This window comes from Anomaloglossus baeobatrachus, chromosome 10 (genome assembly GCF_048569485.1).
Source record: "Anomaloglossus baeobatrachus isolate aAnoBae1 chromosome 10, aAnoBae1.hap1, whole genome shotgun sequence".
NCBI lineage: Eukaryota > Metazoa > Chordata > Amphibia > Anura > Aromobatidae > Anomaloglossus > Anomaloglossus baeobatrachus.
This window is the reverse complement of record NC_134362.1, coordinates 46,102,753-46,174,078: the sequence shown is the minus strand read 5'-3', so window position 1 is coordinate 46,174,078 and position 71,326 is coordinate 46,102,753. Positions and strand designations below refer to the sequence as shown.

Sequence of the window (71,326 nt, the reverse complement as noted above, 5' to 3'; positions counted from 1 at the left end):
ACATAGTTTGTTCTTTTCTACATAGTTTGTTCTTTTCTACATAGTTTGTTCTTTCTGTAAAACAGATGGGACTATTTTGCCATGATAATGGTCTTGTTATTAAAGGAATGATATTTTTTGAGAGTGAATTCAACATCATTCTTGTAATTTTCAATTATATCAGATCCAAAAAGTTGTTAGAACTCTGAGCACGTGAATCAGCACTCCAGAGAACGAGCCCCAAGAGAGCCCCTGAGGTATAGTTGTATCCCAGATAGCCACCCCTATTTTAGGATAGGCTGATATAATGGGGAGGAGAGGAAGGCCTTCCAGTGGAACTATTTGGTGGCAGCACTAGCTTATTTTTGATGGGATTGCACCACCAGGGTCTCCATACCATAAATTAGAGAAATCTTCTCAAACCATTCCTCTAATGAAGGAGGGTCAGGGGACCTCCAATGATGCAGGATTATTGTTTTAGCTGCTTGTAATAGATGGTTTAGCAGAGATTTTTTTATAGGTGGTCTTGGACATTGGAAACGTGAACTGAAGCACCGCCTCTGAAGAGACAGGCACCGAAAGATCTGTGATTTCTTTTACTATCCTGAGTTCCCCCTGCCAGAACACTCGACGTGTCGGACAAGACCTCCATACCTGAGTTCCTCCTGCCAGAACGCTCAAAGTGTCGGACAAGACCACCATATATGAGACATGGTACCCTCCTCCAACGCCAGCAAAGACTAGACATCCCCGGGAACCACCTCTGCAGAACCGCAGGAACCCGATACCATCCAGAGACAATCTTGAAACTCGTCTCCTGAGATTTTGTCACCATTATAGATTTGTGGAACAAGGAAAAACACATCCCATTGTTATTGCGTGAAAGTAAGGTGGGCTTCGAGTTCCCAGGATCCGCAGAAGGGGGGAGGCATTCTCCATCTATCTACAGTTAATAAACCATAGAGGACTGATATAGAATGGGCCGGCCTAGAGGAAGCAGTGCATAGTTCTTCAAACCCTGAAAGAAGGCTAGCAGCTATAATTTTGACTACTATGTAAAAACCCCGAAAAATGACATTGCCTTGTTAATCCCTGCATGACATTTGACATAAGTTTATGTCATGGTCGGTAAGGGGAACCTGGAAAAAGATTTCAAGCTGTTCCAAGCGGAGCTTATGGGCTCAGGAGTAGTGATGAGCAGACTTAGACTGTAAAGGCTAGATCTGTGTGGGTTTTTTCACCCATAGAAATCAAAGAGTAATTGCAAAAACACAGAAAAACCTGTTTTGGTGGCTAAAACGTTACTGTTCTAGGATCTGTTCGGATGGTACTGCTTGTGTCGGGCCCCGGGCACGCTGCGTCGGTGCATTACCTTCAGGGACTCCGCTGTCAGTCTGGATCTTGTCACCGGTAGGGAATCTTCTATTAGGATTGTCGTGACGCCACTCTCAGAATTGCGGTCAGTGGGGACCGCCACTGCAGGTTAAGGGATGCCTGGGGCTGATGGTGGGTGCAGTCAGTTGTAACAGCCTCCTGAGAGTGAGGCAAGCCCCAGGGCCCTGTGTAGGTGTGTGGAACCACAAGGCGCAGAATAACTCCACACAAGCAGAATGTCTTTCAGGGGTTTTACTCACAGTTGATGGCAGGGTGAGTAACCCGGGCGTAGCTGGGATGAACCAGGCGGGAACCAGGTATCCTTCAGGCTGACTTCTGATGGTGACTACCAACTCGCCTTCCTTAGCCCTTGGTGGTTTGGGGTAACCCCGACTTTTAGTCCCTATGGGGGTCACCCAGGGAAGTTGCTGAAGCCTCTCTCCCCTTCGTTTGCCGTTTGCTTGTTGCCTGGGCCAGATCACTCCAGCTGCTTGCCTCCTGTGAACTGTGGGCCCTAACTGTGGCTACGTGGCTGCGGCTTTTAGGTGTTGTGGTGTGGGCTTTGAGGGCCCCACACTGGCAGGTTTAGCAGGGAAAGGTGGATCTATCCCCGCTCCGGGATCTGCCGCCCGTTTGGGCCTGGTTCTCCCTAGCAGTCTCCTTACTTCCCACTCTGTGCTCTCTCTTTAGCTGGAGATGGGTTTCGGGTAGCACTCCTAGGTGACCGTTCTCCCCCGTCGGTAGCCACTGCGCGGACGCTGTCAGACTACAGCAGCCCAGGGGAAGGGGTCAGCTCTCCTCGGAGCTCCCTGGACTCTGCACTAAACCGGCTCACTGCTCCTCCTCTCCTGTTCTTGCCTACGCCACCTAGCAACCAGGCTCTCTTACCACACCCCTTGAGTGGAGATGGAGGCTTTTGGCCCCCTCCACTATTCCAGTGGAGGTGAAGGCTTTTCCCCCTCCTGGGATCCCCAGGGGTCCTCTCAAAGGTACATGTGTGAGACCTGATCACTATGCGCCTGTGTAGTCACACCTCGGTCAGCCTTCTGGATTACCTGTATTGTACTGTCCCCAGCATGGGTGCAGTACTCAGTGGTGCCTGACCAGGTCAGGGGCGCCACATTCCCCCTTAGTTATCACCAGCACGTCCTCGGGCTGCAAGACAACATTTTAAAATGCATAAAACAGTAAAACATGGTAAAACATTTTAAAACCACCAGGTACCATACATCACCACCCTCCACCCACAAGTCCGTTAACCCACCCAAACCCTTTCAGGAGGCAGGTCACCGGTCCTTTTGGTAACCAGATCTGGGCCATCTACTTCCCCAGACCTTTCCTCCAATCTGCCTCTCCCGTTGGCCGCGCCTTCAGCCACTTCTGGCAGGATGTAGAGGCGGCTTTCATGGGCTGGTGGTTTCAGGGTATACCTGGCCTGGTGGATCCGCGCCTTCAGCCTCTTCTGGCAGGATGTAGAGGCGGCCTCCACAGTTGGTGCTGACCAGGTACCCTCTTTGTGGTGGAGAGCCAGGCCCCATAAACAGGCATGCTCTCTGGTCGCAGGTGAGCCAAGGCCCTATATACGGACGTGCTCCCTGGTTGCAGACGAGCCAAGCCCCTAAACATGCTGACTCTGGTGGTGGTGGTGCCCTCTGGTGTAACTATTTACACTGCGAGAGTTTGTGGCTATAGCCAGTTCATAGCCTTAAGGTTCATTTCTCACATTAGTTTATGTGGGCACATTGCTTAAACTTGAAAACGTTGCAAACTTTTCAAACTGGTCAAACAGTAACTTGGTGTACTTTACTTTATGCAGATTCCTCTACTCTTCCATACCAGGGCTTGGGCCTGTAGGGCTGCGGCACCTGTTGGTTTCTCGATCTCTTTCTTCATCTGTGGGTTCGTTGTATTTTCTTTCTTCTTCTTCAGTGTCTGTTTCTCTTTCTTTAGGACATGGCGTGACATCTAGGGCATACCAGCCTCTTTCTCCTTGATGCATGGTAAACTGCACTGTGTCTCCCATTCTTAGGTTTCTTCCAGGATGTCCTCTGGGCAAATGAGCTCTAACGTCTCTTCTGTTGACAAAAATGCCTTCTTTCATACCAGGTGCTACGATGAAGCCGTATCCTGATTTTAGGCTAAAATCTTCCACTACTCCTCGACAAAGGGGTCCTCTGACCTGGGCTTTGGCTCTTCTCAGGAACCGTTTTTCTTCTAGGTCTCGGGCCGTGACTTCTCTCTGCTCTGGGGATGGCGGTGCAGGGAAAGACTGGGTTCTACTACGGCGCCGTGTCTTGCGGACTGGATTCTGCGAGGTACAGCTTACCAGCTCCCAGGTGAGGCTTTTGGGTAGATCTTCTTCCGCAGAGGGTATCGGGTCTTCCTCGTCCCAGCGGGAGTATGGCAACATCTCCGGCTCTGGGTATGGATCCAGTGCGGATGGCTCTGGAGTCAGCTCCTCAGCTTCCTGGCCTCCCCTCCCCCTTAGTTCTGCTGAGCACTCCGGTGGTGGCAGTGCTGGGGATGGGTGCTCCTCAGCCGGCCCAGGCGGGGATCTCTTTGGCATGGTTGCTGCAGGGGTTGCCGGAATCCTCTTGGGGGTATGCGGAGGAAGCATGTACCGGTCCACCATCTCCTGTGGGAACTTGGCCTCCAGGTCAGCCTTCAGCTGCCAGTATGCAGGGTCCTCACCTACCAGGGACTTCCTAGCAGGGACTTCCTTAGACTGGGGAGCGGTGGCTGCTCTGGCCTTGCGGGCCGGGGTAAAGAATGGTACGTCTGTCTTTTCTTGGCGGGCCGCGCCTGGCATGGCGGCGGCCTGGTCTTGGCGGGCCGCGCCTGGCATGGCGGCGGCCTGGTCTTGGCGGGCCGCGCCTGGCATGGCGGCGGCCTGGATGGGCGTTTCTGTCGCAGCCGGAGCCTGAGCGGGCATCGCTACCGTGGCCGGTGCTTGGCGGGACGGACTGGGCGTTGCTGCCGCGGTCTGGGCTTGGCGGGCCGGGCCTAGCATGGCAGCGGCCTGGGTCAGCGTCACACCTGCGGCGTGGATTAGGGTCGCGGCGGCAGCCGGATCTTTGCGGGCCGGGCTGGGCGTTGTTGCAGGGACCGGGTCTTGGTGGGCCGAGCAGGGCATCGCTGCGTCGGCCTGGGCTTGGCGGGCTGCACCTGGCGTGGCTGCGGCCTGCTTCAGCGTCGCCGCGCCAGACGCCTCTTCAGGGACCGCGGGCGTGGCAGCAGGGGTCGGGGCACTCGCGCTGGCAGGGGCATCACTGGACTCACCCATCGGTGGCAGCATCGGGGTCTGAGTCGTCGCCGTCCGGTCTGGCACTCGGCGCGCGGCTCTCCCTTCATAGGCCTGAACCGCCGCGGTCATCCCCAGGAACTCCGCACGTCCCTCTCTGATCTGCCTTCCGATCCTGGCTTCCAGTTGTTCGCAGAACTCGGCAAGCTCCCGACACCACCAGGCAGCGGAGCCTGGCTCTGGGTCTCTGCATTCAGACGCCATTTTCTCTAACAACAAGCTGCTGGCTTCTTTTCAGTTCCGCCGTCTCTGGACGCTTCCGCTCTCTTCACAAGCGAGGTCAGAACTCTGCAGGGGATCTCTGGGTAGCCACACCTCTTCGTGGGCGGTAACTTCTCCCAGCGCGGCCTGCTGTTGTTTTTCAGCGCGCTTTTCATGGTGGCAATATGGCGGCGCTTCCAATTTTTCAAGCGGACCGCCCAGGCACATGGTCACCTGTCTGAACAGGTCTAGTCCTTATCCTGTTCGTGACGCCAGAAGTCGGGCCCCGGGCACGCTGCGTCGGTGCATTACCTTCAGGGACTCCGCTGTCAGTCTGGATCTTGTCACCGGTAGGGAATCTTCTATTAGGATTGTCGTGACGCCACTCTCAGAATTGCGGTCAGTGGGGACCGCCACTGCAGGTTAAGGGATGCCTGGGGCTGATGGTGGGTGCAGTTAGTTGGAATAGCCTCCTGAGAGTGAGGCAAGCCCCAGGGCCCTGTGTAGGTGTGTGGAACCACAAGGCGCAGAATAACTCCACACAAGCAGAATGTCTTTCAGGGGTTTTACTCACAGTTGATGGCAGGGTGAGTAACCCGGGCGTAGCTGGGATGAACCAGGCGGGAACCAGGTATCCTTCAGGCTGACTTCTGATGGTGACTACCAACTCGCCTTCCTTAGCCCTTGGTGGTTTGGGGTAACCCCGACTTTTAGTCCCTATGGGGGTCACCCAGGGAAGTTGCTGAAGCCTCTCTCCCCTTCGTTTGCCGTTTGCTTGTTGCCTGGGCCAGATCACTCCAGCTGCTTGCCTCCTGTGAACTGTGGGCCCTAACTGTGGCTACGTGGCTGCGGCTTTTAGGTGTTGTGGTGTGGGCTTTGAGGGCCCCACACCGGCAGGTTTAGCAGGGAAAGGTGGATCTATCCCCGCTCCGGGATCTGCCGCCCGTTTGGGCCTGGTTCTCCCTAGCAGTCTCCTTACTTCCCACTCTGTGCTCTCTCTTTAGCTGGAGATGGGTTTCGGGTAGCACTCCTAGGTGACCGTTCTCCCCCGTCGGTAGCCACTGCGCGGACGCTGTCAGACTACAGCAGCCCAGGGGAAGGGGTCAGCTCTCCTCGGAGCTCCCTGGACTCTGCACTAAACCGGCTCACTGCTCCTCCTCTCCTGTTCTTGCCTACGCCACCTAGCAACCAGGCTCTCTTACCACACCCCTTGAGTGGAGATGGAGGCTTTTGGCCCCCTCCACTATTCCAGTGGAGGTGAAGGCTTTTCCCCCTCCTGGGATCCCCAGGGGTCCTCTCAAAGGTACATGTGTGAGACCTGATCACTATGCGCCTGTGTAGTCACACCTCGGTCAGCCTTCTGGATTACCTGTATTGTACTGTCCCCAGCATGGGTGCAGTACTCAGTGGTGCCTGACCAGGTCAGGGGCGCCACACTTGGTCTTTCAGATCCTGGCTGTAGGGGAAAAAGGAAGCTCAGTCGAAAGCATGGGCTATGGAAAAATGGCGGCTGAACACACCCACGGCTGTGAATTGGGCAGCCCACATAGGCGTTACCATTTCAGTTGTAATAAAACTAAAGGGGTCGGAATCCGACTACTATCACCTATGTCCATGAGGTGCTGTAAATTGAGCCTGCACTGTCGTGCTAAAACTTGGAATGTAAAATGGCAGCCTCCATTGCCAGCTTTCCAGCATTATAAAAACTGAAAGACATCTTTATTTAAAGCAAGATAACATTATAACTGCATGTTATCTTACAAGTAATTGTCGCGGGCGGGGAGGAGGGTGGCAACGCTGTGCGCTCTCCCACTGCTCGGGTCCGGCCGCCGCTGCTCTGCGGCTGCTGCTGCTCGGTGGCTCGAGCGATGGGCCGGATCCCGGGGACTCGAGCGGCGCTCCTCGCCCGTGAGTGAAAAGGGGTGGTTGGTGGTTGTTTGGCATATTGTCCGTGACGCTACCCACGGTTGTGGTGATTTGTAGTGACACCACCGCTGCTCTGAACGGGGATCCCGGGAGCGGTGACTGGAGCAGCTAAGTTGTTAGTCCTCCCCTCCGTGAGTAGGGGAGTTGATGGTCCCGGGGCCCGGTGATGGGGTAGGACAGGATGGCAGGCGGGTTATGGGGCCTGGTGAGGTGCAGGGATGCGGGGGCAGCGCTGTGCCGTACGGCACTGTGGTACTCACTCAGCCTGAGACGTTGACACAGTTCACAGTAAAACACACGGCTGGAAAGACGGTTCCCACGGACGGCTGCTGTTGCTTTTCCCCGGTAGTTAACGGTGACTGTCTCTTTCCCTGCACCTAGTACTTCTGTTGGTATCGATGGGTTCCCACCGGTAACCCGCTCCCCGGCTTGGATATGGGCCGGAGGAGCCCCTCTTTGCCCGCAGGCGCTGGCCCTGAGAAACTGGTGCCTTATCGGTGGCGGTGTCTCTCTCTCACAGTTGGACCTTTGCCTTCAATCGGGACTTAGTTGTTTGGAAACCCGGAGGTTCCCTTCACTGACGGATTTGGCAAATTACGGCGACTCCAAGCCTTGCCGGGATCCAAAAGGCCCCTGCCAATGGTGCTGGCCTCACTTTGTGTACCGGTCCGGTACCGCCGGGCCACCACCCATCCGCAGTCCTTTCGGCAACTCCGATCAGCCACTCCTGCAGACGGTCACCGCCGTCTGCTAACCTTGCTGTCTCTGTCCGGGGCACACACCCGGACGCTCTCAGTCAGTTTTTGCCTGCTCTCCTACCACTTCACTCCTCACACTTTCGCCTCTCAAACTAATCTGCTCTGCTTGGTTTTCCCGCCTCCAGGACTGTGAACTCCTCGGTGGGTGGAGACCAACCGCCTGGCTCCATCCCCTGGTGTGAACATCAGTCCCTGGAGGAAGGCAACAAGGATTTCTGGTCTAGCTTTGATGTGCCTATCCGGGGTGTAGGGTGTGGTGATGTAGTTACCTGTGACCCCTGGCTTGCCCAGGGCGTCACAATCCCCCTTAGCAAAATGCAGACTGTCCGCGGGCTGCCCGTCCAACACCGGTTTTATTTTATTTTTTTCCTTTAACTGTAAAATAAATAGAAAAAATGGTAACACACATACATTTATATTAACTTCATCCCACAACGGGTGGCACTTTTCTTAATAGTTGCAAACGGTTAACGGTTACGGCTTCCGCTCTCACCCACCCAAGTAACCTGGCCCTGATGCTGCCCCTAAGAAACAGGCAGCACCCCTTGACCCCAGTCCTGCACCAAGTCACCCGAGCGGGATCTGTCCTTTCCAGGGGACCCACGTCCATGGGGAGCCCCTGGAACCCCCAGGGGAATGCCACCGGTTCCTGTGGTGGCTGGGCCCCAGCCTGCTCCACTGCGGGCCCTTCCTTCAATCTGCCTCTCCGGAGGCGGCAACGGTCGGAAGCTGCAACAACAATAATTATTTACAAGACACTAAAGTTTGTGGTTGCCCTGCAAGTTCTCGGGTTTGTCCATAGGAGTTCCTATGCAAAACTTTTTCAAACGGTCCCCACGGGGACAACGGTGTCGGCAACGGCCGGTTTCAATCAGCAGTTGACAATCAGATGACTTTTTCAGCAATTATTCATTTTCATTTTCAACTTTTCAAACTTTTTCAAAACAAACAGGTGGTTCCAACGGGGACGGGGACAACGGTGCTCCGCTGCCCTTACTCTGGTTCCTCAGCATCCCCGGAGGGAGGGGGTGCGGCGCTCACACGGGCCTCCTGGCTGCCCCTCAATTTTGCATCCAGAGCGAACCACCCCCTCTCCCCACAGTGCCAGGTGTACTGTACCAGGTCGCCCGACATCAGGTTACGGCCTAGGTGCTCCTCTGGCAGGTGAGCATTAACATCCCGCCGGGCTATAAAAACTTCGGCCTCCAGGCCCGGTTCATAAATGAATCCATAGCCCCGGCGAACATCAAACCGCCTCACCTGCCCTTCATACAGCGGGCCCCGGACACGGAAAGTCACTTGCCTCAAACTCTCCTCCCGGATTGCACGGGCCACCAACTCTGCCTTCTTCCTTTCCCTCTCTTCAATCTCCGGGCCCAGCGGTACCGGCTCCCTATCCCAGTACGGGGCTGCTGCGAGCTCCGGCGCATGGGTCGGGCCCCGCGAGACCGTTTGGACACTGCCCACTGCTGGTGATCTGGGCAGAAGGTCCCGCGGTGACGCGGCCTTGGACGCCGCCCAGCAGCGGCAACCCGGCGCTACCTCGTCCGAGGCGTGGGGGATGGGCACAGGGGCTTTCCGCTGCTGGGCCTTCTTTACGGAGCGGTCCATCGGCTCCGGCTCAGGGGATTTCTCGGGGGATGCCTCCGGTTCGGGCTTCGGGGCTTTCCACGGCAGCACCTCCGGTCGGCTCCGGGCTCCGGCTGCAGGTCGGCCCGCCGGGGCGGGCATGCGGGGTATCGCTACCGGTTGTGGGGGCAGCAGGCCTAGTGGCGGGGTCACGGCTTCCGGGACGGGTGGTGAGGGAGGCAGCAGGGCGAGAGGGTTTAGACCGGGTCCCGCAGCCGCGATGACCGGCCCTTCAAGGCCATCGGGGCGTGAGTCACTCACCCTCCCTTCCGCAGCTTCCTCCTCGCGTCTATGCACGGTCGCTATGACCTCCGCCATGTCGGTCTCCCACTCCTCTAAGAGTAGCTGCATTTTGACCTGCAGCCTCTGGTAGAGCTGCGCGGTCCGGATCTCCACCCACGCCGCTGTTCTAGGCGCGGGGGCCACGGTGCTTTGGGACGGCATAAACATCCTGCTGGCGGTCTCTCCCAGGAACAAGATGGATGCAGGGTCCTGGCATCCCTGCTTTTATAGCCGCCTTCACATGCAGCCATCCGCCATTTCGTCCCCCTCAGCCTCTTTTCGGCTCCTCCTCCATCGGGGCGGTGTTTTGGTCTTTGCGCCTCCACTACTCGAGAAGACGCTCGAGCGGGAACTTTCCGCGCCAAAGATGGCGGCTTCTGAAATTTTTCGGCCGGACACCTCCGACGGTAACAAGGCGCACCTCTACCCAACAGCAGAGCGGTAAGATCCTGTTCGTGACGCCAAGTTGTCGCGGGCGGGGAGGAGGGTGGCAACGCTGTGCGCGCTCCCACTGCTCGGGTCCGGCCGCCGCTGCTCTGCGGCTGCTGCTGCTCGGTGGCTCGAGCGATGGGCCGGATCCCCGGTACCGCCGGGCCACCACCCATCCGCAGTCCTTTCGGCAACTCCGATCAGCCACTCCTGCAGATGGTCACCGCCGTCTGCTAACCTTGCTGTCTCTGTCCGGGGCACACACCCGGACGCTCTCAGTCAGTTTTTGCCTGCTCTCCTACCACTTCACTCCTCACACTTTCGCCTCTCAAACTAATCTGCTCTGCTTGGTTTTCCCGCCTCCAGGACTGTGAACTCCTCGGTGGGTGGAGACCAACCGCCTGGCTCCATCCCCTGGTGTGAACATCAGCCCCTGGAGGAAGGCAACAAGGATTTCTGGTCTAGCTTTGATGTGCCTATCCGGGGTGTAGGGTGTGGTGATGTAGTTACCTGTGACCCCTGGCTTGCCCAGGGCGTCACAATCCCCCTTAGCAAAATGCAGACTGTCCGCGGGCTGCCTGTCCAACACCGGTTTTATTTTTTTTTTTTTCCTTTAACTGTAAAATAAATAGAAAAAATGGTAACACACATACATTTATATTAACTTCATCCCACAACGGGTGGCACTTTTCTTAATAGTTGCAAACGGTTAACGGTTACGGCTTCCGCTCTCACCCACCCAAGTAACCTGGCCCTGATGCTGCCCCTAAGAAACAGGCAGCACCCCTTGACCCCAGTCCTGCACCAAGTCACCCGAGCGGGATCTGTCCTTTCCAGGGGACCCACGTCCATGGGGAGCCCCTGGAACCCCCAGGGGAATGCCACCGGTTCCTGTGGTGGCTGGGCCCCAGCCTGCTCCACTGCGGGCCCTTCCTCCAATCTGCCTCTCCGGAGGCGGCAACGGTCGGAAGCTGCAACAACAATAATTATTTACAAGACACTAAAGTTTGTGGTTGCCCTGCAAGTTCTCGGGTTTGTCCATAGGAGTTCCTATGCAAAACTTTTTCAAACGGTCCCCACGGGGACAACGGTGTCGGCAACGGCCGGTTTCAATCAGCAGTTGACAATCAGATGACTTTTTCAGCAATTATTCATTTTCATTTTCAACTTTTCAAACTTTTTCAAAACAAACAGGTGGTCCCAACGGGGACGGGGACAACGGTGCTCCGCTGCCCTTACTCTGGTTCCTCAGCATCCCCGGAGGGAGGGGGTGCGGCGCTCACACGGGCCTCCTGGCTGCCCCTCAATTTTGCATCCAGAGCGAACCACCCCCTCTCCCCACAGTGTCGGGTGTACTGTACCAGGTCGCCCGACATCAGGTTACGGCCTAGGTGCTCCTCTGGCAGGTGAGCATTAACATCCCGCCGGGCTATAAAAACTTCGGCCTCCAGGCCCGGTTCATAAATGAATCCATAGCCCCGGCGAACATCAAACCGCCTCACCTGCCCTTCATACAGCGGGCCCCGGACACGGAAAGTCACTTGCCTCAAACTCTCCTCCCGGATTGCACGGGCCACCAACTCTGCCTTCTTCCTTTCCCTCTCTTCAATCTCCGGGCCCAGCGGTACCGGCTCCCTATCCCAGTACGGGGCTGCTGCGAGCTCCGGCGCATGGGTCGGGCCCCGCGAGACCGTTTGGACACTGCCCACTGCTGGTGATCTGGGCAGAAGGTCCCGCGGTGACGCGGCCTTGGACGCCGCCCAGCAGCGGCAACCCGGCGCTACCTCGTCCGAGGCGTGGGGGATGGGCACAGGGGCTTTCCGCTGCTGGGCCTTCTTTACGGAGCGGTCCATCGGCTCCGGCTCGGGGGATTTCTCGGGGGATGCCTCCGGTTCGGGCTTCGGGGCTTTCCACGGCAGCACCTCCGGTCGGCTCCGGGCTCCGGCTGCAGGTCGGCCCGCCGGGGCGGGCATGCGGGGTATCGCTACCGGTTGTGGGGGCAGCAGGCCTAGTGGCGGGGTCACGGCTTCCGGGACGGGTGGTGAGGGAGGCAGCAGGGCGAGAGGGTTTAGACCGGGTCCCGCAGCCGCGATGACCGGCCCTTCAAGGCCATCGGGGTGTGAGTCACTCACCCTCCCTTCCGCAGCTTCCTCCTCGCATCTATGCACGGTCGCTATGACCTCCGCCATGTCGGTCTCCCACTCCTCTAAGAGTAGCTGCATTTTGACCTGCAGCCTCTGGTAGAGCTGCGCGGTCCGGATCTCCACCCACGCCGCTGTTCTAGGCGCGGGGGCCACGGTGCTTTGGGACGGCATAAACATCCTGCTGGCGGTCTCTCCCAGGAACAAGATGGATGCAGGGTCCTGGCATCCCTGCTTTTATAGCCGCCTTCACATGCAGCCATCCGCCATTTCGTCCCCCTCAGCCTCTTTTCGGCTCCTCCTCCATCGGGGCGGTGTTTTGGCCTTTGCGCCTCCACTACTCGAGAAGACGCTCGAGCGGGAACTTTCCGCGCCAAAGATGGCGGCTTCTGAAATTTTTCGGCCGGACACCTCCGGCGGTAACAAGGCGCACCTCTACCCAACAGCAGAGCGGTAAGATCCTGTTCGTGACGCCAAGTTGTCGCGGGCGGGGAGGAGGGTGGCAACGCTGTGCGCTCTCCCACTGCTCGGGTCCGGCCGCCGCTGCTCTGCGGCTGCTGCTGCTCGGTGGCTCGAGCGATGGGCCGGATCCCAGGGACTCGAGCGGCGCTCCTCGCCCGTGAGTGAAAAGGGGTGGTTGGTGGTTGTTTGGGATATTGTCCGTGACGCTACCCACGGTTGTGGTGATTTGTAGTGACACCACCGCTGCTCTGAACGGGGATCCCAGGAGCAGTGACTGGAGCAGCTAAGTTGTTAGTCCTCCCCTCCGTGGATAGGGGAGTTGATAGTCCCGGGGCCCGGTGATGGGGTGGGACAGGATGGCAGGCGGGTTATGGGGCCTGATGAGGTGCAGGGACGCGGGGGCAGCGCTGTGCCGTACGGCACTGTGGTACTCACTCAGCCTGAGACGTTGACACAGTTCACGGTAAAACACACGGCTGGAAAGACAGTTCCCACGGACGGCTGCTGCTTTTCCCCAGTAGTTAACGGTGACTGTCTCTTTCCCTGCACCTAGTACTTCTCTTGGTATCGATCAGTTCCCACCAGTAACCCGCTCCCCGGCTTGGATATAGGCCATAGGAGCTTCTCTTTGCCTGCAGGCGATGGCCCTGAGAAACTGGTGCCTTATCGGTGGCGGTGTCTCTCTCACAGTTGGACCTTTGCCTTCAATCGGGACTTAGTTGTTTGGAAACCCAGAGGTTCCCTTCACTGACGGATTTGGCAAATTACAGCGACTCCAAGCCTTGCCAGGATCCGAAATGCCCCTGCCAATGGTGCTGGCCTCACTTTGTGTACCGGTCCGGTACCGCCAGGCCTCCACCCGTCCACGGTCCTTTCGGCAACTCCGATCAGCCACTCCTGCAGACGGTCTCCGCCGTCTGCTAACCTTGCTGTCTCTGTCCGGGGCACACACCTGGACACGCTCAGTCAGTTTTTGCCTGCTCTCCTACCACTTCACTCCACACACTTTCGCCTCTCAAACTAATCTGCTCTGCTTGGTTTTCCCACCTCCAGGACTGTGAACTCCTCGGTAGGTGGAGACCAACTGCCTGGCTCCACCCCCTGCTGTGAACATCAGCCCCTGGAGGAAGGCAACAAGGATTTCTGGTCTAGCTTTGATGTGCCTATCCAGGGTCTAGGGTGTGGTGATGTAGTTACCTGTGAACCCTGGCTTGCCTGTGAACCCTGCCCAGGGCGTCACATAATCATTGTTTGGATTATATAAATCTGCGACACCTTCCCTTAATGGTTTCACTGGGGATCGAACCCCGGACCTTCTGCGTGTAAAGCAGACGTGATGACCACTACACTATGAAACCTGACGAAGGGCTGCAGAGTGTTGGCTGTTGGAGCTCATTTTTGACAACCCCGGATTGAATTCCACATATATATATATATATATATATATATATATATATAAAATTTATTTTTTTATATATACTTATACTGTATATATACACAGTGTGCAATAAAGTATATACATATACATATATATATATATATATATATATATATATATATATATATATACATATATATATATATATATATATATATATATATATATATACATACTAGCTGTACTACCAGGCTTCGCCCGGGTTAATAACTGGAGACAACAGCACCAGGGACAGGTAAGTATAGAAGTACATGCTGTACGTGTAATAAAATGATTTTCTATACTCACCTGTCTCCAGCGCTGCTCTTTTCGGCGCTGCTGTCACTTGCTTCTCAGTCCCGCTTATTTATGCTCATGCATATTCACTGTATCGCAGACCCAGAAGCAGCAGCAGCAGCAGCGGAGACAACAACATCAGGGACAGGTAAGTATAGAAGTACATGCTGTCCGTGTGCTATCACAGATAGCACATGGAGAGAACCCACACTGTGGACTGTGCAAAACGTGTGTGTTTTGCACAGATGTGTGAAAGAGGCCTTACGCAATGTTTTTCCTGCCAAGAGATGCAGAAATTTCTGAGGCAAATACTTGAAGTGTGCACATACACTAAAGGGTATGTTCCCACATTGCAAATTTTCTGCACCAAAAATTGCATCACTTGGCAGGATAAATGCTGCGGAAAAAAATGTGCATTTTTTATGAGTTTTTTTATGCATTGTGTTAGGAAAAATGCTGGAAAAAAGAAACAATAGACAACTCGATTGTTTGGTGCAGTTTTTTTTCTGCACCAAAAACTGCAAGGAAAAAAAATCTGCACCGTGTGCACAGGACTTCAGGATTCTCATAGACTTTGCTGGGATGCATTTTACCTTGCAGATTGATTCAAATGTACAAGAAAAATCACATAAAAATGCCCATATAGTGTTTTTGAAGTGCTTTTTTCCGCAGAATAGAAGCTGTGTTTGAAAGTACCATAGCAAACTATAAGATTTCAGAAATGTCATACACACACTTGCTTTTTTTCCATGACAATTTAAGAACAGCATTGTTTTGTTTTATTTATTTATTTTATTATTTATTATTTATTTATTTTTTATTTATTTATTTATTTATTTTTAAATCTGCAGCATTTTTTTCACCCATAGAATCTAAAGAGTAAATGCAAAAACACAGCAAAGCCTGTTTTGGTGACTAAAACCAACTTTATTAAATATTTTATAATTATTTACCTTTATTAGGCTAGTTTCACACTTGCGTTGAACGGTATCCGTTGCATTGTGTTGTGTAACGGATGCAACGGATGTGTTGCATATAGTGGCACAACGGATGCAACGGATGCTGCAAAACAACGCAATTCGTTTTAATTTTTTTTTTTTTTTACAGTTTTACCAGCGGCAGACTATTGTGAACGATCAGCTGATCGCTCCCTGCAGCCGGCCGCCGGGTGATCAGCTGATCGCTCCCAGTAGCCGGCCGCCGGGTGATCAGCTGATCGCTCCCTGCAGCCGGCCGCCGGGTGATCAGCTGATCGCTCCCAGTAGCCGGCCGCCGGGTGATCAGCTGATCGCTCCCAGTAGCCGGCCGCCGGGTGAGCAGCTGATCGCTCCCTGCAGCCGGCCGCCGGGTGATCAGCTGATCGCTCCCAGTAGCCGGCCGCCGGGTGATCAGCTGATCGCTCCCAGTAGCCGGCCACCAGGTGATCAGCTGATCGCTCCCTGCAGCCGACCGCCGGTGATCAGCTGAGCGCTGTCACTTGCCGGCCGCCGGGTGATCAGCTGATCGCTCCCTGCAGCCGACCGCCGGGTGATCAGCTGAGCACTGTCACTTGCCGGTGCCCGGGCATGCCAGCGGGCGGGCGCTCAGCTGAGCGCTGTCACTTGCCGGCGGCCGGGCATGCCAGCGGGCGGGCGCTTAGCTGAGCGCTGTGACTTGCCGGCGGCCGGGCATGCTGGCGGCTGGTCGTTCAGCTGAGCGCTGTCGCTTGTCGACGGCCGGGCGCTCAGCTGAACGTTCGGCCACCGCGAGCCAAAATAAAGTTTGATTTAAAAAAAAAAAAAAAAAAGAGCATGCGCAGTGGAATCCAGAGGATTCCGCTGCTCAAAACAACGTTACATGCTGTGTTCCTCCCGCTGGGCGGAAGCAAGGGAGCGTCGCCCAGCGGAAGCAACGCAGGTCCTTTTGGTACAATCCGTCACCCATACAAGTCTATGGGAAACAGCGGAATTCGTTAACAGATTCCGCTGTTTTCCAAAAGGGCGGATTGTAACGGAAGGAAATAAATGCAAGTGTGAAAGTACCCTAACAGGTTCATGAAAGCGTAAAACTAATTGGTTTCACTGGGGATCGAACCCAGGACCTTCTGCGTGTAAAGTAGACGTGATAACCACTACACTATGAAACCTGATGAAGGGCTGCAGAGTGTTGGCTGGCAGAGTAGAATATTGACTGCCAGGGATTTACTACTGGATGTAAAGTTTGGTTAATGACAAGTTCATTATTTGTTTTTATTACATATTTTACCATTATTTTTTTTTCCAACAATGTGATTTTCCTTAAAATGAAGTTGATATTGAATGTGTTACTTTGGTTTCTACATAATTTGTTCTTTTCTACATAGTTTGTTCTTTTCTACATAGTTTGTTCTTTCTGTAAAACAGATGGGACTATTTTGCTTTGATAATGGTCTTGTTATGAAAGGAATGATATTTTTTGGGAGTGAATTCAACATCATTCTTGTAATTTTCAATTATATTTTTGTACTAAAATTATTTGAAAAAATTCACCTTCATGGCTTCATCGGGCGTTGAAGCCGAGAGTCTATCCAGCAGCTATAATTTTTTTCAATTTTAAGATTTTATTGATTTTCAAGAAAACACAGAGCACTTAACAAATCAGCACATGAAGTGCCAACACTGACATATACACTTGCCTAAGTGCCTATAGCTCAGAAGAGAGAAACAGGAGGAGGGAGAAAAAAAGATGTAGCAACTGGAATGAGAGCGAGAGAGAATCACCCTCTGGAGCAGATCCAAAAAGTTGTTAGAACTCTGAACACGTGAATCAGCACTCCAGAGAACGAGCCCCAAGAGAGCCCCTGAGGTATAGTTGTATCCCAGATAGCCACCCCTATCTTAGGATAGGCTGATATAATGGGGAGGAGAGGAAGGCCTTCCAGTGGAACTATTTGGTGGCAGCACTAGCTTATTTTTGATGGGATTGCGCCACCAGGGTCTCCATACCATAAATTAGAGAAATCTTCTCAAACCATTCCTCTAATGAAGGAGGGTCAGGGGACCTCCAATGATGCAGGATTATTGTCTTAGCTGCTTGTAATAGATGGTTTAGCAGAGATTTTTTTATAGGTGGCCTTGGACATTGGAAACGTGAACTGAAGCACCGCCTCTGAAGAGACAGGCACCGAAAGATCTAAGATTTCTTTTACTATCCTGAGTTCCCCCTGCCAGAACACTCGACGTGTCGGACAAGACCTCCATACCTGAGTTTCTCCTGCCAGAACGCTCAAAGTGTCGGACAAGACCACCATATATGAGACATGGTACCCTCCTCCAACGCCAGCAAAGACTAGACATCCCCAGGAACCACCTCTGCAGAACCGCAGGAACCCGATACCATCCAGAGACAATCTTGAAACTCGTCTCCTGAGATTTTGTCACCATTATAGATTTGTGGAACAAGGAAAAACACATCCCATTGTTATTGCGTGAAAGTGAGGTGGACTTCGAGTTCCCAGGCTCCGCAGAAGGGGGGAGGCATTCTCCATCTATCTACAGTTAATAAACCATAGAGGACTGATATAGAATGGGCCGGCCTAGAGGAGGCAGTGCATAGTTCTTCAAACCCTGAAAGAAGGCTAGCAGCTATAATTTTGACTACTATGTAAAAACCCCAAAAAATGACATTGCCTTGTTAATCCCTGCATGACATTTGACATAAGTTTATGTCATGGTTGGTAAGGGGAACCTGGAAAAAGATTTCAAGCTGTTCCATGCGGAGCTTATGGGCTCAGGAGTAGTGATGGGCAGACTTAGACTGTAAAGGCTAGATTTGTGTGGGTTCAAAAGTACCCAAACACCAACCCTGGGCCTGGATTTCTCAGGGAACTCTGGGTAACGATCCAGGTCTGGAAACTGGGGTAATTAAAAAAAAACAAAACGTGAAAGCAGGCTCATTAAACATTTTTTTAAAATCTGCAGCATTTTTTCACCCATAGAAATCAAAGAGTAAGTGCAAAAACACAGAAAAACCTGTTTTGGTGGCTAAAACGTTACTGTTCTAGGATCTGATCGGATGGTACTGCTTGGTCTTTCAGATCCTGGCTGTAGGGGAAAAAGGAAGCTCAGTCGAAAGCATGGGCTATGGAAAAATGGCGGCTGAACACACCCACGGCTGTGAATTGGGCAGCCCACATAGGCGTTACCATTTCAGTTGTAATAAAACTAAAGGGGTCGGAATTCGACTACTATCGCCTATGTCCATGAGGTGCTGTAAATTGAGCCTGCACTGTCATGCTAAAACTTGGAATGTAAAATGGCAGCTCCATTGCCAGCTTTATAAAAACTGAAAGACATCTCTATTTAAAGCAAGATAACATTATAACTGGATGTTATCTTACAAGTTATCATTGTTTGGATTATATAAATCTGCGACACCTTCCCTTAATGGTTTCACTGGGGATTGAACCCAGAACCTTCTGCGTGTAAAGCAAAAGTGATGACCACTACACTATGAAACCTGATGAAAAGCTGCAGAGTGTTGGCTGTTGGAGCTCATTTTTGACAACCAGGGATTGAATTTCATATATATATATATATATATATATATATATATATATATATATATATAAAATTTATTTATTTATATATACTTATACTGTATATACACACAGTGTGCAATAAAGTATATACATGTATATATATATATATATATATACTAGCTGTACTACCAGGCTTCGCCCGGGTTAATAACTGCTGTTAACTAAATAGAATGTATTAACAAAAATGTATTCTGCACACAAAAACCACAAAACAAATACATATGAATGTAATTATTAAAAGGCAAAAACTAAGCTAATAGAAGCATTTCACAACATATATTTCAACACCACAGATATTCCACACAGATTTAACTAAATTGGCCAAATAATATGCTCCGTCTGTCTCTTTCCAGGTCTGTCTCTTTCCCCGTCTGTCTCTGTCTGTCTCTTTCCAGGTCTGTCTCTTTCCAGGTCTGTCTCTTTTCAGGTCTGTCTCTTGCCAGGTCTGCCTCTTTCCAGGTCTGTCTCTTTCCAGGTCTGCCTCTTCCCTCGTCTGCCTGTCTCTGTCTCTTTCTTTGTCTCTATCTCTCTGTTTTATTCACCATCTGTTTCTTTCCAGGTCTGTCTCTTTCCCAGGTCTGTGACTCGCCCACCCCAGGGCTATGGGACACCCGGTGCCGGGCCGGACTAGTCCGGAGGTAGTCAGTGGTGGCTGGGCCCGGCTCCGTGGCCCTGGTGGGTGTCAGTAAAATATGTGGCTGGAATTAAAGTTTGTGTTCGTGACGCCACCTGTGGTATGCGGCTAATAAGCCGCCGCTGCTGTATGAGGCCTCCGGGGGATGATATGGCAGCAATGGTGGTACTACTCCCCACAGGTGGAGAAGTGCCCCGGGGCACAGTTGGTGCTTATGAGTGTCTATGCAGATGAAATAACAGAGGCAACTCCAAGGGTGCAGTTTCAAGTTCTTTACTCACAATTCTTGTCAAGGCCGGCAGGAACCCTTGGACTGCTGGGACCACTGTCAGGGACCTCCGCCGTTTCTGGGTGATTCTTGGAGCAAAACCCGGTGCCCTTCTCTTAAGTGTCTCTGTCTTCAGCTGTCTCCTTAAACCTTGCCTTTGTAGGATAAACCTGGCTCGGCCTCCACAACAGCCTCCAGGCTGGGGGGTCACCTGTCGGCTGATTAGCCCTTTTCTGAAGTTCTGCTGTTGGCTGTGGCCCGGGGAGTTTACAACATTCCCTGGGCCTCGGTTTTTACTGCTTGGAGATGATTTTGCACTCCTCCGGTTTCTAGGGACCGTTCCCTGCTGCAGCTTGATCCCTCCACCGATGTTCCTGTGGAACATGCCACCGCAGCTCTAAACTGCCCCGACAGCTATACAGACTACCCGTGGCCCTGGGATTCCTTCTGTTCTCTGCTTGGTGTCACCTGGACCCTCTGAGTCCCAGGATCTTCACCAGGAAGCGTCTCTTTCTTTCCTTAGCTCCTGACTGACTTGGAGCTTTCTTCCTTTCTCTCCTCCTTGCCTGCCTCCTGCAGGCCTCCTCCTCCTTCCCCACTCTCTTTCTATCTTATAGGAGCAAGGATGGGTCTTACGGCCCCTCCCAGCATGCAGCATGGGAGGTTTTCTGCCACTATCCCTGGTCCCAGTGTGTTCCTAGCAATGGGTGTAGTGTGGATTTACCAGGGGACCGATGTTCACTCCCTTCCTCACCCAGAATGGGGCATCACACCGCTGATGGGGTGCAATGACCTGTGGCGACGGAAGCCTCAGGGGCGCCACTTTCCCCCACAGCGAATCCCAGCACGTCCTCGGGCTGAAAAGACAACAAAACATGTGGGAGAAACTGCAGAAACATTTTTGTTATGCATAACATAAAACAATAAAACATTTCTTCCCTTTATGGGAGGCACAAATTCTTGAACGTTGCAAACTTTCTTATAAAGAAACATCTAAATGTGCACTTTCAGTTCATTACACAGTTTGGGCACTTCCCCCATAATTCTGGTAGGGGGCACAACAGGTGCAACTATATACATTCTTGGCTACAACAAGTCCAGTAGCCTGGCAGTTTGTTTCTTTTTCAATCAACAAAAGTGCAAAAAAACTCAACCAGCAACTAAGTCCAGTGGCCTGGTTACACAGGACACATAAGACATCACATTCACCGGGGCCCACATTCCAGTTCTGTGGCCCGGTAACACATACACATGGGGGGTGACATCTTCAAAAAGTACACGGGGCAGTAAGGCAGGAAAGGGTGTCATCTTCAAAAAGAACATTAGGGCAGCACAAAAGGGACATCTTCACAAAGAATGAGGGGCTGACAGGGGCTATATACAGTTCAGCATCTTCTTACTTCTTTACATGTCGGGATTCTTCTCCGGCTCCCCACCTGGCAGCAGGTAGACAGCGGTTAGCACAGTCTGCGTCTGCTGGTCTTGGCGGGCCGCGCCTGGCATGGCGGCGGCCTGAATTGGAGTCGCTGCTGTGACCGATTCTTGACGGGCCGCACCTGGCGTGGCTGCGGCCTGGGCTTGGCGGGCCGCATCTGCTGCGTGGATTAACGTCACCGCTGCGGCGGGATCTTGCTTGTCCGAGCGGGGTATCGCTGCTGGGGCCTGAGCTGGACGGGCCGGGCTTGGCGTCGCTGCTGCGGTGTGGATGGGCGTCGCTCCGGCGGCGAAATCTAGGCGGGCCGCACCTGGCGCGGCTGCGGCCCAGATCGGCGTCGCCGTGCCGGGCGTCTCTCCGGGGACCGCGGGCATGGCAGCGGGGGTTGGGGCTCTCACGCCGACAGGGGCATTAAATGACTCACCCCTCAGTAGCATCGCTGGTGTTCTGGTGGTCGCTGGCCTGCTGCAGGGTGCTGGTATCGGAGCTGCGGTGGTGGCACGCGCGCCTGCAGGAGGACTGGGCAGGAACCCCACCTGGCAATCCGGGCTCCGCCGGTTGGGGGTGACACTCTCTTTACCCGGCTCTGCAGCGGCTGCTGGACCTTCTCCGCTCTCCAGGACGCAGGACACCACCCGGTTCTGAGGTGCGTGTCCCGGCTCGGCCACTCCTCCTCTGGCCGCTCGTTGCTCGGCGTCCATCATCTTAGCTTCTTCACGCGCCATCTTTTCTTCCTCCGCTCTCCATCACGGGCACTGCTTCGCGCTCTTTCTGGGCAAGACCAAGGGGACGGGGCTTCTCTTCGCGCCCTTTCTTCTGGCACGCCCCTCTTCTTCCCGCTTTCTGTAGTGCTAATGGCGGCAGTTTTCACAGTAAAACACAGGCTATTTCATGATTCTTCAGGCGCACAGTACCCGGTGTAACCGGGCACGAAATCCTGTTCGTGACGCCAAAGTTGACTCGCCCACCCCAGGGCTATGGGACACCCGGTGCCGGGCCGGACTAGTCCGGAGGTAGTCAGTGGTGGCTGGGCCCGGCTCCGTGGCCCTGGTGGGTGTCAGTAAAATATGTGGCTGGAATTAAAGTTTGTGTTCGTGACGCCACCTGTGGTATGCGGCTAATAAGCCGCCGCTGCTGTATGAGGCCTCCGGGGGATGATATGGCAGCAATGGTGGTACTACTCCCCACAGGTGGAGAAGTGCCCCGGGGCACAGTTGGTGCTTATGAGTGTCTATGCAGATGAAATAACAGAGGCAACTCCAAGGGTGCAGTTTCAAGTTCTTTACTCACAATTCTTGTCAAGGCCGGCAGGAACCCTTGGACTGCTGGGACCACTGTCAGGGACCTCCGCCGTTTCTGGGTGATTCTTGGAGCAAAACCCGGTGCCCTTCTCTTAAGTGTCTCTGTCTTCAGCTGTCTCCTTAAACCTTGCCTTTGTAGGATAAACCTGGCTCGGCCTCCACAACAGCCTCCAGGCTGGGGGGTCACCTGTCGGCTGATTAGCCCTTTTCTGAAGTTCTGCTGTTGGCTGTGGCCCGGGGAGTTTACAACATTCCCTGGGCCTCGGTTTTTACTGCTTGGAGATGATTTTGCACTCCTCCGGTTTCTAGGGACCGTTCCCTGCTGCAGCTTGATCCCTCCACCGATGTTCCTGTGGAACATGCCACCGCAGCTCTAAACTGCCCCGACAGCTATACAGACTACCCGTGGCCCTGGGATTCCTTCTGTTCTCTGCTTGGTGTCACCTGGACCCTCTGAGTCCCAGGATCTTCACCAGGAAGCGTCTCTTTCTTTCCTTAGCTCCTGACTGACTTGGAGCTTTCTTCCTTTCTCTCCTCCTTGCCTGCCTCCTGCAGGCCTCCTCCTCCTTCCCCACTCTCTTTCTATCTTATAGGAGCAAGGATGGGTCTTACGGCCCCTCCCAGCATGCAGCATGGGAGGTTTTCTGCCACTATCCCTGGTCCCAGTGTGTTCCTAGCAATGGGTGTAGTGTGGATTTACCAGGGGACCGATGTTCACTCCCTTCCTCACCCAGAATGGGGCATCACACCGCTGATGGGGTGCAATGACCTGTGGCGACGGAAGCCTCAGGGGCGCCACTTTCCCCCACAGCGAATCCCAGCACGTCCTCGGGCTGAAAAGACAACAAAACATGTGGGAGAAACTGCAGAAACATTTTTGTTATGCATAACATAAAACAATAAAACATTTCTTCCCTTTATGGGAGGCACAAATTCTTGAACGTTGCAAACTTTCTTATAAAGAAACATCTAAATGTGCACTTTCAGTTCATTACACAGTTTGGGCACTTCCCCCATAATTCTGGTAGGGGGCACAACAGGTGCAACTATATACATTCTTGGCTACAACAAGTCCAGTAGCCTGGCAGTTTGTTTCTTTTTCAATCAACAAAAGTGCAAAAAAACTCAACCAGCAACTAAGTCCAGTGGCCTGGTTACACAGGACACATAAGACATCACATTCACCGGGGCCCACATTCCAGTTCTGTGGCCCGGTAACACATACACATGGGGGGTGACATCTTCAAAAAGTACACGGGGCAGTAAGGCAGGAAAGGGTGTCATCTTCAAAAAGAACATTAGGGCAGCACAAAAGGGACATCTTCACAAAGAATGAGGGGCTGACAGGGGCTATATACAGTTCAGCATCTTCTTACTTCTTTACATGTCGGGATTCTTCTCCGGCTCCCCACCTGGCAGCAGGTAGACAGCGGTTAGCACAGTCTGCGTCTGCTGGTCTTGGCGGGCCGCGCCTGGCATGGCGGCGGCCTGAATTGGAGTCGCTGCTGTGACCGATTCTTGACGGGCCGCACCTGGCGTGGCTGCGGCCTGGGCTTGGCGGGCCGCATCTGCTGCGTGGATTAACGTCACCGCTGCGGCGGGATCTTGCTTGTCCGAGCGGGGTATCGCTGCTGGGGCCTGAGCTGGACGGGCCGGGCTTGGCGTCGCTGCTGCGGTGTGGATGGGCGTCGCTCCGGCGGCGAAATCTAGGCGGGCCGCACCTGGCGCGGCTGCGGCCCAGATCGGCGTCGCCGTGCCGGGCGTCTCTCCGGGGACCGCGGGCATGGCAGCGGGGGTTGGGGCTCTCACGCCGACAGGGGCATTAAATGACTCACCCCTCAGTAGCATCGCTGGTGTTCTGGTGGTCGCTGGCCTGCTGCAGGGTGCTGGTATCGGAGCTGCGGTGGTGGCACGCGCGCCTGCAGGAGGACTGGGCAGGAACCCCACCTGGCAATCCGGGCTCCGCCGGTTGGGGGTGACACTCTCTTTACCCGGCTCTGCAGCGGCTGCTGGACCTTCTCCGCTCTCCAGGACGCAGGACACCACCCGGTTCTGAGGTGCGTGTCCCGGCTCGGCCACTCCTCCTCTGGCCGCTCGTTGCTCGGCGTCCATCATCTTAGCTTCTTCACGCGCCATCTTTTCTTCCTCCGCTCTCCATCACGGGCACTGCTTCGCGCTCTTTCTGGGCAAGACCAAGGGGACGGGGCTTCTCTTCGCGCCCTTTCTTCTGGCACGCCCCTCTTCTTCCCGCTTTCTGTAGTGCTAATGGCGGCAGTTTTCACAGTAAAACACAGGCTATTTCATGATTCTTCAGGCGCACAGTACCCGGTGTAACCGGGCACGAAATCCTGTTCGTGACGCCAAAGTTGACTCGCCCACCCCAGGGCTATGGGACACCCGGTGCCGGGCCGGACTAGTCCGGAGGTAGTCAGTGGTGGCTGGGCCCGGCTCCGTGGCCCTGGTGGGTGTCAGTAAAATATGTGGCTGGAATTAAAGTTTGTGTTCGTGACGCCACCTGTGGTATGCGGCTAATAAGCCGCCGCTGCTGTATGAGGCCTCCGGGGGATGATATGGCAGCAATGGTGGTACTACTCCCCACAGGTGGAGAAGTGCCCCGGGGCACAGTTGGTGCTTATGAGTGTCTATGCAGATGAAATAACAGAGGCAACTCCAAGGGTGCAGTTTCAAGTTCTTTACTCACAATTCTTGTCAAGGCCGGCAGGAACCCTTGGACTGCTGGGACCACTGTCAGGGACCTCCGCCGTTTCTGGGTGATTCTTGGAGCAAAACCCGGTGCCCTTCTCTTAAGTGTCTCTGTCTTCAGCTGTCTCCTTAAACCTTGCCTTTGTAGGATAAACCTGGCTCGGCCTCCACAACAGCCTCCAGGCTGGGGGGTCACCTGTCGGCTGATTACCCCTTTTCTAGAAGTTCTGCTGTGGGCTGTGGCCCGGGGAGTTTACAACATTCCCTGGGCCTCGGTTTTTACTGTTTGGAGATGATTTTGCACTCCTCCGGTTTCTAGGGACCGTCCCCTGCTGCAGCTTGATCCCTCCACCGATGTTCCTGTGGAACAGGCCACCGCAGCTCTACAGCTACCCATGGCCCTGGGATCCCTTCTGTTCTCTGCTTGGTGTCACCTGGACCCTCTGAGTTCCAGGATCTTCACCAGGAAGCGTCTCTTTCTTTCCTTAGCTCCTGACTGACTTGGAGCTCTCTTCCTTTCTCTCCTCCTTGCCTGCCTCCTGCAGGCCTCCTCCTCCTTCCCCACTCTCTTTCTATCTTATAGGAGCAAGGATGGGTCTTATGGCCCCTCCCAGCATGCAGCATGGGAGGTTTTCTGCCACTATCCCTGGTCCCAGTGTGTTCCTAGCAATGGGTGTAGTGTGGATTTACCAGGGGACCGGTGTTCACTCCCTTCCTCACCCAGACTGGGGCATCACACCGCTGATGGGGTGCAATGACCTGTGGCGACGGAAGCCTCAGGGGCGCCACATCTGTCTCTTTCCCCGTCTGTCTCCCCGTCTCTTTGTCTGTGTCTTTTCCTGTCTGTCTCTTTCCCTGTCTGCCTGTCTTTGTCTGTCTCTATTTCTCTGTCTCTTTCCCCGTCTGTCTCTATCAAGGTCTGTGTCTTTCCCCATTTATCTTTGTCTGTCTCTCTGGCTGTCTCCTCCTTCCCTGTCTGCCTGTCTCTGTCCCTGTCTGCATGTCTGTCTGTCTCTTTCCCCATCTGTCTCTTTCCAGGTCTGTCTCTGTCTGTCTCTTTCCCCGTCTGTCTCTGTCTGTCTCTTTCACCATTTGTCTCTGTCTGTCTCTATCTGTCTGTCTCTCTGTCTGTCTCTGTCTGTCTCTCTATCCGTCTCCCCACCGACATCTTATTACCTTACATATAAGCTTCTTATACTATAAATGTCTTTTGTTCCTATAGCAACCAATCACAGCTCCTACTAATAACCTGTAGTTCTAGGCTCCATTTACTTTAATGAAGGCATTTTTTTTGGAGAGTAACTGTAAAGTGCGGGGTTACATTTTCCTGTCAAAACATAGTCTGTGACGTTCCCTGGGTCACATGAGGTGTCTGTGCAAAATTTTATAATCTTGCGTTTAGAGGAATGATATATTTTGAGAGTGAATTTAACACGATCATTGTAATTTTGGATAATTTTCTTTCCAGTTGAAATGTTTTCATCGGCCATAAAAGCCGGGACTTTCCGTCTATTCAGCAGCTATTATTACTAACACGGTATAAAATCCCAAAGCCTTTTTTTTGGTACAAACATAGTAAACTGCTACAGACTCAACTTTACACATTGAGTAAATTAGTAAGGGCCTGTGCACTCAGTGGAGATTTGTCACAAAATCTGATTTTCTATATTCACCTGTCTCCAGCGATGCTGTCTTTGGTGCTGTTGTCACTTGCTTCTGGGTCCCGCTCATTATGCTCATGCATATTCACTGCACTGCAGACCTGGAAGCAGCAGCAGCACCGGAGACAACAGCACCAGGGACAGGTAAGTATAGAAGTACATGCTGTACGTGTAATAAAATGATTTTCTATACTCACCTGTCTCCAGCGCTGCTCTTTTCGGCGCTGCTGTCACTTGCTTCTCAGTCCCGCTTATTTATGCTCATGCATATTCACTGCATCACGGACCCAGAAGCAGCAGCAGCAGCGGAGACAACAACATCAGGGACAGGTAAGTATAGAAGTACATGCTGTCCGTGTGCTATCACAGATAGCACATGGAGCGAACCCACACTGTGGACTGTGCAAAACGTGTGTGTTTTGCACAGATGTGTGAAAGAGGCCTTACGCAATGTTTTTCCTGCCAAGAGATGCAGAAATTTCTGAGGCAAATACTTGAAGTGTGCACATACACTAAAGGGTATGTTCCCACATTGCAAATTTTCTGCACCAAAAATTGCATCACTTGGCAGGATAAATGCTGCGGAAAAAAAATGTGCATTTTTTATGAGTTTTTTTATGCATTGTGTTAGGAAAAATGCTGGAAAAAAGAAACAATTGACAACTCAATTGTTTGGTGCAGTTTTTTTTCTGCACCAAAAACTGAAAGGAAAAAAAATCTGCAACGTGTGCACAGGACTTCAGGATTCTCATAGACTTTGCTGGGATGCATTTTACCTTGCAGATTGATTCAAATGTACAAGAAAAATTACATAAAAATGCCCATATAGTGTTTTTGAAGTGCTTTTTTCTGCAGAATAGAAGCTGTGTTTGAAAGTACCATAGCAAACTATACGATTTCAAAAATGTCATACACACACTTGATTTTTTTCCATGACAATTTAAGAACAGCATTGTTTTGTTTTATTTATTTATTTTATTATTTATTATTTATTTTTTATTATTTTTATTATTTTTTTTTTTTTTAAATCTGCAGCATTTTTTCACCCATAGAATCTAAAGAGTAAATGCAAAAACACAGCAAAGCCTGTTTTGGTGACTAAAACGAACTTTATTAAGTATTATTATAATTATTTTACCTTTATTTCAGGTTCATGAAAGCGTAAAACTAATTGGTTTCACTGGGGATCGAACCCAGGACCTTCTGCGTGTAAAGCAGACGTGATAACCACTACACTATGAAACCTGATGAAGGGCTGCAGAGTGTTGGCTGGCAGAGCAGAATATTGACGGCCAGGGATTTTCTACTGAATGTAAAGTTTGGTTAATGACAAGTTGTTTTTTTGTTTTTATTGCATATTTCACCATTGATTTATTTTTTTTCCAACAATGTGATTTTCCTTAAAATGAAGTTGATATTGAATGTGTTACTTTGGTTTCTACATAGTTTGTTCTTTTTTACATAGTTTGTTCATTTTTACATAGTTTGTTCTTTTCTACATAGTTTGTTCTTTCTGTAAATCAGATGGGACTATTTTGCCATGAGAATGGTCTTGTTTTTAAAGGAATGATGTTTTCTGAAAGTGAATTCAACATCATTCTTATAATTTTCAATTATATTTTTGTACTAAAATGTTTTGAAAAAAATCACCTTCATGGCTTCATCGGGCGTTGAAGCCGAGAGTCTATCCAGCAGCTATAATTTTTTCAATTTTAAGATTTTATTGATTTTCAAGAAAACACAGAGCACTTAACAAATCAGCACATGAAGTGCCAACACTGACATATACACTTGCCTAAGTGCCTATAGCTTAGAAGAGAGAAACAGGAGGAGGGAGAAAAAAAGATGTAGCAACTAGAATGAGAGGGAGAGAATCGCCCTCTGGAGCAGATCCAAAATGTTGTTAGCACTCTGAGCACATGAATCAGCACTCCAGAGAACGAGCCCCAAGAGAGCCCCTGAGGTATAGTTGCATCCCAGATAGCCACCCCTATCTCAGGATAGTCTGCTATAATGGGGAGGAGAGGAAGGCCTTCCAGTGGAACTATTTGGTGGCAACACTAGCCAATTTTTGATAGGATTGCACCACCAGGGTCTTTATACATTAAATTAGAGAAATCTTCTAAAACCATTCCTCTAATGAAGGAGGGTCAGGGGACCTCCAATGACGTGGGATTATTGTCTTAGCTGTTTGTAATAGATGCCTTAGCAGAGATTTTTTACAGGTGGCCTTTGACATTGAAAACATGAACTGAAGCACCGCCTCTGAAGAGACAGGCACTGAAACGTGATTTCTTTTACTATCCCGAGTTCCCCCTGCCAGAACACTCGAAGTGTCGGACAAGACCACCATACTCGAGTTGCCCCTGCCAGAACGCTCGAAGTGTTGGTCAAGACCACCATACCCGAGTTCCCCCTGCCAGAACGCTCGAAGTGTCGGTCAAGACCACCATACCCGAGTTGTCCCTGCCAGAACGTTCGAAGTGTCGGACAAGACCACTATATATGAGACATGGCACCCTCCTCCAACCTGCAATGCCAGCAAAGACTAGACATCCCCGGGAACCACCTCTGCAGAACCACCTCTGCAGAACCGCAAGAACCCAATACCATCGAGGGACAATCTTGAAACTCGTCTCCTGAGATTTTGTCGCCATTACAGATTTGTGGAACAAGAACAACACTTATCCCATTGTTCTTGCATGAAAGTGGTGTGCAGTTCGAGTTTCAAGGCTCCGCAGAAGGGGGGGGAACCTCCGTCTATCTACAGTTAATAAACCATAGAGGACTGATATAGAATGGGCCGGCCTAGAGGAGGCAGTGCATAGTTCTTCAAACCCTGAAAGAAGGCTAGCAGCTATAATTTTGACTACTATGTAAAAACCCCGAAAAATGGCATTGCCTTGTTAATCTCTGCATGACATTTGACATACGTTTATGTCATGGTCAGTAAGGGGAACCTGGAAAAAGATTTCAAGTTTTTCCATGGTGAGCTCATGGGCTCAGGAGTAGTGATGGGCAGACTTGGAGTGTAAAGTCTAGATCTGTGTGGGTTCAAAAGTACCTGAACACCAACCCTGCGCCTGGATTTCTCAGGGAACTTTGGGTAACGATCCAGGTCTGGAAACTTGGTGTAATTATAAAACAAAAAAAAAAGAGGGGCAAACAGGCTCATTAAACATTTTTTTAAATCTGCAGCATTTTTTCACCCATAGAAATCAAAGAGTTAAGTGCAATAATACAGCAAAACCTGTGTTGGTGCCTAAAACGTTACTGTTCTAGGTTAAAAGGCAAAAACTAAGCTAATAGAAGCATTTCACAACATATATTTCAACACCACAGATATTCCACACAGATTTAACTAAATTGGCCAAATAATGTGCTCCGTCTGTCTCTTTCCAGGTCTGTCTCTTTCCCCGTCTGTCTCTGTCTGTCTCTTTCCAGGTCTGTCTCTTTTCAGGTCTGTCTCTTGCCAGGTCTGCCTCTTTCCAGGTCTGTCTCTTTCCAGGTCTGCCTTTTTCCTCGTCTGTCTGTCTCTGTCTCTTTCTTTGTCTGTCTCTATCTCTCTGTTTCTTTCCCCATCTGTTTCTTTCCAGGTCTGTCTCTTTCCAGGTCTGTCTCTTTTCAGGTCTGTCTCTTGCCAGGTCTGCCTCTTTCCAGGTCTGTCTCTTTCCAGGTCTGCCTCTTTCCTCATCTGCCTGTCTCTGTCTCTTTCTTTGTCTGTCTCTATCTCTCTGTTTCTTTCCCCATCTGTCTCTTTCCAGGTTTGTCTCTTTCCCAGGTCTGTCTCTTTCCCCGTCTGTCTCCCCGTCTCTTTGTCTGCCTTTTCCTGTCTGTCTCTTTCCCTGTCTACCTGTCTTTGTCTGTTTCTATTTCTCTGTCTCTTTCCCCGTCTGTCTCTATCAAGGTCTGTGTCTTTCCCCATCTATCTTTGTCTGTCTCTCTGGCTGTCTCCTCCTTCCCTGTCTGCCTGTCTCTGTCCCTGTCTGCATGTCTGTCTGTCTCTTTCCCCATCTGTCTCTTACCAGGTCTGTCTCTGTCTGGCTCTTTCCCCGTCTGTCTCTGTCTGTCTTTTTCACCATCTGTCTCTGTCTGTCTCTTTCACCATTTGTCTCTGTCTCTATCTGTCTGTCTCTCTGTCTGTCTCTCTGTCTGTCTCTCTCTATCCGTCTCCCCACCGACATCTTATTACCTCACATATAAACTTCTTATACTATAAATGTCTTTTGTTCCTATAGCAACCAATCACAGCTCCTACTAATAACCTGTAGTTCTAGGCTCCATTTACTTTAATGAAGGCATGTTTTTTGGAGAGTAACTGTAAAGTGCGGGGTTAAATTTTCCTGTCAAAACATAGTCTATGACGTTCCCTGGGTCACATGAGGTGTCTGTGCAAAATTTTATAATCTTGCGTTTAGAGGAATGATATATTTTGAGAGTGAATTTAACACGATCATTGTAATTTTGGATAATTTTCTTTCCAGTTGAAATGTTTTCATCGGCCAAAAAAGCCGGGACTTTCCGTCTATTCAGCAGCTATTATTACTACCATGGTATAAAATCCCAAAGCCTTTTTCTTGGTACAAACATAGTAAACTGCTACAGCCATAGTTACACATTGAGTAAATTAGTAATGGCCTGTGCACACGGTGGAGATTTGTCACAAAATCTGATTTTCTATACTCACCTGTCTCCAGCAATGCTGTCTTTGGTGCTGCTGTAACCTGCTTCTGGGTCCGGCTCATTATGCTCATGCATATTCACTGCACTGCAGACCTGGAAGCAGCAGCAGCACCGAAGACAGCAACACCAGGGACAGGTAAGTTTAGAAGTACATGCTGTCCGTGTAATAAAATGATTTTCTATACTCACCGGTCACCAGCACTGCTGTCTTCGGCACTGCTGTCACTTGCTTCTCAGTCCCGCTTATTTATGCTCATGCATATTCACTGCATCTTGGACCCAGAAGCAGCAGCAGCGCTGGAGACGTCAGCATCAGGGACAGGTGAGAATAGAAGTACATGTAATAAAATGATTTTCTATACTCACTGTCTCGACCGCGGCTGTCACTTGCTTCTCGGTCCCGCTTATTTATGCTCATGCATATTCACTGCATCATGGACCCAGAAGCAGCAGCAGCAGCGGAGACAACAACATCAGGAACAGGTAAGTATAGAAGTGTACGCTGTCTGTGTGCTATCACAGATAGCACATGGAGAGCACCCACACATACACACCCACACTGTGGACTGTGCAAAACGTGTGTGTTTTGCACAGATGTGTGAAAGAGACCTTACGCAATGTTTTTCCTGCCAAGAGATGCAGAAATTTCATTTGACGTGTGCACATACCCTAAAGAGCATGTTCCCACATTGCAAATTTTGTGCACCAAAAATTGCATAACTTGGCAGGAAAAATGCTGTGGAAAAAGATTCTTTTTTTGCATTGTGTTAGGAAAAAATGTTGGAAAAAAGAAACAATTGACAACTCAATTGTTTGGTGCAGTTTTTTTTCTGCACCAAAAACTGCAAGGAAAAAAAATCTGCAACGTGTGCACAGGACTTCAGGATTCTCATAGACTTTGCTGGGATGCATTTTCCCTTGCAGATTGATTCAAATGTACAAGAAAAATCACATAAAAATGCCCATATACAGTGTTTTTGAAGTGCTTTTTTCTGCAGAATAGGAGCTGTATTTGAAAGTACCATAGCAAACTATGAGATTTCAGAAATGTCATACACACACTTGCTTTTTTTCCATGACAATTTTAGAACAACATTGTTTTGTTTTATTTATTTATTTTATTTTTTATTTATTTATTTATTTTTTTTAAAATCTGCAGCATTTTTTCACCCATAGAATCTAAAGAGTAAATGCAAAAACACAGCAAAGCCTGTTTTGGTGACTAAAACCAACTTTATTAAATGTTATTATAATTATTTTACCTTTATTACAGGTTCATGAAAGCGTAAAACTAGTTGGTTTCACTGGGGATCGAACCCAGGACCTTCTGCGTGTAAAGCAGACATGATAACCACTACACCATGAAATCTGATGAAGGGCTGCAGAGTGTTGGCTGGCAGAGCAGAATATTGACTGCCAGGGATTTACTACTGGATGTAAAGTTTGGTTAATGACAAGTTCATTATTTGTTTTTATTACATATTTTACCATTATTTATTTTTCCAACAATGTGATTTTCCTTAAAATGAAGTTGATATTGAATGTGTTACTTTGGTTTCTACATAGTTTGTTCTTTTCTACATAGTTTGTTCTTTTCTACATAGCTTGTTCTTTCTGTAAATCAGATGGGACTATTTTGCCATGAGAATGGTCTTGTTATTAAAGCAATGATATTTTTTGAGAGTGAATTCAACATCATTCTTGTCATTTTCAATTATATTTTTGTACTAAAATTATTTGAAAAAATTCACCTTCATGGCTTCATCGGGCGTTGAAGCCAAGAGTCTATCCAGCAGCTATAATGTTTTTCAATTTTAAGATTTTATTGATTTTCAAGAAAACACAGAGCACTTAACAAATCAGCACATGAAGTGCCAACACTGACATATACACTTGCCTAAGTGCCTATAACTTGGAAGAATGAAACAGGAGGAGGGAGAAAAAAGATGTAGCAACTATAATGAGAGGGAGAGAATCGCCCTCTTGAGCAGATCCAAAAAGTTGTTGGAACTCTGAACATGTGAATCACCACTCCAGAGAACGAGCCCCGTGAGAGCCCCTGAGGTATATTTGTATCCCAGATAGCCACCCCTATCTTAGGATAGTCTGCTATAATGGGGAGGAGAGGAAGGCCTTCCAGTGGAACTATTTGGTGGCAACACTAGCTTATTTTTGATGGGATTGCGCCACCAGGGTCTCCATACAGTAAATTAGTGAAATCTTCTCAAACCATTCCTCTAATGAAGGAGGGTCAGGGGACCTCCAATGACGTGGGAATATTGTCTTAGCTGCTTGGAATAGATGCCTTAGCAGAGATTTTTTATAGGCGGCCTTGGACATTGGAAACATGAACTGAAGCACCGCCTCTGAAGAGACAGGCACCGAAAGATCTGTGATTTCTTTCACTATCCCGAGTTCCCCCTGCCAGAACACTCGAAGTGTCGGACAAGACCATCATATATGAGACATGGTACCCTCCTCCAACCTGCAACGCCAGCAAAGACTAGACATCCCCAGGAACCACCTCTGCAGAACCCGATACCATCGAGAGACAATCTTGAAACTCGTCTCCTGAGATTTTGTCACCATTATAAATTTGTGGAACAAGGAAAAACACATCCCATTGTTCTTGCGTCAAAGTGGTGCGCAGTTCGAGTTCCCAGGCTCCGCAGAAGGGGGGAGGCATTCTCCATCTATCTACAGTTAATAAACCATAGAGGACTGATATAGAATGGGCCGGCCTAGAGGAGGCAGTGCATAGTTCTTCAAACCCTGAAAGAGGGCTAGCAGCTATAATTTTGACTACTATGTAAAAACCCCGAAAAATGACATTGCATTGTTAATCCCTGCATGACATTTGACATAAGTTTATATCATGGTTGGTAAGGGGTACCCGCAAAAAGATTTCAAGTTGTGCCATGGCGAGCTTGTGGGCTCAGGAGTAGTAATGGGCAGACTTTGACTGTAAAGTCTGGATCCGTGTGGGTTCAAAAGTACCCAAGCACCAAACCCGGGCCTGGATTTCTCTGGGTAATGATCCAGGTCTGGAAATTGGGGAAATTAAAAAAAAAAAAAGGGGAAAGCAGGCTTATTAATCATTCTTTTAAATCTGCAGCATTTTTTCACCCATAGAAACCAGAGAGTAAGTGCAAAAACACAGCAAAACCTATTTTGGTGACTAAATCCAACTCTATTAAATATTATAACTATTTTACCTTTATTACAGGTTCATAAATCCTTATAGTTTCACTGGGGATCGAATCCAAGCCCTTCTGCGTGTAAAGCAGATGTGATAACCACTACACTATGAAACCTGATGAATGACTGCTGAGTGTTGGCTGCCAGAGCAGGATATTGACCGCCAGGGACCATTTTGTGCTGGATGAAAACTTTGATTAATGAAAGTTCATTAATCTCTCCAACCAAGAGATTTTGCTTAAAATGAAATTGATATTGAATTTGTTACTTTGGTTTCTACATAGTTTGTTCTTTTCTACATAGTTTCTTCTTTTCTACATAGTTTCTTCTTTTCTACACAGTTTGTTCTTTGTGTAAATCAGATGTGACAATTTTGCCATGAGAATGATCTTGTTTTTTATGGAGCAATATATTTTGAGAGTGATTTCAACATTATTCTTGTAATTTTCGATTATTTTTTTCTACTGAAGTGTTTTGAATTCATCGAATTCATGTCTTCATCGGGCGTTTAAGCTGGGTATTTCTGTCTATCTAGCGGCTAGTCAAGGCAATCTAAGGTCATCATGACATCTTTTGGGTCTGCCATCTACAGTAGCCTGTTAGACCATGCCAGGAACATAGTCTAATAGGTGTTCTGTCAGTGTCTCATTGACAGGTATAATATAATGCAATGCATCTGTATTGCAATACATTATACCAGCAGTTGGACTAATAAAATTTAAATTAGAGGGACTGGGTGAAAAAACTGTGAAAACAAATTGAAAAAACTAAACAAAAATTCCCAAATAAATAACAAAAAAAAAGCCAATAAATGAATATATTTATGTAAAAATATAAACAAAAAAAGTACACATATTTGGTATTGCTGGAAAGACCCAATCTGTAAAACTGTCACACTAGTTAACCTCTTCAGTGAACACGATAAAAAGAAATATCGAAAACTATATTTTTTCCTCATAGAACTAAAAAGAGTGGAATAAAATGCAATAAAAAAGTCATATGTAAATAAAAGTTGTACCTCTGAAAATGTCATCTTGTCTCACAAAGCAGACGTACAGCTCCAGCAGCAAAAAAAATAAAAAAAGCTACAGCTCTCAGAATACAGCAATATAAAAATGTTTTTTTTCTAAGAAATTATTTTTGTTGTTTCAAAGCGGAAAAAGCATAAACAAAAACAATATAAATGTGTTATTGCTATAACTGCACAGACACGAAGAATAAAACTGTCATCATTTTTACGACACGGTAAACTGTGTAAAACTTGGGTCCCCAATTCCAGTCCTCAAGGGCCGCCAACAGTGTATGTTTTAAGGATTTCCTTAGTATTGCACATGTGATAATTTAATCACCTGCACAGTTGATGATTCCAACACCCATGCAATGCTAAGGAAATCCTGAAAACATGCACTGTTGGCGGCCCTCGAGGACTGGAGTTGGGGAACCCTGGTGTAAAAAAACAAACAAAAAACTATTCCTGAATAGCTGTATCTCCTTGTTTATGACTCTCGAAAAGCAGAATAGAAAGCAATAAAAAATATTATGTGGCTCAAAATGGTACAAATAAAACCTCCAATGAATCCGTCAAAAAAAACAAGCCTCTGTTGGCAGAAAAATAATAAATACTATAGCCTTCAAAATTCGGTGATGCAAAAAACCTTTATTTTGTAAAAAAAAAAGAGTTTTTTAGTGTGATCGTAGCCAAATCTAAAAAAACTAAATAAATCTGTAATCGATGACCTGAGGAATAAAGTCTCCTGATCACGTATACCTCAAGATGAAACGTGTAAAAAGATTACGCAATCCCTGCCACAGCCAGTTAAATCACGATGTCAGATTTTGACAGCGTGATCTAAGCGGATAGTAGGCGCAGGTGGATCTCTGATCCACCCTCACCTGTTAGCCGCACGTCTTCTGATCGGATCAGCAGACATGTGCGGAGATTACCATGGGCTTGCTGCCAGTGCCTGCGGTAACTGGGGGGAGTGACCTTGGACGTATATATACGTCCAAGGTTGTGAAGGGATTAAAGTAGTGTACAGATGACAAGAAACAGGGAGACATTACATTGTTTATGCCAATAAAAGGTAACTGTTATAGATAATTTATGCGCAGGGAGTAATTTATGTTTGGACTGTAGCAAAGTGTTTTTCTGTTTCATGTGAATATTAGAATCGTCTAAAATGTACTGAAAACATTGATACAGCTCAAAGGAATTTGAGGGAATTAAACTTTTTGTTGTGAAAACCTAAACTAATTGGTTTCACTGGGGTTGAACTCAGGACCTCGTGTATGTAAATCATACGTGGGGACCACTATACTGTGAAACCTGAAGGAGGACTGCAGATTATTGGCTATCAAAGCAGAATTTTGACTGCCAAGGACATTTTTATCTTGAAGGTAATTAAAGTTTGGTTAATGACAAGTATGAAGACTCAGCGTCTGGCCACTTGTGTGGGGGGTGAACTGTTTTTAATTAGGCCAGACATATGATTCGTTTGCTTCATAAACCAAGAAGTTAGCCATTGTCTAATGTCAGACTGATCGGAGCACTATTGGTTTTATATGAGTATTGCCTGAGCCCTTCTGACTACATTCAGGGAAAAATTATGCAATCGGATTCAAACAGCGACCAATGAGAGAGTAGTCATGTCTACCAATGCTTTTTTTCTGCACAGGAAAGCCTTTTTTTGGGGATTAAAATCAACTTTATTAAACATGTACTGTAGGCAATCACACATGTATTCCGCACCAAAAAAAGCAGCTTAAAAAATGCAGCAAAAAATCCACTGAAAACGTGGCAAAATCTGCATTTTGAATGCAACTTTTGGCTGCAGCAAAAAAAAAAAAAAAAAGAAAGAAAAAAAAAAAAATGCAGCAAAGATGATTCATGTGAACATAGTCCAACAAGGTATTTCTCTACTTCAGGTTCTTCTTAAATAAAAGTTCTAAAAGCAAAGATCAAATTTTATGTTCTAACTCAAGAAATTAAAGCAGAGAATATGATGAGTAAAATAGAAAATCTTAAAGAATGTCATAAAATTTAACTTATTGATGTCAAATCACTTAACTGCCATGGAAAACTTTACACCTGAGTGAATTTATTTATGACCAGTATCAATTATTTTAGTTTTATTACAGGTTAATGAAAGTATAAAATTTAATGGTTTTACTGCGGATCGAACACAGGACCTTCTGCGTATAAAGCAGACGTGATAACCGCTACACCATGAAACCTGATGAAGTACTGCAGAGTGTTGGCTGCCAGAGCAGAATATTGACTGCCAGGGACCATTTTCTGCTAGATGAAAAGTTTGGTTAATAACAAGTTTATTATTTCTTTATATTAGAAATTTAACCAGTTTTATTCCAACCGAGAGATTTTGCTTAAAATAAAGTCGATATTGAATTTGTTGCTTTGGTGTTTACATAGTTCTTTTCTACATAGTTTGGTCTTTTCTACATAGTTTGTTCTTTTCTACATAGTTTGTTCTTTTCTACATAGTTTGTTCTTTCTGTAAATCAGATGTGACTATTTTGCCATGAAAATGGTCTTGTTTTTAATGGAGCAATATATTTTGAGAGTGAATTTAACATCATTCTTGTAATTTTGGATTATTTTTTTCTACTAAAATTTTGTGAAAAGATCAACTTCACTGCTTCATCAGGCATTGAAGCCAAGTGCTCCTTTCTATCTAGCAGCTGTAATTATGACTACCTTATAAACTCCCCCCATAAAAGTGACATTGCCTTGTTAACCCCTTCATTTTTTACATAAATTTACGTCATGGTCGGGAAGGGTTTCCAGCAAAATGATGTAAACTTAAGCTATGGTGAGCTTGTGGGCTCAGGAGCTATGCCTGCACGATTGCCAACAGGAGCTTAGTAAGCGATAGGCAAACTTCTGCTGTCACAGCCAGCTCTGGTGCCCATGCTGTCCCTGCTTGTTTAACCCCCTAAAGGCCAAAATTAATAGCGATCGCAGCAATTAGGCTAGGAGAGGGAATGCGCTCCCTCCCCCACCCAATTGGGACCCCTGCAATGTGATCATATGGGTCTGAGGGTAATCACAGCAATCCAAGGTCATCATGACAACTTATGAGTCTGCCTGCTATGTCGGCATGTTAGACTATGCCAGGAACATTGTCTAATAGGCGTTCTGTCAGTATCTCTTTGACAGGTATAATGTATTAAATATTACACATCTGCGTTGCAATACATTATACCAGCAATCTGACTAATAAAAGTTAAAGGAAAGCGATCAGGTGAAAAAACAGTGAAAACAAATTGAAAAACAGGATGCGCTCCCTCTCTCACCCAATCAGGACTCCTACGATGTAATCATGAGGGCGTGAGGGAAGTCAAGGCAATCTGAGGTCATCATGACAACGTTTGGGTCTGTCAGCTACAGTAGCCTGTTAGTCCGTGCCAGGAACATGGTCTAATAGGTATTGTGTCAATGTCTCACTGACAGTTATAATATGGTATCTTCTGTATGTAAAGCAGATGTAATGACTAGTGATGGGCAAGCACTAAAATGCTCGTTACTCAAGTGGATCAATTTTGAATGCTCAGGTGCTCGTCTTAAAGGGAACTTGTCAGCAGAAATTTCGCCCAAAACCTAAAAGATTCCCCCTCTGCAGCTCCTGGGCTGCATTCTAGAAAGGTCCCTGTTATTATTGTGCCCCATGTGAGACCAAAATAAAGAGTTTATAAAGTGGTACCTTTTTGTATGCAGATTCTGTAAATGTGACACGGGGGCGGGCTCTCTGCCGTCCGTTATTCTGCCTCCTGGTCCTGTATGCCGCCCCCCATCGCTCCTTTCCATAGCTGATGCACCGCCCACTGCTCCAGCCATCCCCGCGCATGTCCAGTGCCAGTCTCACAGGACTGAGCAGTGTGACCGCTGGTGACGTGTGCGCAGACAAGTGATTATGGGCGGGGCTGTGATTGTTATCAGCAAGTACCCGCCCATAATCTCGTGAGCGCGCAAACCTCTCCAGCGGTCACACTGTGCTCAGTGTAGATGCTAGACTGTATGGGCTGCTTCCAGGGATGACGGCCCTTTGTCACGTGATAGTATTTTGAACACGCCCCTATCACGTGACAAAAGGGACGTCATCCCTGGAAGCAGCCCATACAGTCTAGCATCTACACTGAGCACAGTGTGACCGCTGGAGAGGTTTGCGCGCTCACGAGATTATGGGCGGGTACTTGCTGATAACAATCACCGCACTGATAACCGCACTGATAACCGCACTTTCCTCTATTACTCCAGCGTTATGCGCAAGCGCTCGCTGGCCAGATGACCGGACGTCACCTGCTGCTGAGCAGGATGGGAAAGAGGTGACGTCCGGTCATCTGGCCAGCGAGCGCTTGCGCATAACGCTGGAGTAATAGGGGAAAGTGCGGTCACGAGGTTATGGGCGGCACTTGTTGATGACACTCACAGCGCCGCCCATAACCTCGTGCCCGCGCAAAGCGTCACCAGCGGTCACACGTGCACACAGTGCATGGCACCGCTACAGTGGAACAGCGCATGCAGGGGACCACGGGCACCCAGGGGCGGCGTCCTGAGCTTTGAAATTCAGCGTTCGGGGGCGGCGTAAATCTGCTGGAGGACAGCAACGGACCCCAGGCAGCCCGCCCCCATGGAAGATTTACGAAATTTGCATAAGAAAAGGTACAAGTTTACAAAGTGTTTATTTTGGTATAAAAGGGGCCACAAGAAGTATAGGAAGCTTCCTAGAATGCAGCCCAGGAGCTGCAGAGGGGGGAACTTTTAGCTTTATAGCTAAATTTCTGATGACAGGTTCACTTTAAATATTCTAAAAGCTAAGATCAAATTTTGGGTTCTAACTAAAGACATTAAAGCAGAGAATATGATGAGTAGAATAGAAAATCTTAAAGAATGTCATAAAATTAAACTTATTGATGTCAAATCACTTAACTGCCATGGAACACTTTACACCTGAGTGAATTTATTTATGACCAGTATCAATTATTTCAGTTTTATGACAGGTTAATGAAAGTCTAAAATTTAATGGTTTCACTGGGGATCGAACCCAGGACCTTCTGCATGTAAAGCAGACATGATGACCACTACACTATGAAACCTGATGAAAAGCTACAGAGTGTAGGCTGCCAGAGCAGAATATTGACTACCACAGGCAATTTTATGCTGGACATAAAGTTTGCTTAATGACAAGCTTATTATTTTTTTTTTATTACATATTTTACCATTAATTTTTTTCTCCCACAATGTGATTTTGCTTAAAATAAAGTTGATATTGAATTTGTTTCTTTGGTTTCTACATAGTTTCTTCTTTTCTACATAGTTTCTTCTGTTCTACATAGTTTGTTCTTTCTGTAAATCAGAGGTGCCTAATTTGCCATGAGAATGCTCTTGTTTTTAAAGGAATTATACTATATATTTTGAGAGTGAATTCAACATCCTCCTTGTGATTTTCAATTGTTTTTTTACTATGACCATGACCATGCTAGGAATGCCAATCAGGACCCCTACGATGTAATCGCGGGGGCCTTAGAGTAGTCAAGGCAATCCGAGGTCATCATGACAACTTTTTCGTCTGTCAGCTACAGTAGCCTGTTAGACCATGCCAGGAACATAGTCTAATAGGCATTGTGTCAGTGTCTCACTGACAGTTATAATGTGTTACCTTCTGTATGTAAAACAGATGTAATGACTAGTGATGGGTAAGCGCACTAAAATTCTCATTACTCAAGTGGATCAATTTCGAATGCTCGGGTGCTCGTCTTAAATAATGATCATAAAGGAAGTCAATGGGCAATGCAACCATTTTTCTGGAAGACTCCCCGAAGGGTCTGAGGGGCGCTTGAAAATCACTGAAATAGATCACTGCTGAAATTGAATGGGAACAGCATGGGGAACATGTCCGGACACATCTATAACTCCCAAGTCACTGCTGAAAACAATGCTGTCAGATTATTAACCCCTTTTAGTGGACTTACAATAAAATGTACAAAACCAACAATAATATAGTTTTTAATGAACAAAATGTTAGGAAACATTCTTTCCTGTAAAATGACATGTTTCTAAGGCAAATTTAACAAGAGAGAAAAACTGCTTGCTCCACCCCTTTGGCCATATTCATGCGATATTTGCGCACATTGAATATTTGGTTGCAGAAATTTCTGCATCTATCTCTTGGCAGGAAAAGCAACGCACAAAAAGGTGCATTTTTTATGCTTTCAATAGTGAAAAACACAGGTGAAAATGCAGAAAGAGTTGACATGCTGCAGATTATTTTTTGCACCAAATCTCCAAGGCAAAAAAAAAATCAATATTTGAACTACACTACATGTTTCTCATTGACTTTGCTGGTATAAGGATTTGGTTGCCCACATGCAGTGTTTTGCAGTGCTTTTTTTCCTGCAGAAAAGAAGCAGTGTTTGACAGTACCATAGCAAATTATAAGATGTCATGCACACACTTGTTTTATTTTCCCTGACTGAATTTAAGAACTGAATTGTTATGTTGTTTTTTATTTTTTTTAATTTTGTTGTTTGTTTTTTTTTTTTTTAAATCTGCAGCATATTTTCACCCATAGAAATCAAAGAGTAAGTGCAAAACCACAGTAAAGTCTGTTTTGGTGACTAAAAGCAACTTTATTAAATATTATTATAATTATTTTACTTTTATTATAGGTGCATAAAACTAATTCGTTTCACTGGGGATCGAACCCAGGACCTTCTGCGTGTAAAGCAGACGTGATGACCACTACACTATGAAACCTGATGAAGGGTTGCAGGGTGTTGGCTGTCAGAGAAGAATTTTGACTGCCACAGACAATTTTGTGCTGAACATAAAGTATTCTTAGTGACAGATTCACTATTTTTTTTATTACATATTATACAATTTAATTTTTTTTCCAACAAAGTGATTTTTCTTAAAATGAAGTTGATATTGAATGTGTTACTTTGGTTTCTACATAGTTTCTTCTCTTCTACATAGTTTGTTCTTTTCTACATAGTTTGTTCTTTCTGTAAATCAAATGTGACCATCTTGCCATGAGAATGATCTTGTTTTTAATGGAGCAATATATTTTGAGAGTGAATTCAACATCATTCTTGTGATTTTCGATTTTTTTTCTACTAAAATGTTTTGAAAATATCAACTTCACGGCTTCATCAGGCATTGAAACCGAGAGTCTCTGTCTATCTAGCAGTTGTATTTATAACTACCTAATAAAACCCCCCAAAAAGTGACATTGCCTTGTTAACCCCTTCACAACATTCGACATAAGTTTACTTCATGATCGGGAAGGGTTTCCAGCAAAATGATGTAAACTTAAGCCATGACGATCTTGTGGGCTCAGGAACTGTGCCTGCATGATTGCCACCAGGAGCTCAATAAGTGATAGCCAAACTAAGGCTGCAGACAAATTAGCGTATGGCATCCGATGCGAGAGTCCCACCACTGGTCTACACCTATTATCTTTATTTGGTAAGGCTGCTTTCACACTATGTTTTTTTAACATGCGTCCTGAACTTTTTTTAACACAAAAAGGGATCAAGTGCAAATGCGTTTTCATTTCAATGCATTTGCAATGGACTCGCGTCAACATGCGTTCACATGCGTTTGCGTGCGGTTTAGACAGGAACCAGTGATTTGAAGTTTTTTAACTTTTTTCAAAAATGCTACTTGTAGCGGTTTTGAGCTGCGTCCAAATACTGCAAGTCGCTGGATCCTGACGAAACAGTACACAAACGCATGTGAACGGTGGTATGCTGATAATCAGGATCCTGTTTGGCCAGAAACCAGGCTGGCGTGATTACAGTCTCTCTCTCTCTTTGCCTCTCTCCTCTCTTCTCCTCTCTCATCTCTCCTCTCTTCTCTCACTCTCTCTCTCCTCTCTGCTCTCTCTCTCCTCTCACTCTCCGCTTCTCCTCTTTTCTCTTCTCCTCTTTTCTCTTCTCTCCGCTCTCCTCTCTCTTATCCTCTCCTCTCTTCTCTCTGCTCTCCTCTCTTTTCCTCTCTCCTCTCTTTTCCTCTCCTCTTTCTCTCCTCTCTTTTCCTCTCTTCTCTCCTCTATCTCCTCTCTCTCTCCTCCTATCTCTCTCCTCCTCTTTTTCTCTCTCTCTTCTCTCTCTCTTCTCCTCTCTCCTCCCCTCTCTCTCCTATCTCTCTCTATATATATCTCTCTCTCCTCTTCTCTCTCACTCCTCTTCTCTCTCTTCTCTCTCTTCTCCTCTCATCTCCTCTCTCTCTTCTCCATTCCCCTCCTCTCTTTCTCTCTCCTTTCTTGAATTTGAATTTCCAGTCTGTCACATTCAGTTTCCCTCACTCCCAGTCACATGACTCCAATGCCCGCCCATGAACTTCAAGTGACAGGATCCTGTAAAATAATACAAGCGTTTCTCTTTGCAAAAACAGGATCCGCTTTTGCAGCAAAAAAACGTTCATGAGGCATGTTAAAAAAACGTAGTGTGAAAGCAGCCTAAGCAGTCTGTTTATGATCTGTTTTTGAACCTTTCTGCCACTATGTGCCTGTCCCATATGTTAGTACCTTGTTGGTCTCATTATACTGTGCTTTTGCTGCTAACTTAAAGCAGCAGCCTATAATTTAGTTTAATCTAACTTGGGAAAGCACTCACTCATTATAAGTGGTGTTCAGATGGTCCAAATGACTGCGCCTTTTATATATGATGTGTAGACTTGCGGGGGGTTTCTTTCACCCTTCTGTGTCTTTTTGTACTCGGTTTTATACCTTTTTGTAATATCTGTATCCCCTTTAATTGCTCAAAACAACTTTTGTACTAATAAAATGTCATTTCATATACATTTTGTTGTTCTAATTTAATTGAGTTAATTGTGACATGCTAAAAGGGATGTTTACGTGGCAAAGTGAAAGACTTCCTTTTTCTTTGGTGTCCATTCTCATAGACTTTGCTGGGGAAGTGAAGCACATGCATTTTGTCATTGACACGGTGAAGTTTAAAACGCAACCAAAACGCAAGAAAAAACGCAATGTAGCCTAAGACTGTATGCAGATAAGTGCAACTGGATGCATCATTCCCATAGCTCACAATTACTGGCTGATCGGCCACCAGTGATACACTTTACATAAGGGCTACACAGCGGCATGTGCGGGCAACATCTAGATCATGCGTCTCATTGATACATTGAAAGACAAATGTTTCCAAATGTGTTTGATTTTCTGTTTTTCTTTATTACAGGAAAATAAAAGAGATGACACCAAGTTATATGTATAATATTCTACCTTTTATTACTGCCATATTTACTATCCTTATAAATGTGAGGTTCTTAGTGCACATTTTAACCAAATTGTGCAAGCCCATCTGTCAAAGACAAGGCGACCTCATTAGATGGGGCCCTACACTAACCTATTTATTGTATTTATATTATTCTTATTATTATCCTAGTAGCATATTGATTACTATTACAATATTATTATACTTATTATTACTATCATTACTCTAGTACTATAAGATCACTAGAATTAAAGCTGTTGAACCAGAAGAAGGCAAAAACCCCCGGACACATTCAGCCAATTTGTGTCTTAGGGGGAAAAATTCCTTCTCGACCCCGAGAAAAGGCGATCAGTCTGAGAACACTGGATCAAATCTGCTGGTGCCTAATAATGTATTATGTTATCATTATATTATTCCTATTAATAATATAATATTATAATTTTCATTACTATTATTTTTTAAAATACTATTTCTATTTTTTAACTTATTCTTTCTAATATTATGATTATTATTACTAATATTTCTATTATTTCTCTATTTACTATTAATTAGATCCCTATTCCTAAAGTTGTTGATCCAGAAGAAGGCGAAAACCCCCAGTCACATTCAGCCACTTCATGTCACAGGGGAAAAATTCCTTCTCAACCCCGGGAAAAGGTGATCAGTCGGAGGACCCTGAATCAAATCCCCTAATACCTATTAATTATAAACTAATTATTCTAGTCATTACTATAAATACTGTAATATTAATATTATTTATGCTATTTTTAGTTTGTTGCTATTTTAATTATCTTATTATTCTATTATTATTATTATTCTACTCTGTAATATTTTATTCTAGATATCTTTGGATTATTGCATTTTATTATTACTATTCTTACTAACATTTGTAGTGATACTTTACTAAAATTATAACTTAGATTCCTATTCCTAAAGCTGTTGATCCAGGAGAAGGCAAAAACCCGGGACAGATTCAGCCAATTTGTGTCTCAGGGGGAAAAATTCCTTCTCGACCCCGGGAAAAGGAGATCAGTCCGAAAACCCTGGATCCAACCTGCTGAGATTATTTTTATGGCTCTAATTATCATTATTATACAATTAATGTTTGAGTTACTGCTCTTATTATTATGATATTAGATATTATATTACTGCTCCTACCATAGAAGTCTTTTTAATGTTTTTACTACATTTTTAACTTATTTCTAAACCTAATAATTACTATTATATGTTTTTTTTATTATACTTACTAGATTTGATGCTGTTGATGTTCTTACAGCTTGTTTGTTGGGGCCACACAGTCCATCAGCGTCTCATCGGTTTGAGGAGGATGTTCAACATGGTTTTTCTTATTCCTCTAAGGTTGCTGCTGATGTATTTGAACATGAACTGCTGGCGGATCATCTGTCTCCGTGACGGCTGGTTCTGAACTTGTTGACCCTGTGCCGGCTGGTTCTGACCTTGTTGACTCTGTGCCAGCTGGTTCTGAACTTGTTGACTCTGTACCGGCTGGTTCTGAACTCCTTGAATCTGTGCCAGCTGGTTTTGAATTTGTTGACATAGTGCCAGCTGGTTCTAAACTCGTTGTCTCCATGCCAGCTGGTTCTGAACTCGTTGACTCGGTGCCGGCTGGTTCTCAACTCGTTGATTCTTTGCTGGCTGGTTCTGAACTAGTCTCTTTGCCGGCTGGTTCTGAACTCGTTGACCCTGTACTGGCTGGTTCTGAGCTCGTTGTCTCCATGCCGACTGCTTCTGAACTCATTGTTTCTGTGCTGGCTGGTTCTGAACTCGTTGTTTCTGTGCTGGCTGGTTCTGAACTCGTTGTCTCTTTGCCAGCTGGTTCTGAACGCATGTTGTCGTAGTTTGCACCATTCTTCGTTTTACTCCTAAATCTTTCTTTTTTGTCTTCTTAGTGTCTTCTTTCTCATCTTCTTCCAGGTCTTTCACCTCCCGAAACCTCATAGGTTCCGTTATCACCAGTTCATTCTGCTTCTCTGTTGTCTTCTTAGTGTCTTCTTTCTCATCTTCTACCTCTACATTCTCCTCTTCTGGCATCCCTGATGGCGGCTCAGGTCTTTTATCATGTAAAGGAAACGGCAGATATTTTCCTGGGCTTCGCGGTTGGTTGGCATCAGGCGCTAAGAAAAGAAGAGTCAGTTAATTGTCCGCTCAGACGTTCCTTTACATCTATGGACAGAACATGAGGACATAATATGCGGTGCGATCAGTCACCTCCATCTTGAAGATCGGTGATGAGAGGAATCTGATGCAGTAGATGAGAAGTTGGTTTTCTGCCTCCTCCTTGGTGCTGGGACAAGCTGGATTCAACACAAGCAGATAATGGGGTCAATCATACAATGTCTAGAACACGTCAAATCTAGTGATGAGCGAGTATGCTTGTTACTACTCGGTACTCGCACGAGTATCACTGTACTCGGGCTACTCGGCGGGTACCGAGTAATTTCGCGATACTCGTTGCTGTACTCGTGGTCTTCATCCCTGCATGTTGGCGCTCTTTTGAGAGCCAGCCCTCATGCAGGGATTGGCTGGCAGACCACTACAATGCCACAGCCCTCTTAGTTGTGGAATTGCAGTGATTGGCCGGCCCGCACAGCGTGACCGAGCCTTTATACCGGCGGGCGTGCTGTGCTCTGCACACAGCCATCTCATATTCCATGCTTTCCCCGCCCACAGACGCCTATGATTGGTTGCAGTGAGACACGCCCCCACGCTGAGTGACAGGTGTCTCACTGCACCCAATCACAACAGCCGGTGGGCGTGTCTATACTGTGCAGTAAAATAAATAAATAAATAATTATTGCGGTCCCCCCAATTTTAATACCAGCCAGATAAAGCCATACGGCTGAAGGCTGGTATTCTCAGGATGGGGAGCCCCACGTTATGGGGAGCCCCCCAGCCTAACAATATCAGTCAGCAGCCGCCCAGAATTCCCTCATACATTAGATGCGGCTGTTCTGGGACTGTACCTGGCTCTTCCCGATTTACCCTAGTGCGTTGGCAAATCGGGGTAATAAGGAGTTAATGGCAGCCCATAGCTGCCACTAAATCCTAGATTAATCATGTCAGGCGTCTCCCCGAGATTCCTTCCATGATTAATCTGTAAATTACAGTTAAAAAACACACACACCCGAAAAATCCTTTATTAGAAATAAAAAACAATAACAAAGTCCCTCATCACCAATTTATTAACCCCGACAAAGCCTCCATGTCCGGCGTACTCCACAGTCCTCCAGCGTCGCGTCCAGCTCTGCTGCATGCAGGTGACAGGAGCTGCAGAATACACCGCCACTCCGGTCAGCTTCACACAGCAACTGAGGTGAGTAGCGCGACATCGCTAGTAAAAAGCACAAAACGTGCGTTTTGGACATCGGAGTGCCACACAATGTTTTACGTAAAATCTTTCATGTATTAATCTCAAAAAGTAACATACACCAGCTCTATCTCACTATTGGGTATGTTCCCTTAACATTTCCGCCATGAAAATTCATTTTGGTGTCATTTTGGAAGGTTTTCTGGTGAGTCCGTAAAAATGGCGGAAAACTCGGACAAAATTGTTCACAGCTGTGACTTTTGAGTGATAAATGCTTCAAGGGGTCTTCCCCATGCTGTTGCCATGTCATTTGAGTACTCTTCTGAGACTTTTGTGACATTTTTAGGGTTTCTACATGCTGCCGGGGGTCATTTCAGAAAAATACTCGGGTCTCCCATAGGATAACATTGGGCTCGGTGCTCGGGCCGAGTACACGAGTATCTTGGGATGCTCGGCCCGAGCCTCGAGCACCCGAGCTTTTTGGTACTCGCTCATCACTAGTCAAATCCTTAAATTTACAGGACAATTCCTTTAACCCAAATCATTGTGACCTGCTGGATTCTGAATGATTCTGTGCACAGAAAAACACGCAAATTACTATGGAAAACTATTTTCTAACTGACTTTCTGCTCAATCTGCAATGTGCTGTAATTCTGTGCTGGACTAATACATGTTCTGGATTATTAAATGCTGGATTATAGGAATGACACTTTATTCTCAGATTAACTGGAAATTCTTATTATATAAAATAATAATCTCACATGACAAGCATCCAGATCCAAAGACGCATTCCTGGCGACGGTAGATGCCCTAAAGAAAACAGCATCTGGTAAGTGTCCACTCATCACTCATCAGGGATGGACAATAGGACGCGGGTCCGTGTATAATAAAGCTGTGGACCTCCGGAGAGCTGCGGCTCGCTGCCATCCTATGAATCTCCTGTATTGTAGAATCCATTGGAAAATCTGTGAATCCAAAAAAGATTTAGTCACAGATCTAATAAAAACACAAACACCGCAGCTTCCCCCACATATTCATAGTGAGCGTCCCCCCAGGTATTGGACCCCATTACACCCATTCATAGAGGCAACATGATCACAGTGTTTGTAGAGTCTCCAGTAAAGGTAATACCACATGGAAAACATTGTACAGTGGATTGCACTGGGGCCTGTAAATAAAGATATATGGCAAACATGGATTTCTATGTTCTTCATGCAAATAAATACAGGTAACCCCACAAAAATAACAGTGAAAGTGACTTCATTACCAGCACATAGAGCCAAACCCCCAATAACAGTGCCAGGACACTAATCCCACTGACATTAGTGGTAAATAATGCCCCAATAAATAACACCGCCAGCAGTGTCCTGTGTAACATAAACATAAAATTCTGCTTTCCTGCTGCCACTAGGGGGAGCCCAGTGCACCAGTAAATACAGATTGTACTGATAGCGCCCCCTAGTGGCCGGTGACAGCAGCTGCTGTGGCAGAATTCTCTGCTCTGCCCGGTGTTCTTGCCTGTTTTGAGTTTAGGTGAAATGATAAAATCATCAGCGGATTCCAGATAACAGGAAAGAAGCATCGAGGAGAGGAGATAAATCAGTGTCCGGTCATCAGGGGATGTGATGGCGGCACTCACCGATATACAACTCCACTCGTCACTGTCTGTAACAGACTGAGGAGAGGGACAGTTTGTTTGTGTTTATTTTTCCAGATTCAAATCCAGCAATCTTATTGGCTGCTGACCAGTGTCATGGAACACACTGGATTTAAAGGGACAGGACGCTCTTATTTCTCCACAGTGCAATTCATATAGACGTGCTATATCTCTCTGCTTAACCCCCTCACCCCCGACCACTAAAACACCCTAATGACCGGGCCATTTTTTGCAATTCTGACCAGTGTCACTTTGACAGGTTATAACTCTGGAACGCTTCAACGGATCCTGGCGATTCTGAGATTGTTTTTTCATGACATATTGTACTTCATGACAGTGGTAAATTTAGGCCGATATTTTTTGCGTTTATTTGTGAAAATTTAGGACAATTTGCAAACATTTTGAAAATTTCGCAATTTTCAAATTTTGAAAATTTATGCCTATAAATCTGAGAAATATGTCAAGAAAAATAGTTACTAAATAACATTTCCCACTTGTCTACTTTACATCAGCGCAATTTTCGAAACAAAATTTTTTTCCGTTAGAAAGTTAGAAGGGGTCAAAGTTCATCAGCAATTTCTCATTTTTCCAACAAAATTTACAAACGAATTTTTTTTAGGGACCCCATCACATTTGAGGTGACTTTGAGAGGCCGAGGTGACAGAAAATACCCAAAAGTGACCCCATTCTAAAATCTGCACCCCTCACTCTGCTCAAAACCACATCCAAGAAGTTTATTAACCCTTTAGGTGCTTCACAGCAACCAAAGCAATGTGGAAGGAAAAAATGAAAATTTTACTTTTTAACACAAAAATGTTACTTTAGCCATAAAATTTTAAATTTTCACAAGGGAGAAAAGAGAAAGTGCACCCTACAATTTATTGTGCATTTTCTCCTGAGTACGCTGATACCCCATATGTGGTAAAAATCAATTGTTTGGGCGTACGGCAGAGTTCGAAAGGGAAGGAGCGCCATTTGAATTTTTGAACACAAAATTAGCTGCACTCATTAGCAGACGCCATATCGGGTTTGAAGACCCCCTGAGGTGCCTAAACAATTGAGCTACCCCACAAGTGACCCCATTTTGGAAACTAGAGCCCTCAAATAATTTTTCTAGATGTTTGGTGAGCACTTTGAACCTCTGGGGGCTTCACAGAAGTTTATAACGTTGAGCCGTGAAAAGAAAAAATGTTTTTTTTACCACAAAACTGTTGCTTCAACTAGGTAGCTTTTTTTTCACAAGGGTATCAGGAAAAAATGCACCATAAAATGTATTGTGCATTTTCTCCTGAGTACGCAGATACCCCATATGTGGTGGAAATCAAATGTTTGGGCACACGGCAGGGCTCGGTAGGCAAGGAGCGCCATTTGAATTTTTGACTGCAAAATTAGCTGCACTCATTAGTGGACGCCATGTCGGGTTTGAAGACCCCCTGAGGTGCCTAAACAATGGAGCTACCCCACAAGTAACCCCATTTTGGAAACTAGAGCCCTCAAATAATTTTTCTAGATGTTTGATGAGCACTTTGAACCTCTGGGGGCTTCACAGAAGTTTACAACGTTGAGCTGTAAAAAGAAAAAAATTTTTTTTTACCACAAAACTGTTGCTTCAACTAGGTAGCTTTTTTTCACCAGGGTATTAGTAAAAAATGCACCATAAAATGTATTGTGCATTTTCTCCTGAGTACGCAGATACCTCATATGTGGTGGAAATCAAATGTTTGGGCACACGGGAGGACTCAGAAGGCAAAGAGCGCTATTTGAATTTTAGAGTGCAAAATAAGCTGCACTCATTAGCGGACGCCATGTCGGGTTTGAAGACCCCATGAAGTCCCTAAACAATGGAGCTCCCCCAAAAGTGACCGCATTTTGGAAACTAGAGCCCTCAAATAATTTTTCTAGATGTTTGGTGTGCACTTTGAACACCTGGGGGCTTCACAGAAGTTTATAACGTTGAGCCATGAAAAGAAAAAAATAAAATTGTTATCACTAAACTGTTGCTTCAACTAGGTAGCTTTTTTTTCACAAGGGTATCAGGAAAAAATGTACCATAAAACGTATTGTGCAATTTCTCCTGAGTACGACGATACCTCATATGTGGTGGAAAGTAATTGTTTGGGCGCATGGCAGGGCTCAGAAGAGAAAGTGCACCATTTGACAGCATAATTGGTTGGAATCATTAGCGGACGCCATGTAATGTTTGGAGACCCCCTATGGTGCCTAAACAGTGGAGCTCCCTCACAAGTGACCCCATCCCCTCAAGGAAATTATCTAGATGTTTGGTGAGCCCCTTTTTTTGTACAACGGTATCAGGAAAAACTGCACCATAAAACGTCTTGTGCAATTTTTCCTGAGTACGCAGATACCTCATATGTGGTGGAAATAAATTGTTTGGGCGTATGGTGGGGCTCAGAAGAGAAGGAACGCCATTTGACTTTTCAAACGCACAGACGCGGTGCACTGATCGACCGCTGCAGGACGCACATTCGGATGAGATACAAAAAGCATCGGTGATACGGAAAAAAAGAAAAAGTCACGTCAAAAATTGAGCAGGGATGCCGATCCGTTATGTGCATCCCTGATCAGCGCTCGGCGGGACGCACGGACAGATGCGATACAAAAAGCGTCGGGGATACGGAAAAAAGTAACTCCAAAAATTGAGCAGGGATGCAGATTTGTTATGTGCATCCCTGATCAGCGCTTGGCGAGACGCACGGATGGATGCGATACAAAAAGCATCGCGAATACGAAAAAAGGTCACGCCAAAAATTGAGCAGGGATGCCGATCCGTTATGTGCATCCCTGATCAGCGCTCGGCGGCACGCACGGACAGATGCGATACAAAACGCGACGGGGATACGGAAAAAAAAAGTCACGCCAAAAATTGACCACGGATGCAGATCCGTTATCTGCATCCCTGATCAGCGCTCGGTGGGACGCACGGACGGATGCGATACAAAAAGCGTCGGGGATACGAAAAAAAGGCACGCCAAAAATTGAGCAGGGATGCAGATCCGTTATGTGCATCCCTGATCAGCGCTCGGCGGGACGCACGGACAGATGCGATACAAAAAGCGTCGGGGATACGGAAAAAAGTCACGCCAAAAATTGAGCAGGGATGCCGATCCGTTATCAGCATCCCTGATCAGCGATCGGCGGGACGCACAGACAGATGCGATACAAAACGCGACGGGGATACGGAAAAAAAAAAGTCACGCCAAAAATTGACCACGGATGCAGATCCGTTATCTGCATCCGTGATCAGTGCTCGGCGGGACGCACGGACAGATGAGGTGTAAAAATGGACAGGATACAGGGAAAAAAAAAAAGTTATATTCACAGTACCCAGAGGAGTAGCAGGAGGAACAGAAGGCAAGCGAGATAGACAGCTGTACAGGTACAGGAGCAGCAGGCAGGACGTTGGACAGATCAGCAGAAGGACCCAGGTAGAAGGACCCAGAGATGGAGGCAGATGTGATCGGGCCAGTGAAGAAATCGGACGACCCGGTGAAGGCAGGTAAGAGGACGTCAAGGGGAGAGGGGAGGGGGAGAGCAGAGGAGATGGGGAGAGCAGAGGGGGGGGGGGCGGGAGAGCAGAAGGGGATACCGGAGAAGCAAGGAAAGAAGGAAGGAAGGAAGGAAGCAGAATCGAGATGACAGAGGAGGCAGGCAGATCGCAGGGGGAGCAGATCGGAATGTCGGGGGGCAGATCGGGGCATGGGGGGGCAGATCGGGGGGGCACAGGCAGGGGCCATAACGAGAGCGCGCAGGAGCCATAACGGGAGCGCGCAGGGGCCATAACGGGAGCGCGCATGGGCTGGAAGAAGAGTGCAATACTCACGTGGAGCAGGCAAGAAGACGGTGACATTAGCGGCGGCAGCGGTGGCGTGGTACCACAAGTACCAGCCACTCCACACTGCAGACATGTTGGGGGAGGCTCCCCAGAACAGCACAGGCCTGGGGAGGGCGGCCACCTGCAGATCAGACTGCCCCACTGCACACTGATTGGAGCGATTGCGCGTCATAGCACGATCGCTCCAATCAGTGCTGCATGGGCTGGGGGCGGCATGTTTGAGATCCACCTATGATCTGCTGTAGCTGCTACAATAGATCATAGCAGGATCTCATAGCATCGCACTAATTCGGGCATTATTTTTGCCGAAATCAGTGCGAATGTTGTGGTTGGCGGTTCAGATTTGAACAGCCAATCACAACGATCGTCGATGGGGGGTTGCGATGCCACCCCCTCTGGGGTCAAGCAAAGGTCCCCTGCTGTAAGAAACAGCAGGGGACATCATTTGAAAGCCGTTGCTATGGCCACGGCAATCAAATGAAGTTTAGGCAGTAAAATTACGTCCCTGGTCGTTAAGTCACGTTAAAATAGGACGTAATTTTACTGCCCGCGGTCGTGAAGGGGTTAATATATGAAGCTGTGGAGATAATCTGGGGGGCAGCTTTATGTTTTCATACACAGCAATTAAAATGTCACTACCGATATTGTCAGAACATTATATTCTACATATTATTAGAGTATCGGTGCATGAAGGAGTTAATTATAAATTATATAATTTTCAAATACCTCTTCCTGAACAGGATATTTTACAAAATCTTCTTTTTATCACACGGCTGATGGTTATTTCTACATTACTGACATTGAAATGAATGAAGCTGACTGCGGCCGAGGTGTCAGCCTGACTCCAATGTCATAACTGGGATCCACTGGTTGCAATAAGTTCTGAGCTGATGGGGCTGAGGGATAATTTCTGATTCAGAAGGGAAGTGATCATGTCATGTCTTTCCTCTGCTGCACTGTTTGATTGACCGATCATTGCATCTACAGGGCTCATTGTTGCCCATTTCTTGGTGCATCTTTAAAGTTCATTGAACAACAAATCTTGAACCCCGTCTGCTTTGAAATTGTTGCCACTTTTTGCTGAGCTCTGTTTTTACATGAAATTGTCTTCATCAACCTCACCTTTGCAGTCGAGTTTGTTTTTTCCTCACCCAGTTTTTGTTTATTTACTCACACACCTGACTATAATCCCTTATAATCCCTGACTTTGTGTTATGAGCAGCACAGTAGCTCAGTGGTTAGCACGGCTGCTTTGCAGACCTGGGTTCAAATCTCTCCAAAGACAACATCTGCAAGCAGTCTGTATGTTCTCCCATGTTTGCATGGGTTTCCTCTGGGTTCTCCTTTTTCCTCCAGCACTGCATGACATCTATGGATTATCACACCCTGTACAGTGGTGGTCAGAACCTGGGCAATAATTAATCAGCAGTTCCCAGTGGAGCACAGTTTTTACAGTAGAGTAATTTTCTATGTACAGAGTCACTGGGTAAGTCTCCTTCTGGAGAGTGTACGCTCTTATGGTCAGCGGGATCGCTTCTCTCTTTACTATAGTGTGTAAGCTCTTATGGTCAGGGGGATCCTCCTCTCTTCTGTAGAGTGTGACCTCTTATGGTCTGCGGGGTTGTCTCTCTCCTGTAGAGTGTAACCTCTTATAGTCAGCAGGGTCCTCCCTCTCTCTTCAAAAGTGTAAGCTCTTATGGTCAGTGGGCTCCTCACTCTCTTGTAGAGTGTAAGCTCTTATGGTCAGTGGTATTCTCTCTCTTCTATAGAGTGTAACCTCTTATGGTCAGCGGGGTCCTCCCTCTCTCTTCAAAGAGTGTAAGCTCTTATGGTCAGTGGGCTCCTCACTCTTCTGTAGAGTGTAAGCTGTTATGGTGAGCAGAGTTCTCCCTCTTCTGTAGAGTGTAAGCTCTTATGGTCAGTGGGGTCCTCCTCTCTCCTGCAGAGTGTGACCTCTTATGATCAGCAGGGTCTTCTCTCTCTCCTATAGAGTGTAAGCTCTTATGGTCAGTGGGATTCCCTCTCTTCCGTAGCGTGTAAGCTCTTATGGTCAGTGAGGTCTTCTCTCTTCTCTAGAGTGTAAGCTCTTATGATCAGCGGGGTCCTTTCTGTCTCTTCTGTAGAGTGTAAGCTCTTATGGTCAGAGGGATTCCCTCTCTTCCGTAGAGTATAAGCTCTAATGGTCAGCAGAGTTCTCTCTCTTCTGTTCAGTGTAACATCTTATGGTCAGCAGGATCTTTTCTCTCTCTCTTCTGTAGAGTGTACGCTTTTATGGTCAGCGGGGTCCTCTCTGTTCTGTAGAATGTAAGCTCTTATGGTCAGCGGGGTCCTTTTTCTCCTGTAGAGTGTAAGCTCTTATGGTCAGTAGTGTCCGCTCTATACTGTAGAGTGTAAGCTCTTATGGTCAGTAGTGTCCACTCTATGCTGTAGAATGTGAGCTCTTATGGTCAGCAGGGTCCTCTTTCTCCTGTAGAGTGTAAGCTCTTATGGTCAGCAGTGTCCTCTCTATACTATAGAGTGTAAGCTCTTATGGTCAACAGTGTCCTCTCTATACTATAGAGTGTAAGCTCTTATGGTCAGCAGTGTCCTCATTCTCCTGTAGAGTGTAAACCATGGGGTTCTTTCTCTCTCCTTTCCCCCCATTTACATTTTCTGAGAAATTACAAGTTTCCCAATATTGGGATTCATGCAAATTTGTTTGCAGTTGTCCATTTGGAGAGTCTTTTATAATCCTCCAGCAGCTCTGCTCTAATAGAGGCCTGAAAAATTGCTAAAAAAAAAATGCTTGAAATACACTTCTTTATTTGCATTTAAAAATGACTTTGCAGTTCCTACATTCAGGCTTCTGAATCTTTTTTTTTATCTTCAGGTTTCCATACATGACAAGCATTTAAAAGAAGTGACCAGACCATTCTTCTGGCATTTTCTACTGTGAAGCCACTGTATACTTTACAATAGAAGTTAATAAGAATGCAAAAAAAAATAAATCAGTCGCCTGGGTAGTTTTAACTAATTGTAGAGTATTATTCCTTACTTAACGGATTGAAAAGAAAATGAGAAAAAAATGGCCACAAGAAACACTTAAAAAATTATTGAAAAAATGTTAACGGACGACGATTTAGAGGAACCGTTAGCAAAACGTTGCGTTAAATGTAAAGAAAATACTAACAAAAAAAGTGCGAGGACAAAAAAATGACAAGAATTGTCACATAGAAAGAGCAATTCCGGAAGCGATTTCCACAGGAAAAACTTTTCATATGTGAACAATTAACGAAACACAGTGTGAACTTACCCATACATCTGAACAGTGCGGCTCCAGGACTGAGGCGGAGGAGCTCCTCAGCCCCGCACCACAATGCTGTCATCACCGGGGCCGCCCGGAAGAAGAGGACGCTCAGTCACTGGATAAGCGCTCCTGAGGAGCCGAACATGACATGGAGGATCATTTTAGATACAAGGGTCGTCATGTGGGAGGAGCGGTGTTACTTCACAAAGGACATTATCGGGCAGTGGGGGACATTATGGAGAAAATTGATTGGTAAATGATAGGGCAATGGGGGACATTAAGGGGCAATGTGGAAGAAGATAGGGCAATGTGGGACATTATGGGGCAATGTGGAACATGATAGGGCAATGTGGGACATTATGGGGCAATGTGGAACATGATAGGGCAATGTGGGACATTATTGGGCAATGGTGGACATTATTGCGAAATGTGGGACATTATTGGGCAATGTGGGACATGATAGAGCAATGTGGGACATTATTGGGCAATGTGCGACATGATAGGGCAATGTGGGACATTTTGGGGCAATGGGGGACATGATTGCGCAATGGGGGACATTATGAAGAAAATAGGGACATTGTAAGGCATTTGTGGACATTATGGGGCAATAAGGGACATAATGAAGCAATTAGGAAGGAGATTGTGAAAGGCAGCATAGTATAAGGAGGAGCAGAGGGGACTTTATGCAGTGATGTAGCATGTGGGAGATATTATAAAAAGGTCAAGTATTGTGGGGACATTATGGAAAGGGGCACTTTGTGGGCTATTGTGGAGAGGAGCAGTGTGTGGGGGGATATTTTGTGCATGAAGCAATTAACAACCCCTTCTGATTCCCCTTGTTTCCCCCATCTAAAATAAAAGACCCTGTGTTCACCTCTGGTGCTGGCACTGTTCCAGCGCTGTCAGTAATCGCAATTCGTGGCTCACGTTACATTGTGACATCACGAGAGCCCTACGTCCAATCACTGCCAGCTTCTGTCTCCCCACCTTAGGAATGAACAAACATTTGGGGGAACATAGGGGCCCAGGATGGGAGACTTTATTAAATAAAGGGGGTCAGGATGGGAGATATTATTATTATATGGGGCCAGAGTGAGGAACATACATTATTGGTTTATGGTGGCAAATTTATTGGTTTATCTATGTCTTTGTGTATCTCTGTTTGTTTCAGTCTGTGTGTCTGTCTCGGTGTATGTCTCTGTGTGTTTCTGTCTCTGTGTGTATCTCTTTCTTTGTGTGTGTCTCTCTGTGTCTGTATGTATCTCTGCCTCTGTGGTCTCTGTCTCTGTGTGTCTGTATGTGTCTGTGTGTCTCTGTCTCTATGTCTCTCTCTCTCTCTCTGTGTTTGTGTGTGTCTGTCTGTGTGTTTCTCTCTGTCTCTGTGTGTCTCTAGCAATATCATATTACCTCACACTTAAGCTTCTTATTCTAAGAATCTCCTTCATTGCCTATAGCAACCAATCACAGCTCCTATTAATGACCTGTAGCTCCCAGCTCCATTGACCTTAATGTAAACAGGTATTTTGTTGAATAACTGTAAAGCGCAGGGTTAAATTTTCCCCTCAAAACTTGGTCTATGACATTGCCTGAGTCAAGTGAGGCGTCTGTGCAAAATTTTGTGATTGTAAATGCGACGGTGCGGATTCCTTTAGCGGACATACATACACACATCCATATATACATAAACACACTCAGCTTTATATATTAGATTCACTGTGCAGAGTGACTAAAATGTCTACTTTAATCTTAGGGGTACTTTGCACGTTGCAACATTGCTACCGCGATCTCGTCGGGGTCAAATCGAAAGTGACGCACATCCGGCACCGGTAACGACATCGCAACGTGTAAAGCCTAGAAGCACCGATAAACGATCGCAAAAGCGTCGAAAATCGATGATCTGTGTAGTGTCGGTCATTTCCATAATTTTGCTGCAGCCACAGGTACGATGTTGTTCTTCGTTCCTGCGGCAGCACACATCGCTGTGTATGAAGCCGCAGGAGCGAGGAACATCTCCTTACCTGCATCCCGCCTGCAATGAGGAAGGAAGGAGGTGGGCGGGATGTTTACGTCCCGCTCATCTCCGCCCCTCCGCTTCTAATGGTCGCCTGTCGTGTGACGTCGCTGTGACGCCCCACGACCCGCCTCCTTAGGAAGGAGGCGGGTCGCCGGCCAGAGTGACGTCGCAGGGCAGGTAAGTGCGTGTGAATCTGCCGTAGCGATAATGTTCGCTACGGCAGCTATCACAAGATATTGCATGTGCAACGGGGGCGGGTATTATCACGCTCAGCACCGCTACAATCGGCTAGCGATGTCGCAGCGTGCAAAGTACCCCTTAGGGTTGATAGAATTATGGAGATAGCCAAATTATTTTTTTATTACTTTTGCATTGCTTTTTTAGTTGGCATCTTGTGAGACCAATCATTTTTCTATTTTTTTTGTGAGACAAGCAGACGTTCCAGTATTTTCCCTTCTTACAATATCTGGCCTGGTTCCTAACCCATCCTTCACTGCTATCAGAAAATAGTGCAGAGGGATGCAGCGGTCAGGATATACACCATAAGCAGCAAGCAGAACGAGAAAATCTGCTGCACAGAGGTTGGGGACTGAGGTGCTTGTCATAAATCAGTATTGGGGCATAGATATAGCAATGTGAACGGTGACTGCACTGGCAAGAAAAAGTGGGCAGACTGGCACTGGTGTCATTGTCAGATGTTGAATTTCCCTGGTTAGCTGGTTACTGGGCATAATGACTGTTGCGGTTCCTCACCTCTAGGACGCAACAATTTACTGTTTACGTTGATCATGAAATCAGGGTGTTGAGAGGTCAGTTTGGTGAGTGACAGCTCAATCGTCCAATCAGGTACTGGGTTGTGCTAAGCTGTTGGGGAGTTTATTGACATCTCAGTTGTCCAATCTTTTTCTGGGCGGTGCTGGGTTGTTCCATGTTCCCACTGATTGCCCAGCTACTTAGCTGAGCAGTCTCTCCCAGAACGCTGCCGGTTGTATCATTTTGTTTGAGTGGTGCTGTTGGCCTGTATTACTGTGCTCTACTTGTTCTGATTATTACTATCAGACCCTGGACCATTAAATATAGTGTCACCGGGAGGGTCCTTGCAGGGGTTCCACCATTTCCCACGGCAGCGCGAGCCATATTAGCGCCAGATGCAAGACTTCCCTCATGGCTTTCCGCAGCCTCCATCCTGATAACCGTGACCCTGCTTGAAGCGATGAACCGAGGGCCCTCTGCTCTGCAGAGCAAGCCACAGTATCAGACAGACTTAATGGGTAAACCAAGAAGAAAGTTGTTTATTGGGTAACAAACGTAAGCTGCGGAACAGTGGCCAGATGGAGCAAGAAGGAACAAATGGTAAAAGATACAACAATGTATAGTTTAGCTGAGGCAGATGGCCCAGGTCGCCACAACTAGTACAGTAAGCAATGCAAGTTCAAATAGCAATACAGCGATATGCACATATACAACATTAACCAATCCTACGTAATCCACTCGCCTGGCTGGTCTCCTCTAAAGACCCCGTGCAGATACCGCACTCTCACTATGGAGGCATGTACTGGGCACTACTCACGGATCCGTCAACTCACGGATCCGTCCGCAGAATCAGTCAGCTCTGCGGCTTGTCAGTACAGTGGTGCGCGCTTCACTCCAGGAGGGTGATGCAGGACTTCTTTTCCCCAATTTACTGCACAGCTGGGCTCATCAGGCAAGGAGTTCTGGCAGGCTGGATGCCAACTCTCCTATATCTCCATTCCTCATCACGTCCAGGAATCCACACTGTCCCACTTCCTGCTCCTCTCTCCACTTCTCTCCGATCAGACCAAATTAGCTCCCAAGAGCAGGAGAGATCTGGACCATACCATTACACTCTGCTAGTGAGCCAGTCTCTTAAAGCCACAGTACATCACAATCTGAAAGTCACAGTGAAGCAACATCCTTAGTAGGGGCTGCACTCCCCTACACCTGTGGCTTCAGTAACTTCAGTAGTGCAGCCTGACAGTTGGACGTGCATCGTCCAGACACAACTTCAGCAATCTCTCCCTGCTGGAGAATGTGAGAAGCTGGAAGTGCATAATCCAGACACAACTTCAACAATTTCTCCCTGTTGAAGAATGAGATAGGCTGGAAGTGCATCATCCAGACACAACTTCAACAATTTCTCCCTGTTGAAGAATGAGATAGGCTGGAAGTGCATCATCCAGACACAACTTCAACAATTTCTCCCTGTTGAAGAATGAGACAGGCTGGAAGTGCATCATCCAGACACAACTTCAGCAATCTCTTCCCACTGGAGAATGTGAGAAGTTGAAAGTGCATCATCCAGACACAACTTCAGCAATCTCTTCCCGCTGGAGAATGTGAGAAGTTGGAAGTGCATCATCCAGACACAACTTCAGCAATTTCTCCCTGTTGAAGAATGAGATAGGCTGGAAGTGCATTATCCAGACACAACTTCAGCAATCTCTTCCCACTGGAGAATGTGAGAAGTTGGAAGTGCATCATCCAGACACAACTTCAGCAATCTCTCCCTGTTGAAGAATGAGATAGGCTGGAAGTGCATCATCCAGACACAACTTCAGCAATCTCTTCCCACTGGAGAATGTGAGAAGTTGGAAGTGCATCATCCAGAAACAACTTCAGCAATCTCTTCCCACTGGAGAATGTGAGAAGTTGGAAGTGCATCATCCAGACACAACTTCAGCAATCTCTTCCCGCTGGAGAATGTGAGAAGCTGGAAGTGCATCATTCAGACACAACTTCAACAATTTCTCCCTGTTGAAGAATGAGATAGGCTGGAAGTGCATCATCCAGACACAACTTCAACAATTTCTCCCTGTTGAAGAATTAGATAGGCTGGAAGTGCATCATCCAGACACAACTTCAACAATTTCTCCCTGTTGAAGAATGAGATAGGCTGGAAGTGCATCATCCAGACACAACTTCAGCAATCTCTTCCCACTGGAGAATGTAAGAAGTTGGAAGTGCATCATCCAGACACAACTTCAGCAATTTTTCCCTGCTGGAGCAGTGCTTTAGGGCCACAATGGGATTGATTAGCTTATCTTTTAAAGGGCTACACAATGATATTGGTGGTTTAGGGGTACTTCACACACAGCGAGATCGCTGCTGAGATCGCTGCTGAGTCACGGTTTTTGTGACGCAGCAGTGACCTCATTAGCGATCTCGCTGTGTGTGACACTGAGCAGTGATCTGGCCCCTGCTGTGAGATCACTGCTCGTTACACACAGCTCTGGTTCGTTTTTTTATTGTTGCTCTCCCGCTGTTAAGCACACATCGCTGTGTGTGACAGCGAGAGAGCAACAATCCTGAATGTGAAGGGAGCAGGAGCCGGCGTCTGACAGCCTGCGGTAAGCTGTAACCAAGGTAAACATCGGGTAACGACGGTGGTTACCCGATAGTTACCTTCGTTACCAGCCTTCGCAGCTCTCACGCTGCCAGTGCCGGCTCCTGCTCCCTGCACACGCTAAGCTAAGCGGTGTGCACTGGTAACTAAGGTAAACATCGGGTAACCATACCCGATGTTTACCTTAGTTACCAGTGTCCGCAGCTTCCAGACGCCGGTTCCGTGCAAGCGCAGCGTCGCTTGCACGTCGCTGCTGGCTGGGGGCTGGTCACTGGCCGCTGGTGAGATCTGCCTGTTTGACAGCTCACCAGCGACCATGTAGCAACGCAGCAGCGATCCTGACCAGGTCAGATCGCTGGTGGGATCGCTGCTGCGTCGCTAAAGTGCGACGGTACCCTTAGGGTGTAAAGTTTATGACAGGTCCCCTTTAAGGAGACAGGATTACAACCAATATACTAAATTTTGTTATGTATACAATGTAATTAAAGGCATCTTGTTACTTCTGAGCCTATATTAATTCCAAGGAATAGATATAGGAATCTGTTGCAATTTGTCTTGTTACTTGCAGCCTAAAAACATTCTTTATCCATTTCTCTTTATTTGAACTCACAAATTAATAATCAAAATAAAAGCTGGTTTTTTTTTTGCAAATTCTTTTTTTTTATTAGGTAAATGATCAACTGTAAGAACAATGGGACAAACAATGAGAGAAATAAAGCAGAGTACAAGTGAGACGACACTTTGGCACTCACACCGAGTAACAGATAAGAAAATAATACCGCTCTTTTTAAAAATTAGTCTTGACAGACAACAATAAATGTATATTATCTTTGCATGTGTATTTATGAGATGGTTGTGTGGCTGGATACTAAAGTAGGCAGCTGTGGTGAATAGGATAAGGATCGGTGGCGGAATGAGGTTAAGCCGCCCTCATATCATGGGTATTTTGCATGCGACCGCATGTGACCGCGATTCCAATGTAAATGAATGTAACTGAAACGCATTTGTGCTGGATCCAGCAAAAAAACGCTGATGTGAGCGCGGCCTTAGCAGTATTGAATGTGAAATTGGAGGCTGTGGTGTTATTAGTTTCAAAAGATAACCGATGGGGACCACAATTTCATGATGCCAGTTCGATAAAAAGTGGATGGGACCCAGTTGAATGTCAACTGAGGAATCAGTTTGATTTTGTACTTTCTATCTGGAAAGTTGGGATTAGAAGTTTTGGTTGTTTTGATAACCCCAACCCAATATCATCTAGTCAAGGTTTTAAAGGAATTCTTGACAACCTATGAAATTGCTTTTGGACAATATCTACGTTCAGATAAGTAACAATCTGGTCTTGTTGGGGGAATTTTTGAGAATAATGTTGTGATTAGTAATAGTATTTATTCGTTAGTAACTATTCAGGTTCAGATTATTCGTAACAAATCCCAACTACTATTCAGATATTCATCACGAATAACGAACCTAAAGCAAGTCAATGGGGGAACCTCAGCATTTTTCTGGGAAATATTCATGAAAAATGCTCGGGTTCCCCATTGATTTGCATTAGGTTCCTTATTCGTGACGAATACTGGAATAGTACTTTGGGATTCGTTACGAATAATCCGAACCTGAATAGTTACTATTGACTTATCACTAGTTGTATTATATTTTTGAAAGAAGATCTTTCTAGAGAGATCCTACCTCATCATACCCTTTTTTAAATGACCAGATATAACATAAACATATCTAGTCATTAACAGTTCCTCCAACCTTTTCCTACTCTATACGGTGATCATCATTCCTCTTTTACATAAGCTTCCGAAAACATTTCCAAACCTTCTCCTTCTTGCTCATGGCTGGTGGCATGGTGGATAGGCAGGAAAAACTATCTACAGATGTCTATCCTTTACCAACTGCTTTACATACTTCATATCTAGGTATTAACATTTCCTCCAACTTTTTCCTAAGAATAATATTCTTAGAATATCATTCTTCTTGTACATAAGATTCCAAAACTTCTTCTTTTGTGCCCATGGCTTCATGGATAGGCAAGAAAATCTAATCTAAATCTAAAGATGTCTATCCTTAACCAACTACTTTACATTCTTCACGCAGTACCGATGTAGTTACCTAAACAATTCTGTAATAAACTCATATACTGTATTTTTTCGGATTATAAGATGCACTTTTCTTCACAAAATTTGGGAGGAAAATGAGGGGTGCAACTTATAATCCGAATGTAGCTTACCGGGAGGTGGTGGACAGGGGTTGCAGGAAGCAGGAGCAATGCTGCGGGCCACTGAGCTAAGGGCTGCGGGTCGCTGTGGCAGGGGCCATCCTGAAAATGTCAGCATTGCGGTGCATGCGCAGATGGAGCTCGTGGCTCAAGATCTCATCTGCACACACACCGCATCTGGCCCATTGATCTCCCAGCAGAGCACTTAAGGAAAATGGTGACCATAGGTGGTGTGATGAGATCTCGGCTTGTCATTGAGCCGATAGCTCAATCTCTGTATGAGCCGACTCCAGGCGCCATTTCTTTGAAGCCCGCACTGCCGACAGTTTCTGGATGTTGCCTACCTCACAGCGCCCGCAGTGAGCATCTAGGACACCTGCCACACCGCCCACAGCATCGCCCTCCTCAACCACTGCCCCTGCCTCCTGTGACCCCGCTCCACCACCGCTGCTGCCCCCTGATAAGACCCCACCGAATTATAAGATGGACCTCATTTATTTTGTCTTTACCTTTTTTTTTTCTCTAAATTTGAGGTACATCTTATAATCCGGTGGGTCTTATAAAATGATAAGCACAGTAATTATTTACATGTGTTTATTACAGAATTGGTTAGGAAATAATATAATTAGTGATGGGTGAATCGTAATATTTCGTATTCGGATAAAACTTTCCAAATACCGAGCACTATTCCAGTATTTGTCACGACAAGTAAAATGTTTGGTTCCCCATTGAATTGAACTAGGTTTGTTATTCGCGAAGAATACCGGACTAGTACTTTGGGATTCCGTATATATAATCCGACCACGTATAGTTATTATTCACCCATCACTAATTAGAATCTATCGCTACTTTCTTCGGGGAACTAAACAACCAAAATGATCACAAAGACTGCTTGTTATGAAAAATGTACAAAGAGGTTTAGATTAGTAGTAGGTAAATGGACCCTCGTGGCCAAAAAAGACCATATAGAAATTAAAACACACATGTTAGGGCAATCCAATCTTGACATAACCCTAACCCTAATGTTACTCACCAAAGAAGGGTAGACTCCCAGAGTCTAAAAAACCCATTCTTATGAAGGCACAAAGACTCACACTTTCCCGAAACATGAATTTTCCTTTTTTGTGCCTTATTGATTTGGAAAAATAACCAACTCTTCTTTAGGCCTAGCTTCCCTATTCTCAATATCAAAGAAACCTTTTCCTGGAGCCCTGATCTCCCAAATATCGACTCTCAACTCCCCAGAATTCACCAAGCAAATCTCTCTTTCATACATTAGAATCTCTTAGACGTTTGTTAAAAATGTCTCTCATTGGTTAGAGGTAGAGAGGAACGAAGCCGAGGTTCGGTCTTTGGTTTTCATACTGAAAATAGACTTTCCCCAAAAAACTGAGGTCGGGTTCGGGCTTTGGGTACTTTACGTATGCAAACCACTCGCGCAAGCATCGCTGTGCTTGGGTATGCTCAGTGATCAGCCCAGTGCGAGCCGTTTGCAGTGTTTGATCGGCTCGCACTCAACAGAGTGCACCAAACAAAAATAATGGGAAAACCCTGCCCACCCGCTCCCGGAGGTGATCTGTTTATGGGTGGCTGCATGTGGCGGAGACCTGAACTGCCCAATTAATGACTTCCATTGGGGTGTAGGTCAAGTCCGGGTCCCAAACCAAACTTTATCTAAAGTCCGGATGAACCTGCCGGACCGAACTTCCTCGGGTCCACTCATCTCTAGTTAGAGGTATTATCCTGCATTGAATGTATTTATCTCTAGAAGATGAATTTTGGGTACAGTGACATTTAGAACATGAACTTAAGTTTTGGATTTAAATGAATTGGATATGAAACCTTTTATGTTTACAAATATATTATATATAATAAGAAATATATTCTTACTGTCCTTTACAGCTCCGTATTTAGCAAAACCTTCATGGCACTGAACATAATATGCAAACTGACATACGAAGCATTAAATATATTGCGCAGAGTGCAAAGTCTTTGGCTTGAACAATATTAACATTCACTCTTCATCTTCCTCTTCAGTTTCGTCATACTGGGGTCCCATGACAAAATGTTGTGGATATTCAATTCCACATTCCTCTGCAAATCGCTGCCAGCGTGCATCATCACTCTCATGAGTAATGTACCTTTGTCCAACTTTGGTCTCTAACTCCCGAAGGTCCAACCAAGTTTGAAAATCCTGAAATTGAGAAAATATGATTTAGTAAAGTTGTATTTTACGTTTTAGAATCGATAAATCCATGCGGATGTGCATTACAAACTTAACACTGACTGGGAAGATAAAGGAAAACTCTAAAAGGAATGTTCGAGTTCTAAAAGAAATGATCTTGACTTTTCGGACTTTAAGGTCAATAGGATGGCGACTAGAGATGAGCAAGTAAATTCAAGTGAAACTAAACTCTACCAAAATAAATCTGCATTCGCCGAAATGGTATTTTTTTTTGTAATTCGCTTCTGTGACCATTCAGTAAAATGAAGGCCGCTGTCATAATGTGCTATCAAACAGTTAAAAACAAAATCGGTATACTCATCTCACCACTCTCATCTCTTGCACCATCCCTGCTCACCGCCTCCAGTCCTCGTTGCGTCTTCTGATCCACCACCACTCACGCTTAGGTCCTTTCGCGCTGTGCCAAACTTCTTATGTCATGGCACCTGGGAACCTTCTGTCCATCACAGTGCAAGAAGACTGAAGATTCCAATGCGAGTGGCGGTGATCAGAAGATACGGAGAAGACCGGACAGGTGGTGGTGAGTAGCTGAGAAGCCAGAGAGGTGAGCAGTGAAATGAGTATAATGCTTACTTACAATATTTTTCGTTTTATAAGACGCACTGGATTATACTGGATTATACGACGTACCCCAAATTTAGAGAAAAAAAAAAGGGGAAAAAAATATGAGTTCTGCCTCCCTCACCACTGACAGTTTCTGGATGTTCCTCCTGCCTCACAGAGCTTCTAGGACACGCGCTGTACCCCCCGCAGCATCACCCTACTCAACCACCACCCCTGCCTCCCGTGACCTCACTCCACCACCGCTACTACCTGGAGGGGGCGGTAGCGATGGTGGAGCTGGGTCACAGGAGGCAGGGGTGATGGTTGAGTAGGGTGATGCTGCGGGGGGGTACAGCGCGTGTCCTAGAAGCTCACTGTGGGCGCTGTAAGGCAGGAGGAACATCCAGAAACTGTCAGTGGTGAGGGCTTCAAAGAAATCCCGCCCGGAGTCAGCGTGTGCGCAGATTGAGCTATCGGCTCAATGGCAAGCCGAGATCTCATCTGTGCATCCCACCACCTCCGGGCGCCATTTTCCTTAAGTCCGCTGCAGGTAGATCAATGGGCCGGAGTCAGCGTGCATGTAGATGAGATCTTGAGCCAGAGCTCCATCTGCGCACGCGCCGACTCCGGGAGCCAATATTTGAAGCCCGCACCGCTGACATTTTCCATTTTCAGGGTAGGATGACCCCTGCCTCACCCCCCTCGGTGAGCACAGCAGCAGGAGTGCCTGAAAAATCGCCCCTGCCTCCTGTGATCATTCTCCACTGCCCGGTAAGCTACATTCGGAATATAAGACGCACTCAGATTCCTCACAACTTTTTGAGAGGAAAAGTGAGTCTTATAATCTGAAAAATACAGTAGATTTGTATAGTCCAAAATCCAAGTTTACTTTGCTCTTCTATTGGCATAATTGGAATATTGTCTCTTCACCCTCAATATTATCTAAAGATCTTGCCGCCCTCCTCCTCAATCTTATCTATTTGATGCTTTGCACTACTTCAATTTGCAGCAAATTAAGTTTTGGGGTGGTACGTATACAAATTGCCCTCTCAGAGAGGAAGAGGATTTGATCTCTAGTGCCACATACTGGATTTAGCAATCCTAAGGCCCCTTTCACATTACGTTTCAGTGGCTCCGTCGGGGCATACGTCCAAAATCCCGCCCCTCCCCCCACAAAATGAGTTTCAGACGTATGCGCCGATAGGGCCATTGAGTATAATGGAGCAGACAGAGCAAGCGTATGCTTTGTCTTGCACCATTTTTGGGTGAATACGCTTTTTGTAGGCGGACACCTGAACGTAGTCTGCTATGTCTGGGCATCTGCCTGCAGAAAGCGTATAGACCTGAAAATGATGCAAGACAGAGCATATGCTTGCTCTGTCTGCTCCATTATACTCAATGGCCCTGTCGGCGCATAAGTCCGAAACTCATTTTGTGGGGGGAGGGGCGGGATTTCGGACGTATGCCCCGAGAGAGCCACTGAAACGCAATGTGAAAGGGGCCCAAAAGTCAATACCGACCCTTTAACAAGACTTTCTACATGACTTAGGATAAAAACTAAACCAGAAACTCTATTGCAGACATGTTTCAGGGTGTTGCTCCTCAGCAGTGCGAAGCAAGAAATACGTTTTGGCTGTATGAGAGGCTTCTGACTTGGAAAATTAATGAAAGATGGTGAATTCTAAAGAAATCTTTTATAGTATTAGGAATCTAATCAGGCAGGGTGAGGAGGGATCCAGACACAGTAACACTTTTTGAATATTGGCCACAATCAAGTATACAAATCATACTATTGTACTCACAAGGATGAACTAATAAAAAGAAGAAAACCATGTACCTGCATCCAGGGGTGGCTCAGCGCCTTGTCTACACTGAACCTTCTTCTGATTTGTACTTGTAACAGACTGCTGATAAGGGCAATTGCTAAGGAGAGAAACAAACACTATAAATGTTCCACACTGTATCACACCATGTTCAAAGAATGTAAAGCCGCATTTAAGATAGCAAACGTGAAATTCAATCTGAGAAAAGTATTGCAAAATGTATTTTTGAGAGGCAGTATGAATGGATTTAGGTCGGTGTCACACTTGCCATTGCCTCGCGTGTATCTCTCGCGAGTCTCACGGTGCATCACCCGGCACGGACACACACTCTCCTCACAGAAGCGGGTCGGTTGCATGCATCTCTATGCAGCTGAGAAGCTCCTGTGAGGAGAGTGTGAGTCCATGTCGGGTGATGCACCGCGAAACTCGCGTGAGATACACACGAGGAAATCACAAGTGTGACACCGGCCTTACACTTCTGTGTGAATAGTCCATACTGATACTGCATTTTTCTTTCTAAGAGTTGGATATTATAGTAAATCCTAGTTGAGAAACCCCAAATTGTTTCCCTACTGTCCTCACATGTGATCCAGAAATTTTTTGGACAGAATATAAATAACCCTCCTAAACTCCATTTACTTGTCAAGCATAACAATCTTTATGAAAGAAAAAATTATCAGATTACCAATATTTAAGCAAATTTAGAAAAGTTAACAAATATAGAGTTAAAAAATAACTGTTACTCAGTGACTAATGGGATTCCGACAGGTAGACAGGAACCCCCAGAGAGCACCGCAACACACAGGGTGCACGATACATTGGTGGGCCGTGGCGCTAAGGAAATGAGAGCAGGGTCACCTGAGGCTGATCCCTGCACTCCCTAACGTCCCTATACGGGTTATTTCACCCCATCGCCGATCACATGCCTATCCCTGTCAGAATATCACAGCACAGATCTTCATACACATTTGCTCAGGTTATTAATGCTGGCTGTGCAGATTCTCCTATATCCAGCGCTGCTAGGGTTAAGTAGATCCTCTGGTCTCCTATACTGTGAATGAAAGCTTTAGACAGCTGTTCTCTATTGCTAATTAGCTCTGCTATAAAGACTTCCCTCCTAGTCCAGGTAATTGTTGGTGATAGTTTCTGCTTTACTTGCCTCTAGACGGAACCTGTGAGCTGAGGACCAGGAAGCCATTCTGAGAACATTTTCTGTTTGAAAGTTGTGCTGTTTTTTCCTTTCCTCAGTCCTTTTGGGTTTTGCCTGTCCCTCATTATTACCTCTTGTTGTTTGGAGTGCTTTGTATGATTGCTGTTTATTTTACTCATCTGTCTAATCCTCTCTGTGTCTTTAATCTAGAGTGGGACTACCATTCCCGCTGCCCTGCTCACTAGGCAGGACTGAGTCCAGGAAAAGATCCCTAACTTTCCCTGGACTCAGTCCTGCCTAGTGAGCAGGGCAGTGGGAAAGCAGGAATAGCTAACGCGATTGGCGTTAAGGTGAAAGAACCTGTATAGGGATGTTCGGGAGTGCAGGGATCAGCCTCAGGTCAGTTTAGGAGGGGACCTTGCTCTTCTCTCCCTAGTGCCATGACCCACCGTTGTATTGTGTACCCTGTGTGTTGTGGCGCTCGCCAGGGGTTTCCGTGTACCTGGTGGAACCCAGTAGTCACTGCGTGACAACATGCTTCTTTAAGGGAGAAACAGTTGGGTGTTAAAACATCCCTAAGGTTTTTTCTTTAATCTGTAAAAAAATGTTTAACTCAATCTCTATAACATTTGTAAATCGGATTCTCACCATCATTTGAGATCTCATTCCACGGGTTCTTAGGATACATAAATGCTGCATTTCGTATTTGATCATTAATGTCTTCATCCTCATTGAAGGGGAAGGTGCCACTAAGGCTGACATAGATTATCACTCCAACAGACCACATATCCAGTGACCGATTGTAACCGCTGTTCCTCAAAACCTCTGGGGCCAGATACGCAGGAGTTCCAACAACCGACCTTCGAAAAGACTTTTCACCAATGATCCGAGCAAAGCCGAAGTCACAAAGTTTTATCTTAAATTGTAAATATAAAAGAATGTTAAAAT

At 46.6% G+C, this 71,326-nt stretch overlaps 1 protein-coding gene and 8 non-coding genes across 9 annotated transcripts in view; all 9 read right to left on the bottom strand.

Moving 5' to 3' along the window:
- Positions 1-13,767: 13,767 nt before the first annotated feature.
- Positions 13,768-13,840, bottom strand: TRNAV-UAC (transfer RNA valine (anticodon UAC)). The gene has a single exon. It is a non-coding gene; the product is annotated as a tRNA-Val (tRNA).
- Positions 13,841-16,248: 2,408 nt separating this feature from the next.
- TRNAV-UAC (transfer RNA valine (anticodon UAC)) lies at positions 16,249-16,321 on the bottom strand. The gene has a single exon. It is a non-coding gene; the product is annotated as a tRNA-Val (tRNA).
- A 2,279-nt stretch (positions 16,322-18,600) lies between these two features.
- On the bottom strand, positions 18,601-18,673 carry TRNAV-UAC (transfer RNA valine (anticodon UAC)). Its single transcript has one exon. It is a non-coding gene; the product is annotated as a tRNA-Val (tRNA).
- Positions 18,674-27,928: 9,255 nt separating this feature from the next.
- TRNAV-UAC (transfer RNA valine (anticodon UAC)) lies at positions 27,929-28,001 on the bottom strand. Its single transcript has one exon. It is a non-coding gene; the product is annotated as a tRNA-Val (tRNA).
- A 4,734-nt stretch (positions 28,002-32,735) lies between these two features.
- On the bottom strand, positions 32,736-32,808 carry TRNAV-UAC (transfer RNA valine (anticodon UAC)). The gene has a single exon. It is a non-coding gene; the product is annotated as a tRNA-Val (tRNA).
- Positions 32,809-37,798: 4,990 nt separating this feature from the next.
- TRNAI-UAU (transfer RNA isoleucine (anticodon UAU)) lies at positions 37,799-37,871 on the bottom strand. The gene has a single exon. It is a non-coding gene; the product is annotated as a tRNA-Ile (tRNA).
- Positions 37,872-40,678: 2,807 nt separating this feature from the next.
- Positions 40,679-40,751, bottom strand: TRNAV-UAC (transfer RNA valine (anticodon UAC)). Its single transcript has one exon. It is a non-coding gene; the product is annotated as a tRNA-Val (tRNA).
- A 1,587-nt stretch (positions 40,752-42,338) lies between these two features.
- Positions 42,339-42,411, bottom strand: TRNAV-UAC (transfer RNA valine (anticodon UAC)). The gene has a single exon. It is a non-coding gene; the product is annotated as a tRNA-Val (tRNA).
- Positions 42,412-63,036: 20,625 nt separating this feature from the next.
- LOC142255070 (serine/threonine-protein kinase D3-like) overlaps positions 63,037-71,326 on the bottom strand; it is a 100,551-nt gene continuing 92,261 nt past the window's right edge. The window contains exons 17-19 of the mRNA XM_075326513.1: positions 71,027-71,294; positions 69,243-69,328; positions 63,037-66,811 (exon numbers count right to left, since the gene is read on the bottom strand). Of these exons, the coding sequence (XP_075182628.1) occupies positions 66,632-66,811; positions 69,243-69,328; positions 71,027-71,294 (534 nt within the window). The 3' untranslated portion in view covers positions 63,037-66,631. The remainder of the gene's footprint in view (positions 66,812-69,242; positions 69,329-71,026; positions 71,295-71,326) is intronic.